Below are 72089 nucleotides of genomic sequence, written 5' to 3'. Positions count from 1 at the left end.
GTCATTTGTTCTAATTTCCCTAGAAAACTTGCAATAATCAAACTATGATTTTAGATACACACACACACATGTACACCTTTCCACTGCGTTGAACACAAAGCATGTTGGTATCAGAAGAAAGAAAAATTGGCACTAGCTAGAAAAGACATCCACATTTATATAATCATTAGCCTCAGCTATGTGGAAATTGTCTAAAAGCTGAACTCTAAATAGCTTAGAGTAAGACCCTAGATCACAAACTCTTCAGTAGAGCTCTATCATTCATTCAGGAGTCTCACGAAAACTTGTACTGTGAGAGCACAAGAAAAAAATAGCATAAAGGAAAAAAAAGGGCACCCAAACTGAAAGATTCCAGAGTATGGGAAGCCCTCCAGTAGGGTAACTGAGCAGTACCATAAGCCAGTATTTCTATGTAGAGCCTTGCCTTTAATGCCACATTTTTTTAGACTGATGACCAAGCATTTATGATTTCCAATCAACCATTTACATCAGTTTCTGCAACTTGCAGACTGGATGTTCTAATAGCTTTTTTCAAAAAGTGTATATGATAGCAGTAAAAAAGCATAGTTGAAAGCAAGGGAACCTGGATCTGAGCACTTTTTCCATTTGCCCCAGGCTACAGAGGCAGAGAGACACACTTGAATATTATAGTTATTAGTTTGGGGTTCATTTGCACAGGATTAAATTTAAAACTCACAATAAAGCAATGGAGAAGGTACAGCATAAACCAACAGGAGAACATAAAGGGAAGGGAGCTGCTAGGTTCATCAACACATGCAGTCTAACTTCAGGCTTCCCATACAGTCACTGGAGAGGTTAAGCTTTCAGCGTGGGTGCTCTGACTCACTGCCTGGAGGAGCTCAAGGGGTGATTATTTATACAGCACATTAACCACCCAGTAGTATATAGGAGGTCTAAAGTTCAGGAGCTGAACAAGAATACTCTCCAAAAGGTGTGGATTTTGCATTTCTTTCTATTTGCCCCTACCCCCACGGCCCCTGTGAGCTCCTTCAAGCCACATTTCAGAAGACCAAGAAACTATAATTTACACCAGTCAGAAACACCTGCTACAGGGTCCAGACTAAAGTTTCTCTGGCTATGTCCTCCTCTCCAGAAGTGGTAAATACTAAGGCTGTTTATCCCTGCACAGAACAAAGTGTCCAAGATAAACTAGCTATGTATAATTTGCATGCAAAAAATAAAAGAAAATGAAAACCAAAAAAGAAACTCTCTACTAAGGACTTTCATCCATCTGTTTTTCTTTAGGGATGCTTTAACATTAGCTAAATATCACTTATTTACACCTGAAGAAGCTAAATGATCTTGTTCCCATGAACTCTCTTACAAATGCTGTCCCGGCCTGTGATTTATATAAAAGTAGCTGTTCCCTTAATTTTATTCACAATAGCTTCATTCTTACCGTATGAACCTGCTTTGTCAGTATTCCCTTTGATTTATGGAAGATTTCAAACTACCAAAATAACTATCCCTTTTCTTTTCATTAAAGCTAATCCTCACAAAGACACTTTCATCTGCTGATTAGTCATGCTTCAGTGATCTTTGCTAACCAGAGGCTAAGTTATTGATGTGTTAAAGATGTAATCACAGAGATTCAAGACCACTGAAGAAAATTCAACGTGTTGTTTGACAGTGTCAGAATTTAACAGTCTTCCCTTTATGAACCAGTCTGGGTAGCACATACTCAGCAGCATGGTCAAATCTCTTCAGTCAAGCTGCAGGCAAGAAAGACTGTGTTAGGAAGTATTTCAAGTCCACACAGACATGCTGCATTGCAGATCATGAAGAGAAGGGGTAGGGATTTCCAAAATACTTCAGGGAAGTGGGTGCCCCACCTCATTCAGCAGGAACGGACTAAACTTCAATGTCTACATTGCACTCAAGTTTCTGAGCCAAAGGAGCAACATATTTAGCATTATAAACTGTACATGTAATTCATTTTCATGGTTCATGTTTCCCCAGCCTTGTCTTATTTGAATATTTATCTAGAAATTATCTAAGCAAACCCTTGCACCTTTTCATGACCACTGTGAAACAATAATTTCTTCCTGGCCATCACTGTCTCTAAGCGGTTTTACATTTTGACAAGGACAAATTCATATACTAGCAGCAGTTTCCCCTGAATTGAAGATTATCATTCCAAATGTTTAACTGAATAGTCTGATGTGCTGTAGATATGCTAAGGAGAATAAGGACTCACAGAGCTCTAGAACTTGTCTCTAGAACCTAGAGCTAATGGAATTCTTCAAAACTAATCCACCACCCAGTGAGGCAGCTTGTATTATGCTTCAGAAAAGGGGACATGACAAGCTTGAGCTGCCACTTCCAGCAATCAGCACCTCTCTGACTCTGCTGTGATTGGCAGCAACGTGACACACATTTAAGTTCATCAGAATACATCCTTGTAACAGGTACACCACAACTTCCTCAGTTATATGTGTATTCATGGCTGATGCTTCAGTATCTTAAACCTTAAAGCTTAAAAGCTTTGTGCTTTTTAAGAAATTAAACATGAGACCTGCTCTAAATCCCAACTGACTTTACAACTGGCATGTAGAGGTCTCCAAGTAATAATCAGCTTAAATATTATATAATCACTTTTTGGGTTATAAACATATATACAGCTGCCATTACCCATAATCATCCAGCTGTAATAAGAACCACTTCACTCAGGTCTTCTCCATCTTTGGTGGACAACTGTAAATTAGTGACAGCAGGAGGCCACTGTGGATGCCACAGTCAGCCTGGGCTGGAAAATTGCTTAGCTGTTTTTGGATAGTATGGAGCCTGAACAGATGTGTCCTGCTGAGCCTGAGCTGGCTGCACTCAGGGCTAGGCCAAGTGTCACTGCACTGTGTCCCCAGGCTGAAGGACATTGCAACATGGAGACCTCTACACAAAGACTCAGGCAGCTCCCAGCCCAACTGACACTACTGTAACAAGGATGTGAGCTGGGCTGGCTCTGTATACCCATCCAAGTGTCACTGCAGGAATCCTTCTGAATCCACTTTGTGCTGCTCTTCTCCCATGGCCCTGTTACGCAAATAGCTGAGCACTGACTGCACTACAGTGCCACTTTGTCCCATTTTCAAAACTGCTGCGTGGATGAGCCCACACTCATCTCTGAGCTCACACTCTCGCTGTTAGATGAGCTACAGGCTGCTCCAGGTTTGGACCTTCTGTTCCATAATCTTAACATTAGTTATGTCTGACCTGGATCAGTATAGACATATGCTTTTCCTGTCTTCTGTCATTCAATCTCAAGTGCTCTTCACTGATAGACTTGATCCTCATTTCTAGGCTTTACCCCTTCCTGTCATGTTTTGTGATAGAAGACACTAATGATGCTGCTTCTGCCGTGTCCAGCCTTGTACTCATAGCACTCCTTTGTATCACTTTTTTTTCCCCACATCATTGACATTTCGTTCATATTATATAGTATTCCTTACTTTGCAGCATAAACTCATCATCTGTCCTTACTATTTAGTAAATCCATGAGCCAGATCAGAATCCCTCCTTTCCTCATGGATATTAGACACAGAGCAGTATGTACAGGGTTCATGGAAGCCAGTTTTCTGCCTCCTTTCTAGCAGCTGCTTCTTCATCTGTGTATTTCTGGATGAACAGCATCCAGTTCCAGGGCAAATACTGCTCCTGAAGGAATGTTCTTGGAATCCTCTGGCTGAGCTCGGTCTGCGAGACCAAATCCACTGAGCCCATATAAATTGATCCATTGTTAATTTGTGCTGGAAAGCCCCATTGAATATGCCAGGAACACAAATCTCTATGATCCTCTTTTCAGTTGAAATGGCTTCTTCTCACTCACTTTGTTTACCCTTCAGCTTTGTCCTGGCCAGCTAAGACTGTATCAAATATTTGCTCCATCTGGCACAAATCACACTTGGGAGGGGCATTGAACTCTGGACCACAACTGGACCTGGTCCTGCAGATTGCCTGCTGGGTGGCACCCTCTGAGTCCTGTGTCAGCTGTTGTTTGTTACTGTTATTAGAGAAAAATAAGCCAAATGAGCTTATCAAAGTTTTACCTCCCATTTATTGTAAAGTTCCATATTATCTGCAGTTGGGACAGTCCTACCTTAGTCTGCATGGCAAATTAAAAAAAAAACAAACTCTTTCAATAACCAAACTAAATCAAGACTGCTCTAATTTGTGTCAGGTCTACTCATATTTGTTTCATGATTTCATATTTAAGGCAAGGGTTTAGTTCCTATATTTTTTGCAGCCTAAATGGAGGACTTAAGAATTTGACTTTCCTTTTGAAATACCTTTATTTCTTCACTTTTGAAAAATGATAAATTACTGTGAGCAATTGATCAGATTAGAATGTACAAAACCACTCATAACCTGTATATGTCAAATTCCAAGGAAATTAGGCTATTACTAGTGAAGAAAGACAGCAGAAGGAAAAGCATGTTTTCATTGTGACCTGGCAGTTCACTGACTCAGAGACAGGCTATCTGTACCAGATCTGTGAAGCAATCCAGAATATTTCAACCAGCTGGGTTGGATAATGCTGACACACATGAGACAGAGCCAATAGTTGTATCTCACAGAGGCTGTAACAGCACTCAGTGTAACTAACAGGTGTTGTGCTGCTCCAGAGCCTTTGTACGATTCCACCCTAGTTTAAGTCTAGTGAAAAACAGTGTAATTTGCATTCATATTGACCGTCCATAGACTTCTGATTTCTGTGAGTAGGTAGGTATTGTTTACACATTGATTATACATCTCTTTGAGCGACTCTTCATCTCCACTGCATTGCCTGGAAAATCACACATGTATATGGTAAGGAGTGTGTCTTGTTCCTTTAGCTCAGGCAGTGTTTTCACCTGATACTGAGTCAAGCCCCCAGTTCCTTCACCTCTACTTTGCAGATGTCCTTGAGAACAAGCAATTGCTTCTTTCTCAAAGGACACCCCATTATTCAGTTTGCAAATGCTGATGTAGATCTCTTTGCCGATGGCTTATCAACCCTTTTTCATCTTGTTACCAAGGATGATTTTACTGACATTCTGATAACATCCCATTTCTTGGAACAGTATTACCAGAAAGGTACCCATTTACTCAGAGTAGTTGACACTTGAGACCATTAGGTGGCCTTCTGGGCCCTCCTCTCTTCTTCTTTCAGGTAGCTTCTCTTCATGGAGAATTGCCTTGTGGCAGGAGGAGTCTTATCCTGTGGCACAAGTGTCACTAGCAATAGTCAAACCTTCAAGGTGATACACAAATATAAGCTGAATGCTTCTGTTTCCATGTGGCCTGGAACACAGCTAGAAGCTTCTCTGGGATGTAACCTGAAAAGCACACCTGAGGACCCTCAGGCTCAGAGTAATAGTTACCCGTGCTAGACAACCTACTTTCTCCATTGAGTGCTTGGGCATGCTCTTTGTTCCCCTTACTTGCTGGGGTTTTTTTCCCCAGAAACTGTGAAGTTTGTCTCCAGTGGTTTTCTGGTATGCCTCCTGTAGTATTCCAAAATATGCTGGTTGTATGACTAATTAAGTGGGAATGGGATTAGCAAAAATCTTTTCATTTTTTCTGTCATCAGTAACTATATCAATACTGGTAACTCAAACTTTGCCAACCCTGAGACCCAAAGGCATGTTCTAGGTACATCCATACTCCTGAGCTTTCTTGCCCACCAAAGCATGGGATAGGCACATTCATTCTGCCTAATGGATCTGGTCCATGGCTTGTGCCATCTCCTGACACAGGCAGGGAAAATTTTAGGAAAATGCTTCTTGGCATTAGCCAGAAATGTGCCAGGGACCCCAACAAAAAAATTGGCAACATAAACATATTTTGGTGCCTGGGAATGTGTTTTGTTACTATTTCATTTAGTAACACAGGAATGCCCAGTGTGTCCTGAACAGGGCTTGTTTTACTTTTTCCATGATACCGCTCAAAGAAACATGAGCACTTTTTAACTCCTTTCCAATCTAAAATCTCCTAGATCCAAGATGTATTCAAGGGTAGTAATTCCTGGTTAGCAAAAGAAATGCTTCTGGACAGCACTCCTGTGTGCATTTATGTGAGCAACACTTAGTTGGCATGCACATGCACAGAAAGTGACCATATGTGAGAAAGAATTTGCAGAGAATCTGATTGACAGCACTGAGATTTTTATTTGTTTTTCTGAGCACATCCAGCACTTGGTGATACAACTGGAAGTCACAACATTCTGCTCATATGTGGAAGTCTATGGGACAGGAATTGCTGGTCTCACCTCTTATTCATATTCTTTAGCTATTCATGGCATAAAAATTCTGTCTGGCTCTTGTGCAGACTTATGGGAAAAGTAGGGTGAATCATACTTGTAGTGTGAATGTGTCTTTCATTCCAGGACATTCTTTCACTGGAGAAGTTCATAGCAACTGGTTGGGTGTAGGGCACCCAAATCTGATGTCAGGGCATATGTATAATTTCTGCTGTAACCTATGAGTTCACTGGTTAATTTATCTTTTTCATGTTCCTTGAAAATGAAAAACATCTTAAATGATTTCAAGTGGGCATGTTGAAGTGTTGCTGGTGTAAGCACTAAAGGGCAGTATAAGCCTTTTCATTCTTTGGCAATGGCAGAAGATCCTTAATGCTCATATGAATCCATGAATGAATGGTAGCAGATGTTTTGCCTGGTGCCTCTTCATTAAAGTTAGGAGGATAGCTACAAGCTAGGGTGTTTCTACCTCCCCTACTCTGATTATTGCTTAGAATCAAGTGCCAGAATAATTAGTCCATTGCTGAAGAACTTTACAACGCTTTTCTTAGCAGACCTCTTACCCCATGCAAGTCAACAATTCATAGGTCTGAGTCCAAGCACAAAAGGGTACTCCAAGTGGGAATGGGAAAGAAAAAAAGCCTTAACATAATCTTACTTCAAACCAGTTCATGTAGTGCATTTCCTCCACTACAGTACCACCACCCACCACTCCAGACGACTTTGGATTCATCTGATATCATACCCAATCAAATGTACAAGACAGACAACACTCACAGTGCACAAAAATGTGAAAAATTCTGTTCTTATCTTCATGTCAAAGGGCCCCAGGCTGTGGATCACAAATGTAAATGAATGCAGCTGACTGCTTTTCCATTTTCACTTTTGTTTTTACCATGGGGTTTGAAGTGTCATATTCTGTAATATAACTTCCCTTTTCTAGTCACAAATAAACATCTGGCCACTTTCAATAATAAACTTGAAGAGAGGGGACATTTCCTTTCGGCTTTTTGGGCCCTTTCTTAACCTTCAAATTCCTATGAGATTTAGGGAGAAGGAAAACTAAAAAAAATATTTCCCTAATGATTAAACTTACTGATGAAGAAAAACTTTCCTTCAAGCCTCTGAGTACCATTTGCTTCACACAATCTCAAACATCCTGACACAGTTAATGCTTGAGGACCTGTTTGCTGCTCCCACTCTCATTCTTACATCATACAGGAAACCCTTGCAGGAAATGAAAGTTCAGACAGCCTTCTTCTCCCTCAACACCTTGGGCTTACAAGTCCAAGACAGAAAGCATACAAGGAGGAATTAAGGTGGGGTAAGAACACTGGAGAGGCAGGGCAGACATGGTTAAATCACACACCTTGATCTTTCTGTCTGGCACAACATTCAATTTTCATTTTGGAGATAATTCTGTGAAATAATCTGGGTTTCACTGAGCAGGAAGGTTTCACTACATATCCCATATGGAGGCTTGTCATTCAGGGTTATGTAGGCTGAGTCTGCATTGTGCCTGTGTCATCTCAGTGGACACTTTCAAAAGAATACAAATAAATTAAATACCCCTCTTCCATTTCAAGTGAAAGAATGGGCTCCCAGCCCTAGATGTATCCCCAGCCTGAATATTCTTGTCACCATAATGATTTAGTGCAGCTCTTTGTTCGGTTGGAAGGAGTGTGGTTTTGACCAGATCCACCCAACTCTTTTTAAACTGGGAGCAGAGAATGGTTGAGGTTATCAAGAGGAATAAAAATTGGGAAAAGCATTGTGAGCAGCGGTAATGAAAAGCTCTTTTCTTCCTCTGTTCTTAGTCAACAGAAATACCAGACACATAATTTTAAAGGTTCAGTCCAAACCACTGCCAATGATGCAGTGTGTAGTATGTCCAGAAGAGGCAATTTCGTGACTATAGAAGGAGCTGCAAGGCCTTTGTCTGGTGATCTACAAGAGTTTCTTTCAGAGCTGATTAAGGACAAGGGAAAGATCCCCTCTGGTTCCTATGGCCCAGACAGCGGTACCATCCCTGCCACCACAGCTAGTTAAAAGTTTTCTAGATAAATGTTTTTTTCTTTCTGATGAAAACATATATATATAGAGAGAGACTGATTTCTGTTGAAAATATTAAAATGCTAAATGGAATTGTACCAGTTCTGCCTCCATTTCTGCTGGCCTACCCATCTGGCTGCCTGCTCATCTCCCTTCTAGCTCCCTTGGCAGTTGCAGGACTTCTGTCTTGCAAAGTGTTTGGAAAAGCACCTTTTGGTTTCAAAACACTAGGAAGTGCCACAGCAAGAGTTGTCTGTTTTTGTTAAAACAAATGTACAGCTATTGCCAAAGCAAAGCTAATGGGGACTGCAGGAGCCAGGCAGAGATTCAAACTTCTGGACTGACATCATCACAATCTGAAAAAAAGAAAATTTATTTTAAAAAAAGATATGGCACTTTCCCATGAACCCACAGAACAGTAGAAAGCTCTCAAGGTTTCTGTGGAATATGAGGCCTGTTTATGATTCTCCTACAAAAGGGCACTGGTAGGCCACTCCAGCCCAGGTGGGTTCACCAATGCACAACTGCTTCCTCTCAGGCTGCAACAGGCACCATGGCTTTGCCATGCCCTTGTGGGGTGCAGCGTCATCCAGATCTTTTTAAAATGTGGCCCTCTCCTTTGTAAGTATGTTGCATTCCCCCAGAGACTCCCTGGGAGCACATTTCTGTGTGGAAAAATGCAAGTGAACCTCTCATGGTGCATGAAGGAAATGCTCTGCATTGATCCTGTCATGTCCAACAGAGATGTTTATCTTTTTGCTAGCACGTGGCCCCTGGGGCTGTACGAGGTTCCAAGCTCTCCTGTGGTTAGTGGTGTGGCTATTCTGGTTTGAGAAGTCCTTAAATAATCTGAAACACCCACCGTAAAAGACAGTGAGCTGGCAGGCCTGCTGATGCTAACATCACCAGGTCACATTTCAGTTCTCTTCCACACCCATCCTTATCTTGCAATGATCCATTAGGAAGAGAAACCCTTCAAAAAAATAAAAAAGGGCAACAAAACCAAACAAGAAAAGTTAAGAGAGTCATGTGCTTGTGCTGCATCAGCTGGTGCATTTAAGGAACACAACAGCTATTGCATGAATCACAGCAGCGTTGCAGGAATCATTAACACCGGGGATGAGTTTAGACACAGCTCAGCACAGAACTCCCTAAAGCAGTGATGAATCATCAGTGCTGCTGTGCAGTCTGCAAGGCTTTGGAGTATTACCTGGTAACACATGACAGGAAAAATCTAACAGGGAGGTGTTGCTCCCTCTCTGTTTCTTAGCATGTGATAGTCACCTGACACTCTGGCAAAGAGTAGCCTCTATAGTGGCTTCCCAAATGCCACCGCCATGCTGTGAGGGCACACACATGCATTTGGAAATGAGAAAATAGCTGTTTGTAATATCTATGTCCATCTGCAGAAGAGTCCACAGCAGAAACAAGCAACAGGACCAGTGAGCTTACTGGCTTTGAGAGGCTCACAAAATCACACTTCAGGAAACCACCTGAGATTTAAACTATTATTATAACAGATTGGTCTTTTCCTCTGTTGCCTTCATAAGTTGATCCTCCAAGGCTTGTGCTTCTCACAGCTTCTCTCTGCTACAAGAGCTTCTAAGAAAAATAGTACAGAACCTCCTAGGATGACTCACAGCACGTGGTCACACTGTTCTATGGTAAGACAAAGGAAAATACAGCAACGCTGGTTAGAGACAGTCAGCTCTAACCCCCTGACTCTGCTTGGGGACACAGAAGCTCCAGCCATGTCACTGAATATGGGTCACTGAACATGGGTCACTGACTTCAGAGCCTGTGGTTGTATGCTATTCCCATCTCCAGTTCACAGGGGATGCTCTGGGAATCAGCTTTCTAGCCCATGAGAAGTTTACTCGTAGTTTACATTTTCCAATATTTTCTCGGTGACTAACAGTGCTAGTGAACTCTGAGGAGAACAATCTTTCTGCTGCCGGGTGACCAGCTTATTTTGCAGGTCCCAGCCTCATCTCTGGCTCTCCCTGCTTGCAGACTGCTGTCCAAACACTTCCTTTGTCCCTGAAACCCTGTGGTCCAGTGCTTTACAGCCCGTCCATCTCCCTGACCTGCTACAAAATCTCTTTCCAAAAGCTATCATTGATCAGTTTGTTCCTGATGAGAATAGTTGATCAAAGCAAAAGTGTGGCTTATTGTACTTGCCACTATCAGAGAATCCCACAGCGTATTTGATGTAAGCACCCACCTTCATAGTAGCCAAGCAAATTGTAATCATGATTAGATGCACACTGCCCCCCAAAAAAGGGCTTGGTCGGTGCTAGAAAGTTAGCTGAGGTCCCTATGGGGGGAAAACACTGATGGTGTGTGGAGAATGAAGGAACACAGAACTCACCCCAGCATTTCTGAAGCCTCTGAGAAGAGCCCAGAGCAGAGAGTGTATGTGGGAAGGCACACAGTGCTCCATCCCATCCACTTACAGGAGACAGGTGGCAGAAACATGGTCTGGCTTGGAAAGTCACGGTGCTAGTATAATGCCTGACTGACACAGAAAAGTCTCTGTGTGTCTGGTAAAATGACCAAAAACAAGGCCTGAGTGAATTCTTTTATAATCATGATCATTTTCTAACCTGCAAGCAGGAAAGCAGAGGGGCATTGCAGGAGAGGGAGATTTTGTTAAGCGGATTAACATATTAACTAAAAATAAAGATTGGACATATTTGGAATTCTAAGATAATCTTGCTTTTCTGGTGACAATAGAAACAACTCAAGCCTCTCTCCTCTGCTTTCTGTAGCACTCAAATTCATACTAGCCTGTTAATTCATGAGTTTATATATATTGTACATAAAAAAGGTACGTCTATGCCTAGAATAGATGCTGACATTTGGGTCCAGCTGATCTAGTGATTGTCATATTTGATTCATCAACTACATGATGAATAGTTTACCAGAAGATTTACTTTGAAATAAAAAACTGGTCTTCTTTTGACTTAATTATTTTAAATCTTTTCCCCATACAGCATCTCCCTTTTGTTTTATCTATCCAAACTCGTGAGCCTGATCAGGAAGGGGATTTTTTAAAACCTGCTATAGTTTTCACTTAGCCTGAAATGTCAAACCTCCCTACCCTCCCAACAGCAGTCTTGGCTCTATGCTTGAGCCCATAGCAGTCTGAGCAGGGGAGCTATCCCTTGGGGATAATAGTGTCCATCTTGAGGCTGTACTGTCTTGACTTGGCTAATTCCAGGCTATTTCCTGGAGGAAATCAATATCAGCTGTCTTGGGTGTCTACTGGTGTGCTGTGTCCTGCATGACGTTCACTGTATGACGTGCAGGCACACAGGGGCCTTTGCCTTTCCTCACAATCATGGCTTCTGTTTGGCTTTTTCTGCTGCAAATATATGCTTGGCTAAGCAAGATGATACATGGACCTTCCATTTCTCCAGGTTTCTTGGTGTGGCCCCCTTCTCTTACATCAAAGCAGAATGATCTCACAAGTGGCTGGAGGATCACCCCAGAACCTTGGCCTGGGGGATTATCTATGGCATCCTTTTAGGAGAGAGCCCAGAAAGCCAACAGCCGCACAGGGTGCAGTGGACTCAGTGCCTCTGCTACCTGCATTATCTCCAGGTTGTGTTAGAGAGGGTAATTGGTCTATTTTCCCATCTGTCAGCCCCAAAGGGAGCCTCTGGGTGCACACACCCAATGTGGACTTGGTGACCAATTTTTCCACGGCAGCTCAAAGTCATGGGGGTTTCAGACCCTTCTCTCCCAATCCATTAGAAAGCACAAGGAGACACACGGGAGATTATTTTGGCTACCCACTAGTGGCACAGCCTGGGTGCAGTGTGTCTGCCAGCCAGCAGACACACTTCTATTGGGACAGGTCTATCCTATGACTCCTATCTACCCTACTCTCTGACAACTTAAAATTATTTCTTCTTTCAATCTGCAAAGACAGCTGAAATCTCTCAAGAATTAATGAAAAATAAATGCCATAGCATTCTTCCATAGGAACCTTCCAATGGGTTTATACACGTGTGTGTGTTTATGTATACAGACATGCACACACAGACTGCACCATTTCAGCAGGGGACTTTCTATTTTACATTCTTCTCGGGCTAACACTTGCACTTTAATACCAGATATCACTGTGAGACATAATGAGGGTCATTAAATGTATTTATTAGCTTATTAAAGTGAACTGCCTTCACTGTTGCAGCTGGCCTGGGTTTTATAGAAACCTTAGCAAATCCCCAAAGTCACACAACAGGAGCCCAACACACTTTAGCTGATGACAGAGTAAATATCAAATTTACTAGGGCTAGCAAGTGGCAAACACAGTTATGGTATGTTATTTGAAAACCTGCCATGAGACATAGTACGTAATTCTCAGCTCATAAGGGTAGAGTTGATTTGGAAGGAAATATGAGAAGAATTTGATAGGATTTAGTAATATTTTTGGGGATACAGTTTAATTGCAAGCAGTCAGGAAGCTCTTAGATAGTAGCCGTGGGTCTCAAGCAACAACTGAAGGGAGAGTGAGTATTCTGCTGGCTGTATGAGCTGGTAAAACATGGGGTTTAGTCATAATACATGAGACAGATACACTTGAAGTGCCCACATCTTTAACAAAGTCTATATGGAAAACAAGTTTATACTTCAGTTAAGTTCAGGCAGGAAGAGGAAGACCCCAGTGGGTTCTGATTGTCTAAATGAGGTGTACCTGTGAGTGTGCAGGTAAATGCATTTATGCTTTTTCACTAGGCAACCTGCCTTTCTCACAGGGTGCTGTCTGCAATGCAGTTTTTTCTCTGATTTTTACGACACGAATGTTTCTTCTTTCATGCTGGGGTTCCTCAACCCTCATTTCAAACAACTGGGGGATTTTGGTAGCAGGGTCTTCTCAGTGACCTAAGCACGGATGGAGGTAAGTATGGTGGCAGTGCAGGCTGGGGTTCTGCTGCTCACTACTTCCTCACAGGAACTTGGTTGGAGCAAAATACTGCTAAGGAGCCCGGCTGCAGTGAAGCCCTCACTGTCAGGGTGGGCAGATGGAACAGGAAGCTCTGCCCCCAGCAAAGCCCTGGGAGGGGCTCACTATCCAAGCCCCACAGATGTAGCAAAGGTTGGGACCCTCGAATTGTACCAGGGTAGCGCTGCCCTTTAACCCTCACTTTCTGGTAGTCCTGCACGTGTGAAGATGGTGGGAAAGGCTCCAACCCTCTCAGACATTTCTTGAGCTGTCCCTCCAGGGCAAAGACAAATGACAAACCTGACAGAGAAATAGATGCAGTATTGGTAGATGGAGAATTGCCCACACTTTTGCCTGGAGATGGCTCCAGAAAGAAACCAGAAACCAGAAAAGGATTAATCACAAGGAAATAGACTTTGTTTTTAAAAGCTCCTCTAGTCCAAACAGCCCTCTCAAATCTGGTCAGGAATAGAGTCTCCCAGGGCACAGGACGAGCAATGAAGCCAGGTGAAGACAGAAAAGCTGCTCAGCTGCTGTGAGATAGCTGTGACTAAGAATGATGACTACTGTCTGCCTTAATCAAAAAAAAAATAATCCTGTGTCCCTTTTCACTCCCATTACAAGGAACTCACGAATGGTTTTGCATCATTTTCCATAAAGCAGAAGGAAAACCCCTGCTGAGGTATTTTTACTCTCACTCTATCTCACTGTCCTGCTCTAACACCCACAGTTCTCCTGAAGATACAGTCACTGCTTATTCAAAGTTCAAGTGTAGGGAGACCTTGAGCTGTTCTGCCAAAAGCTTTCCCCTTCCCCCACCACCCCCGCCTGAATCACTGGCAGCAAACATAATGGCAAAGGGTGTCACATTCTTCTTACCGTAATTCTGTAAAGCAGACTGGGATATTTTCCGAGATTTCTTGTAAAGCTGGATGCAAGCAACTCTGTGTGTGTGTGCATGTGCGCATACCCGATTGCCAGTAAATCATCTTAAACTCACGTGTTTGGAAAATTAATGTCTGATTAGGCTGTTTTCTCACAATTAAGTGTGTGTATTCAAATTATAATAGAAGTTTTACTTCTCCAGGCTTTATTCTTCCAAGCTCTTTGTTAAATTTCATATATGAATAACACAAAAGTGTATCCCAGATAGCCAAAAGGCATGAATTGTAAGTGCCCACACCCCTATACACATTTTTATAATGGCTTAGTCTGACATGAGCCAGGAAATTCAGAGTTTGGTCTCATATGGCATTAATTCATACCTTTGAACACACAAAATCTTCTCTCCATAGGGTTATATTTTAAAAATAGCCTGTGGGACTTAACCCCAAATTTCTGTTCAACTCTGATTACATTGGCTCTTCCTTTTCCATCTTTATCTTTTATAGCCTTTCTTGATCATTTTTCAAAAAGATAACAGTTAGAAAGAGGGATTGGGAAAGGATTAATTAGTTTTCTGTAAGACCAATGCTATTTTTGAAGCTCTGGAGTGTCTTTTTTTCATTTTAATATATCTTAAGCATGTGTATGTTTTATATGTCCTTATCAACACAGTGAAAAATATTGTAATTAAGTGATCCAAGGACTCAACAGTTAAGAAATGCCGGAATAAATTGCTTGCACAAGTCCGTTCACTTCTCTTACACTTACATACAAGGAGATGGCTTCCACTTAGGGTCAATCCACGTTCACTCTGGCACTTGCCCTTATCAAATCCCTCTGCCCTCCCTGTCCTCCTGGGTCCCTGTCACCTTGGCCAGTCAAGCCCAGTCCTCCAAAGTTCTCATCAGATCACAGCCTCTTATCCCTCTTTCCCTGTTTTTTCACCCGTCTCCTAAGCTCCTGGCCCACAAAAGCCAGAGTAATCTCCCAGCTTTCCTCTCAAAGCGTGGTTCTCACCGAAAACTGGCACATGATGGTGGAGAGAAATTGGCTGTAGATCACGTGGTTGTTTTGCACATACACAAATACACCATCTACCAACAGGTCTCCCACACGTTTCACCTGCTGCCTGCCCAGGTCAGTAGAGATATAACTAGTTCCAGTTTGCAGATGAAGATAAAGGAAGGACCTAGGGACTAAAGACAAGAGATGAGTGAGAGAGTTTAAAACCAACCTGGTAGCATGGGACATTTGCCTGAGCCGAGCAGCCTGGGCATAAGACACCCTATGCTTGCACAGACCTGGCTGTTTATCTGCTACTGCAAGCAATCTGTCGGGGAGCTGGGGACATCTAGTTGCCTGAGCTGCTCAATATTTGGAAATTGGAAGATCTCTGGTTACACAATGGAAAAGGCTTATAGGACTGGTGGGCATGACTTCAGCAAAAAGTAAGAAAGCAAAACTGCAAACCCCTCTCTCCAGCCCCTTTTATTCCTTGGGTATAAAGATTCACTTGTCCCATCTCAGCTTGCTTTGAATGTTCTTTTGGCCCTTAGGCCAAGAACAGAAAGAAGAATGGGTCCTTGTCAAAGAACGGGTCTTTCTTCTAGGAAATAAACCTGAAATGCTTTGACTGAAGGAGGAAGCAGTAGCCAAAGATGTGCCACCCCTGTCTGCAAAAGGACCTTTTCCACCAGGTAGCTCCCCAGAGCCTCCCTTGGCTGAAGCTGGGCCAGAGGCGGGTGAGGCAGCACAAGCAGGACTGTGGCTCCACAGCTGAATGTTCTGGGACTTGCCTGGGAAGCTGATGAATTCTGGTCACTTATTCTGTATTTTCATTTTAAATTCAGTGACCAGAGAGTTTAAAAAATGCATTACTCCCCAAAAACAGGCTGCAGTGTGATACCACTTTCTATGCTGTCTGGGTGGTTTCTGTATTGCTAAATTTGTCCAGAAATGTGATTCTGAGAAAAGCTTGGGGAGAGGCAGTATCCTGAATGGAGTGCTGGCTGACAGCAATGTGAAACAGGGAGCAAAAGGACTGTCACCTGCAGCTTGAGACCTCCAGAGACCTCCAGAGAAACCATAGTTTCTGAATTTTTTTGTAAGTAAACAGGATTGTCTCAGAGAGACAGCTGACTCCGTCTTCAGCTTCCCGTGCAACACCTGCAGCTCCACATATTTGGTTAAAGTTTGGGTCAAAGAGTAATATTAGTGTAATCAAAGTAATGTAATGAATTTAACACAGTGAACGGTTTCCAAACAGCCCAAGGTCTTCTGGGCTATGGACTGCTGGGATTCCAGACCTAAAGCTTGTCAATCTTTTCTAGAAATGCCAGTGGGTGCTAGGATATATTGTATACCTTCACTGACAACTTGATTGACAGTGTTCCCAGTGAGCTGAAAAGGCTTTCATCCACATGGAGACATATTCAGTGCCCTCAAAAAGTGTGTTTAAGGGCTTCAGTTCTGGTTCCCTCCCTCTCTCCCATTTCCCACTGGGGAGAATAGGACCAGTGTTGAAGACCACAGTCCTGGCATTGCCCACTGTACAGCTGAACATAAAAAGCATTCACACCCTGAAAAAAAATCTCTGAATCATATCCTGAGTATTCCCTAAACTCTATATCATCTCAGTTACTTTTTCCTTAAGATGCATTTTTATTCCCAGCTTTATTCACAGCACCTTCCAGAGCTCTGCCAGTTCATCGATCTGTTCCTTAGTTTACATCTCTGAATACAGATCTTCTCTGTGGCTGAAAGGATGCCCCCTCCCCCCCAACCCCACATATTCTCATAAACCTTTGAAAAACCCCTGATGATAAAGAGCAGCTTGTTGGTTATTCTCACTGCCTTGGCAGGTAAACCAGCCTGGACGAACAAGGACCTCTCTACCCTCGTGCCAATGGAGGTACAGCTTCCCTTCCACTGTTGCCAGCAGTCTTCAAGAGTACAGAATAACAAAAAAAAGTCCCTCTAAAGAGCCAAGGAAATGAGACACTCTGTCTAAATTCAGGTAAAAGGTTTCTTTACACTAGTTGCTTTGTGTGGTCAGGAACACTGATGGGGTAAAGAAGCAGCAGAAGCCATTTTCTTGCCTTTTGGCAGAGGCAGCATCAATTGGATGGGTTTACTGTAGTGCCACTTATGACAGATACATGGAAAACTGCTGTGAGCAATAGAAAATTGCTTGCTACATGGGCAGATTTTACACAGAATAAGCTATTGGTTTGGATACAGATTGGGGTACTGAATGAGAGGAGGCAAGGACGGGACTTGTGGGTGTCCTTACCCAGAACCCCTCACTACAAAGCCCACACTATAAGCAATGTCATTCCAAATGTAAGAAACTCAAGAAAATATTGTCATAAGCAACTGGTGTGTGAGGAAATAACAGATTTAAAATCTAAAATCTCTTTTTTATTCTTTACTCCTAGTCCACTCAAGTTTCAGTTGTTTCAAAGGACTTTCCTAAAAGAAAAAAAGAGAAAAGGAAAAGAAAGCCTGAGAAGGAATTTGAGCTTATGGTTTGTATAACAGTCTCTAGCTTGAGCTTGTGAAAGTATTTTGCTTTATCTTTGTTTCAAAATGCAAGCTGCTCAGTTCACTAGCACATTTCGGAGCCTACAAGTTAACTCATGGTTTACTTCTGTAACCCAGGCTGAAGGATCCATCCCACTGACCTATTTTTATTATCCTGTTTATTTCCCAGTAGAAGAGCTTTTTCAAACTCCTTGATGTAGTTTTTGGGTATTAGCCACTGGGACGCTGAATGCACAGGTGCTCTGAAAGACATGCAGTATTAGGTTACAGAATAACTCTGATGTGATCTTTTGACATTTGTGTCTGATTATTAAAAAAAAAAAAAAGAAAGAAAAAGAAGAAAAAACATCAATTGACTACGTTTCATTAGAGCTTTTCGTCCAGCAAATGGGTCAGATGAATTTCTTAATTGTACATGTTTCATTTTGGGACCTTATGTGTAATATCAAAGAAAGTAATTGAATTGCATCAATCCCTGATTCAGCATATGTAGACCCTTGTTGTTGAAGTTTCCCAGTCAATCTATCCTTTTGCCCCCCTCTGACATAAATAAAGTCAGGAGTGGAAGATTCCCTTCAAGGAAATTTATCTCTTTGACAGTCAAACAGGTGGCGAAGTTAATGCGAAGTCTCAAGAGAACTTGGTTGGTAAGAAGGACCCTGCAATAACTAACCACAATGATTTACAAGGGACTAAATTGCCAGATTAGGCCTTGATAATTTTTCAACTCTTGACTTCATTATTACCTTGTGGATCTGGATCTTACATCACCTCTAGGAATGCCTGGGATCAAATTAAAGTGGAAACACCTGGTTGAAAGTCAGTTAAAAATACAGATTTAAGAATAGGGTGGTATTTGTGTGCTGGATCTGCTTTTCATGCATGGTAGAAGCTATAAAATTCCGTTTCTCTGTATTCAAGTTTTGTTTTCAAATGCCAGTATGCCTTGGATATGCACTTGCTAATAACCACTGCTCTTTGCAAGCGTACTCACTCCTTAGAGATCTACAGTGATGGCATGTGCAGTGGATTTAGAAGCTGAAAGGAGTGTCCAAGTGAATCAAACTACAAAGTCAAAGCCTTAGACTGGGATGAAAATCTGTAGTTTGATCTAACACAGCATGACTATCTAGGGAAGAAGGCAGAGGTTCTCATGCAGCAAGGATTTGCAAAGAAACAAGATGATCCAGTAGTTAAGATAACATGCAAATAATTTTTTTTTTTAGTAATGTGTGAGAAAAAATAACAATTTTTGCCAGGAATCTGTAGGTGGAACAATCCAGTGGAATGCTCAGAGGAACAGTAGGCAGTGATTTAACAACACAGTACTGCCACACCGCTCTGTTTGAAGAGAGTCTCCAGCAAGTCTTTATCCTTTTCGTTCCTTTCATCTCAATTGTCCTTCACCAGCTCTTCTGCTTGTCTGGGAAGCTGCAGCCTGTGCTTATGGCTGGGTTTCCATGAGCCAGGGAATTCAGCACTGGCACAGGAGAGGCAAAGCTATACGACACTACAGCAGTAGGACCCCTTCAAAGGACACCAGGTGAAAAGTCAACAATTTGTCTGCTTCAGACAGCTGCCAGGCCATTTAATGAGAAGATGGCTATTAATAGAGTAAAAGAGAAATCCTTTCAGTTAGTTCTGCTGCTGGCAACAAGCAGTGGCAGATCTGGCCTAACAACCGCAATCGGTGAAAAGTAAGCAGGTCAACCACAGTTGCCACGTGAAAAGACTTAACTTGATCTGGAGCCATTCCTCGAGGGTACCACTGCACATGGCTGATAGTACAACTGGGCATGACATACTGTTCAGAGACCAGGGTATTGGTGAAGCTGGGACAGACTTGTTGCCATATTTTAGCAACTGATGCATTGCTTTGTCCTCTTTAAGGGGTGAGGTTCTCCCACGTGTGGTGCCTTTCTGTCTGAAAAAGATGCATGTGCAACCGGCTCTTGCTTGGGAAGAAGTCAAAGGTGCTTGACAGAAAATGACTGCCCACAGGGGCACTGGAGCTCCCTGCAGACACTGCTCTGCCCAAGGCATCAGAAATTCCTAACCACCTACATCCACTCCTGTTCACAACCATATATTCTCACAATCTTTCGCTCCCAGGTGAAATGAGTGTTAGGATATGTGCTCTCTGCATATGGCCTTGTGTCTTACTTTTCCGGGACTAAAGATGCTTTCATAGGGCTATAAGTGGACAATGCAGCACAGGGGCTCAAGGGGAAACTTCTCTAGCTCAGAAGGTTGGGCTAGAAAAGTCACCCCCATGTGTGGACCAGCCTGCAAGTGGTAACTATCTCTCCTGTTTTGTTGTGAGCACTTGAAACTTTTCAGTGTAGGCTGGGAGAGAAGCAAAAGCACAAAGATGATGGTAAATAACTCCCCCTTTTCCCCTGCGAGAATGATGTGACAGACAGGGAGCTCTCGCAGTGCCCATGTGATTAGGTTCCTGGCCTCCCTGGGACCAGACCCGTCACCTCCAGCAAGGAGAGGAGGTGAGGATGCAGCACCTCAGCAGATGAGAAACCTCAGAGTCCTGACCATGACACTGGAATTGTCTTCAGGGAGTGAGACTTAAGGAAAAGCTCCAGACAGTGACAGAGCAGGAAGTTACAGCAGCTGTAGGAGCTGCAGTTAATGAATTTCCCAGTGGGGCTTTAGCTTTTGCTCTGCCTTGCTCCCTCTGGCCCAGAGTGCTGTATTAGTTTCTCTGCTTCCCAGCCATCTCAGTCCCACAAGCTTTTTCGTGTAAGAATTTTCAGGGCAGCAGATTGTGTTATGAGTCCCCAGTGAGAGAATAATTTTAGGTCTGTTTCCAAATATTTAGTAACAAAGGCTTGGCTTCCCAAGGTGAATCCCAGGAACACTGACAGCATCTCCATATCTGATCATTCAAACATCAGGAGGAAGGAAAAAATGAAAATACACAGGGTTTTGAAACTTGGGTCCCACAAGCTCAAGGGTTGCAGAATTTCATGTGCAATTTTGTCCCTTCAGTGCAAAGAGGTTACCTTGGCTGACCTGACTGGTCTTATTAGATGCTCTAGGTCTTCAGGGGAGAACCTTCACAGGGGGCTGCAAATATGTATTACTATAAAAAAGACAGAGAAAGGTAAAAGAACGTTGTTGGAGACTCTGGAAACACTTACCTCCAAGTCTACTGTAGCTTCTAATTTCAGCTAGAAGTTTGCAATTTTTCCAGGAATGAAGAACTGGGCACAACTTCTCTTCCAGTCCCTATGCCAGTTTCTGTCCCAGTCCCAGCCCCAACCTGGCTTGGACAGTGGCTTGGTGAAAGTTACTAGTGTTCCCTTTCAGCAAAGGAGAAATGAATTATTCCTTGAGAAAACACCACCTACCAACAGCTGTGGCCTCAGAAATGCTATAAATAAATATTCCACACTAAAATATAGTTCAAATTATTTTTAAAAACTTACTCCCAAAGCTTATGACCTCTTCACAGGCCTATCACTATTTAGGTTGTTCACTCATCTAGTAAGAACAATTTCACATCTTCTAATGGCTTCCTTTGTTCTAGTTTGCTACACAAAATAAAGATGCGAAAGAGACTGAATAACTGCTTGAACAATCTGCTTTTTCTAAACTACCCTAGTATTCCTCCAAAATTCCCAGGTTAGTCCTGGGACTAACAAAGTGCCTTATTTTGCACATGCTAACAGATGATGTATTATGTGAATCACATGTTATTTTTAAATGTCAAAATTTTTGGTTAAAGAACCAGAGAAGTGATCAGTTCTGTAATTTAGAAATAAAATACAGAGGACAACTGTTTAAATTATCTTTATTGAGAGTTACTTGAAGGAGAGAAAAGCTGGTATTTCTTATCAGGTTGACTGGATTGTGGATACAAGAGAGAGATGCAGAAATCCATGTATCCACTTTAAGATGCCTCCATAGGAAGGTGGTCACATCTGCCTCATGTTTATTTCCCACCACTGTGAACACTTGCCAGATAAGAAGCTGGCAGCCCTTGGCATTTCAAGCATTGCAGTCCACAGGCAAGCCCTGGGAAAGCAGCGGCCTTGAGGAAACACTGGTTCCTTGGAGCCATATCTGCATGAAGGCCGTTGTTACCTTAGTGAACTAGTAGGAGCCACAAGACAAGAACTGGGGATGAAACCTCTGTGAAGACACCAATAAAACAGAGCACTGATGATAGCTTGATTTGGGGATATTTGGGAGACCTTAATTCCACCTTCTCCTCCGATCCTACTGTTGACATAAAATTCCTTACCTTGCAGGCCAGAGGTTTAACTAGGCTGAAGCTCCCTTCTAAAACAGCTGCAAAGGTCAATATTCCTGGCCCCCAGCATGGCAGGAAAACCTAACATCCTTAAGCATGGTGGGATGCTTCCCATGAACTACTAATCTACGTAGAGACCTAACTCGCATTCAGTAAAGTTTGTTCTAAGCAGTGGATCAAAATGCCTGTTAAGAAAACAGAACAAGTTTAAGCTAACTTTGCTTAACTGTAGCTTGAGTGGACACATCAAAATGAAGGCTTGTAATTACCTTCTAAGGGCTTGTTTAGACGTGGCAGGTGATGGAGATGAGAATAGAACAAGCATTCAAAACACACTGGCTAGTCCTGAATAAGTCCTGGAGCACAGAACTTCCTCCAGGGCACTGCTCTTAAGTTAGGCTGAAACAGTTTGTGCTTATTGCAGTGTTAGGGTATACACACACCACACTTAAGCACAGTTATTTCAGAATAAGTCTTGTGCAGGAACATGTGTAGATGAGCCCTGGTAGATGAGCACAGGACTATGGCTGCCTGCAGCTGTGATGAGAAGGGAGGGCTGGATGTCAGAACATGAGTAGGATGCTGTGCTTGCACACACTCTGCAACACAAGCTGCTGGCATGGGGTGTGGAGGGGAGATCCCTAGAGCCATCTTAGCACCCCATTCTTCCTCTCCCACTAAAAACCATCCCCTGGATACAGCTACTAGCTTTTGTAATAGTTTAGCTCTAGCTATTCCCCACATCTTACTGTCACAGCAGCTTTCCTCAATAATTGGATTAGAAAAGAAAGCCTCCAGTTAATCCAGTGCCATAGGCACTGGTCCAGGCAAAATGTTTGCCAAAATGTTCTCAATAAGAATAGATAACATTTTAAAGGCAGTTTGGTTAGTCTGTACAGACAGGAATGTGTTTAAAGACTTTTTTTTTTTCAAAATACATTGTGGCTCCTTGGCTAAGAGCTACAATTGCCCCGCTTAGGAAGAGGGAAACAAACATCCTGCCCATTTAACTTACACACAAACAACACAAACACTTGATCCTGACGGCTGCACATTCATCATTGAGCTCAAAAGCTTTTTCTATTATTATTTTGCAGAAGAAATGAATTGTTTGTGTATTGTCAGCATTAAACAGACAGATAAGTATGTAAGCTGAAATGTTATTTCTAAAGTTATTTTAAATATTTGGGTTGTCCACTTAAATTATGTCTAAATAAAGTTACTGTGAATTTCTTCATTTCTTTGAGGGCATAGTAAAGCCACACTTTCTGTCATTAGATACATCAGCATTTCATGGCCAGGCAAATACACATGGCAGGTCAATTAGCATACTAGGGGTTTGGGGTTTATATAACTAAATTTCTAACTTTGTTGGGGACTGTCCCTAGACTTCCCAGCTCTTTTTTTTTTTTTTTTCTTAAGGGAGAAAAGTAGCTGTGTGACTAAACACCTGGAATTTAGGCTTAGGATGACAAAATAAGCCATAAATAGGTACCCTCATCAACCAGTTCTGCCTGACCTGCTGTTTCAGGGACTGTCAGAAGACCTTATCTCAGTGATAGAAAGTTTTATTTCCTATTTTTGGGGTATGAACTTGGCAGCAAGGGAAAACTGAGTGGAATCCCAAAGCTTCTGTACTTGGAAAACCTGGGTTTAAAGCATTAATGGACAGAAACAGACTTTGAGGCTAAATACCTACCAGATTACCATTTGCATTATGATCATCTGCCTTTGTTGAACAGAGGACTTGTCTACTCAGAGATGCAAGAAAAATTAGGAACCAAATTCAGAGGTTAATGCTTTTATATGCATCAAACTCTTGATTAAATGCACACTTTCAGAACCATAGTGGCTCAAAACTTACTCCTTTAATTTATGTGTCTTCACTACACAGCTCTGATCCCAAATGAGTTTTCCCAAGTTGCTCCTGATAACAAGACTCAGAGTTTGTCTACACATAAGAGTTAGGACTGACTATGATGGTGTTTGAATCTAAAGAATAACACTTGCTCCTAATTATTTATTCATTATGAAGTAAAAAGGTATGCTCCTGATTAGCTTACCTCACTTAGGTCCTCTGCACAAGTCCTTACGATGTAAGCTAAAGTACCCACTTACTGTGTGTTAACAACTTTACATACACAGACAGGCCTAACAGGGGGGGAAGAAGAATTTAATGGGCATCTAGCTTAGGTGCTCCAAGCTGCAACTACATTAATACATAAAATAACCTACATCACACGACACAGGAAACTACTAACACCAAAAGCAAAGATACTTGAAGCCCAAACTTGTCTTATCTCACTCCAACTACTGAGTGGATACACCCATTTTAGAGATCTGGCAATCCCAGATTCTTTTTAAAGGCTAGGGAATAGAAGCCCTAGAAAAGCATTATAGATGAACCAAGGATGCAATTTGTTCTGCTTACTGGGAAGTAGAGTGCTACAGAACAATCTTCAAATACCTTGTTTACATGACTGTAAGCTTAGCATCATTAAGATAGGAGCTTTCTGAGAAAACTTTCATCAGCTGCCTATCCCATCAGGTCATTAGAGCAGGACAGAAAATGACAAGAGGTGCACCCATGTCAGCTCACTTGGGTTTAGCAGTAAAATTCCACATCATCCTAAGGAATGAAGGCAAGTGTTCCTACATTAAGTTACGAGGCTAAAGTATTGATTTAAAACTTTTACCTGAGTTACTTAGACCGTATTATTTCACCATAAAGTCAGTGTAGTTTATTAGCCGCAGCCCTGAAGAGACATAGCAGTTCTCATAGTTTCTGATCAGAGTGTTAAAGGAAACACTCAGCATCATGTGGTAGTTGCAGCAGTTTAGGGTAATATAAACAGGAAATACCCTGGTTCCCACTCCATCCTCAGGCACAAATCTTCTCTTCCTGCTTTACAGGAGTCACCCATACAACTGGGAAGCCATCCAGTCAACAGAAAACCCTCTTGGACAGGTGATTAGCTTCTCTATGTGCCCCATTTTTTTTTTTTTTAAACGGTGGGACTAGAGATGACAGAAGTTTCAGTATTGTTTTAAAAACAGCTCATTTGTATCAGAAAAACTAACAAATTGAATTTTTCTGGAGGCTTGAACTGAATTTATGCTCAGTCTCCCACTTTGCAAGACAAGCACTATGCAGACTAAAGGTCCTCCCCAGAAGCGCTTAAGCAAGTCTCACTAGATCGACAAGGTATCTGGTATTCCCTTTCTATGACTTTTGAATAGGAGATAAAACGTTTTAGAAACATACTCAGAGTGCACCAGCCACAAGCCAGCCTTCAGCCACACAGTTGAAAAACTGAGAGAAAAGGTAGTAACCTTAGAGAAACCAGGATAACCACCCATTCAGTAATTAAAGGAGAACTCTGCAAGCCTTGAAACTTGCTTTTTAAGTAAGTCTGTAACCACTGAAAGTGGCATGATGTTTTACAGAACCTTGGTATTATTGATCAGCTTCTTGTTTTTCCTTTTCAGTCAGTCTAATTAAGTGTCTTAAGCATCAATACATCAAACTTTTAAAATTGCTTCTTAGTCTGACACAGCAGTAAAGATTGAGATATCTTAAAAACAAATGTGCAGTAAAATGATGCTATGTAGTAGAATGAAATTTGCTGTATTTGCTCTTAGTGACTCTGCTGGGAGTTAATTTGGCTCTGGGGAAGTCATTAAAAGATTTTTTCAAAAGAACATGGAATTTGGAGTCAGGGTTAATGTAAACAGTTTCTTCTACTTTCAATTAGTTTCTAAACAGAGTTAACAACACTGTTCTTGACACAGATACCGATTTTTTATTTTATATGTGTTATGTGTATGCAGTAATAACTACAGCTGTACTGAAACTCCATTTACTTTTTAATTCACTACAACTGCATCTACCCCAGGTCATTTTTTCCATAGATCTGAATGCAGATCTATAGAACACCAAAATTAATATTCTTCAATATCTCTTTGACCAGTTATTTCTTCAATGAGTTTAGACGATAGACAAAACTGTCAGCTCCTACAGCCTAATTTCACAGTACTTACCAATAGACTTAGAGAGATTACACTGTAAACCATGTAGCTGATGAAGTGGATACAGGAATTGAGACATAAATATTTGATCTGTGTTGATACTAGAGAGCTGCAGAACAGGCACAAGTAGTTTGTGTTAGTTCAGTCTTTAAAGGAAACATTCCAATCACTGTTTTAAGGAAAAGGTGGCTCACTTTAATAACCACAGGCATTGGTCACTATTTAACAAGACATTCTAAAAAAGTAATCACAATTTGTCTGATAGTAGTTTACAAGTGGATGGTATACATTAAGATACAGAGGTAGAAGTTCACTTTTACAATGCTTCACTAATACAGATTACCAAATTCAAGGCACAAAATTGTTCGCTTTACAAAAAATACTGTAAAAATGTCATTTGCTGTTCTACAATGTGAGTACGGCTCAAAAAAAATCTTTACAACCTTTCATGTTCTGCATGTAGAGTTGCATCACGCATTATTCTATTTTTCCTTTGCTAATAATTGGAATATGACCAGCACTTACATAAACAGTAAGTATCTCAGCTAAATTGCTTTGTCTTTTAGGCACAAGTCCAGTTACAGAATTTAACACAATAGCTTCCTTGGGGGGTGGGAGAACTCTGTCAAAAGTAAGAATGAGGAGGAAGAAAAGAAACATGTAGTCTACAACAGTAAACTGGACTCTGACATATAAAGGGAAACAGAACAGAGCATATTTCAAATCAAGGTACTTGAAAAAAGTCAGCTTAAATCACTGACTGAATTCCTAAAAAAACAGATGCCCAGTACAAGTTTGCTCTGACAGTATGTAAGACATCCTTTGAATCGGCAGACTTACAAATTTCTTTTAATCTTTGTTTAAATAGAACAGACAGTTGCAACAAAAGAGAATTACACCACAATTTGGCCATGTGTCCTTTAGAGAGCTTGGGTGAATGAGTGAAGAGATGCATTCAGAAACTGTCCTTGAATTCACTATAAGATCATGAGCAGTAGCTTAAATGACAAGATTTCCCTCTCTCCCTCCCCCTTTCCAATTAACATTTCTGAAACATTGCATCTTCTAGTTGGAGACAGCTCTGAGAAGCCTTGGCAGGCTAAGGAAGAGATATCACACAGTGCATCCCTACAAGTAGTATGGCTAGTTTACTGTACATACAGTGATATTCTAAAAAAAACAATGGTGGCAGCTACATCGTAAATTCATCTGACTTACCTATCACATTTCCCAAGTACTCTAGTCAGTTTTATTTACAGTATATAAAAACGCACTGATTTTTAGAGTTCAACACACAGGTTTAGGACCCAAGAGAATGCCACATTAAGATGCTGACATTTGCATCTGTTAGATGCAAGTGCACTTTGCAATTCAGTCATGTAACATTATTGCATTCACCTATGAAGGCTAGTCCATCCAAAACTGTTAAATTCCATTTTTTGCTTCATTGTTGTTTGTAGCCTGTTTCCGTTGAGCAATGAAAGGATACATACACTTGTCTGCTCCCAAAAATCGGTACATGCATACAACTGCTTCAAATGGCAGAATACTGTGAAAAAGAGGTTATAAATTTGTTAGACAGCATAAAACAAAACCTCTGCTTACGTATACTTGTAAGTATATGCACTTACATGTAGTATGTACTTGGTCTCCTTAAAAGCAACATAATAGCTATTAGAGTCTTAAAGACTTAAAGGATTTTTATTTCACAGGGATACTTGGAGAATTGAAATTCTAGAGTCCCAACCACACAGGCAACCAGAAAGGAAGAAGCTGTTTATTCAAATCCCTCCAGCTTAGACCTGATTTTCTGTTTCTTCACAAGCAGTGTGATAGCTTGTTTTAAAGAAGTGGGGGGGAAAGGGGGTGGGGTGATGGGGCAAGGGCATCAGAGAAGGTCTACTCAAGGCAAAGCATCTGCTGAAAGCCACATCAGCAGAGGTCATCAGACATTTAAGATATTCTTTAATGTGGGATTAGTGTTAGTTAATGCCATTCTTTGATCACCAGATGTCTAACAACCTTGATTTATATTCTAAACGCAATCATCCATCCTCAAAAAGAAAGGTCCGAAGTAAAAAGAGCAATTTCCTTTTTTCCCCCCTCCAGATAAAATTCCAAGAGGTGATTATGTGATAGGTACCTGGCTACAGACCCTTCCTTCCTTCTCGAGTGCACAATATATTGTTTTTATTTCAAGAGTATAGCACTCAGGGGCTCTAGCGAAGGACTAAAATGGGATTCCTCAGCCCCTGGAAACAGCAGCAGACATTCAGCGGAAAGCAGTGCACAAATTCCAGCCATCAGGAGTAATGACCACTGAAGCACCAAGAAGGAGATGTCACTGGTACAGGTGTCCTCACTGCCAGCAGTACTGCTTGTGCAGTAGCGACTGGAGGGCCTTTGATCTGAAGGCTGCTGCCTGGGGCATGGATTATGCAGAAGCTTTGATCTCCCTGTTGGAAGCTAAAAGGGCCTTTGATGTGACTGTTGCTGCATAAGGCACTGCTTGTGCAGGAAGCACTGAAGCACCCTCTGAGCTTCTGCTTGAAGAAGTTAGTTCTTAAAGATACTGACAGTGGCCTCCATTTGTTGGCAGAATAGATTGATATATATGCTCTTCCAGGAAGAGGTGAGCAGTAAAGATTCCTCTATTCTTAGGTGAGCCTGTCCACCAGGAGAGACTTGAGGAGGAGAACCACTTTGTAAGTGGAATAAAAGTCACCAAGGTTCTCAGTTTCAACCATCCCTCGCAGAAGGAAAATAAGACAACACTATTTTAAAGGTTCCCCCTATATATTACAGATTTAAAACAAAACCACAGACAGCTCTGAAGCTGATCTCCACAAACCAGAATGCAAGTGATGTTGCATCAGAGAAATTGAAGCAACTCCTGCATTACCCTGCATCATTAAAGTGTCAGCCTGGTTACAGATGAAACAGTTTCTATCCAAAAAACTGTAGTGTATTAGAACAAAAATAGTAACGCCTTTAAATAGTCCTTCCACAGACTTCTACTCTGAAAATTGGTTCCAAATGTGCAGGTTTTCAGTTCATCTACAATATTTGTGCAAGTTCTGGAGAATCTGCAAGCAGGGCCTCCTACACACTGGTTCTAGATACAAGTGGTTAAATGTTAGTCTGCTGCCTCATGCCCCATTCCTAGAGAGAATCTCAAACAGTGGAAATAAAAGTCTGTTGAAAAGAAAATAGGAATCTAAGGAAGATGGGAGATACCAGAAGGTTAAAACAAGGATGCATAAATACATGGGATCTCAGGTTTATGCAGCTTCCCAAGCGAGCAACCTACAAGCATGCAAGCCAAGAGAGAGACTTACGAATTCTAACAAAACCACACCCCTGGTCTGTGCGGGTGGGTGTTTATATTCAGGTATTGGACACGCTCCTGTATTTTACTAGGATTTTGTGCATTGTATTGCCAACTAACTGAGACTTCAGCTCTTACCTTTTCATGAAGGTGACCATATACATGAGGCGAGGTGTGCAGATCATTGGCTGGTCTGTAAGGATAGCTCTCATAGCCTGCTTCACACAGTATTCTGGTTTCAAGGGTGGAAGGAAAGGCTCAATTTCTTTTCTGAAATATTTAAGACAGATTGATATGATACATAAAGGACCACAGACCTCAGTGAAGAGTTCACTAACTCACTTTCTTTGGAACTTCTTTACATTTACTGTTAAATTACAAAGACTATAACTCAAAAGTTGCATTGCCTATGTACAAAACGACAGAAGACAGCAAATTCAGAAATTCTCTTTTTTGAGTAACACTAATGTATACTAAAGCAGATATAACATTTACTTTAATATTTTTTATGGTAACAGTTGAGTTACCTTCAAATACTTTTATGGCACTACAAGCACAGAGCAGAAGGAGAATTCTACTCACCTGATCCTGCACCCTCTAAACATTCCTGTATCTACAAGATAAGGGCAGACTAAAGTAGTTTTGATTCCATCCTTTTCAGCAGCCTTCAATTCATGGCTCAAAGACTCATGGAAACCTACAGCTCCAAATTTGCTGGCACAATAATCCTGTGTTGGCAATGAACGAAGCCAAAAAAAAAAAAAAAAAGTCAACACAGAAAGGACAGATATGAATGATGTTCAAAGCCAGCATACCTGAGGTGATTCTGCACAGATTTTCAAAGCAACAACAAAAGACACTCACTGAATAGAGGATCAAATCAACTCATTTATCACTTTACTTTTGAGGCAATTAGCCCAGAATCATGAAAGCAGGAAAGCTGAATGTAGGAGGATATTACCTTGGATTCAAGTCTTTGAATCAGGCAGGCTTGCATGACAAGTTACTCCAATTACCAGTTTGCTTAATAATAAATGGTACAACAAAGGACTGAGATACCTAATACTACCTTGGGTCAGATTTGAAAACACTTGGAGAGTTGGCACAGCATAGGCATAAAAATCTTAATGGTGTTATTTTTAAGATTAGTTTCAACAGAAGACATAATGGAGTTTTGAATATTTCTTTGAGATAATATACTAAATTCAGCAAAATAAAAAATAATTGCATAGACAGCAGTAGCATTTGAGTTTTCTGTTGGATGTGTCCATCTCTGCTGGTGGTCACACCCACAGGAAATCCTTTGTAGCTTTCTCAAAACAGTAAATAATGTACAAAGGCTTGAATTACACCAGCTTCATTTATTTGTGTTATGAAACACTGTGGTTTAAGGCCCTGGATTGAGCCTTACCTGTATGCAAAGAAGCCTGTGTGCTTATGGGGTAATATGACCATTATTATTTTAGACATATTAATTAATTTTTACTAACTGAATGCTTTTTGTTCACACTTGCATTTGTACTAATGACTCAAAAAGCAAGACAATAAGATCTAATCCTAACCTGTTTTTATGCACCAAACAAGTCTCACAAACTGGAGTTCTCAAACAGCTGCTAGTGAAGCAAGTGAAACATATATTCTGGAAGGTTTACAGCCATTTCCTCACAGAAACAACAAACAGAAAACATCACTTTTGAAAGCCTTTGGCTTTAAGCTTAACATTGAAGATCTTGCCAGGAGTAGGTGGTCAACTTTCAAGTTGCTAAATTTATTCAAAGATCATTTAGCATTCTGAAACCCTTAGCCATCCTCAGCTTTCAGTGAGGTGGCACGTCCACCATCCAAGCAGATGAATGCAATGGCTGCCTGAGTCCTGAGGGAGCCACGTGTTGACATGCTACCCATCACCACAGCCTCCAAGTATCTTTGAAAATTTGACTTCACTTTCTCTAGCTGATAAAATTAAAAAAGCTTATCCTAACCAAGAAGTGCCAATATTTTTATAAAGTATAGTCTAACAAACCTCCACTCCAGCAGTACTGAATAATCCCAAGGAACTTGCAACTGTCACGATATGTCCATGGTTCATTTCCAGCATCTTGGGAAGGAATGCTTTAGTGGTCTAAGAAGTGAAAAAACAAAACACACACAAACAACATAAACAACAACAACAAAAAAAACCAAACAAAAAAACCCAAAACCAAACAAAAAAACGAGCACACCATACCATGAACAAGCTACATTAGTAATAAGTTTTCAAAACATCTCTCATTTATTATCAAGAATATAAAAGTACAATGATTGTACTGGTTTTGAACTTCTGATTTTGTCAAAAACATCAACAGAAAATCTACAGCTTGTTTGTGAATTCAGACAGCAAGTCAGCAAGGATTACATCTCCAGAAAACCTAAGGTTAAAGGATCAATTGAGTTCAGAGATGTTTATTTTTCTGCAAGAGACTAGTTATCAGAAAGAGATAATTTGACCTTAAAATGGAAGTCACATTTTTTTAAAGACAGAAAAAGGAATGCAAAGTGTTTAATTACACCATCCAGCACATCTGTTGAGATCAGTACCAATTATCAGTTCTAATTACTGACAGTGTGTTTCATAAGTTAGATATGGCTAGTTTTATCCAAATAACTTATCACCTTGGGCATTTTACATTAAAAGAAATACTAAAGGCAGTGTTTTTGCTGATGTTACTTTTTACTTACAATACAATAAACACCCGCTAGTCTAAATTATTTTCCATCTCTATTAGTATCCATAAACATTGCTATAACTAAAAAGACAAGATATAAATTTTTTACCAATTCCTTAGAAGTTTAAAAATAAAACAAGATAAAGCCAAAGCAAGTCTCAAGATGAAACTTTCATTTTAACCTCCAATTTTTTTGTTTTGATTATAACAAAGTTTGTTTCTGATCTGAGTCAGACTTAACACCTTTAAAAAATTAAATTTTAAGCCACAAATTGAAGGTACTTGCTAGAAGATCACCCCTACTAGATTACGTACCTTTGTCATATCTCTCTTTTGAAGCTGACTCAACACTTTCTCATTTTAATAAGTATTAAGCAGAGTGCCATATATGCTACAAAAATCAATGAAGTAGTAAAATGGCATGTGTAGTTACAATGTACTTTGGTTTCTAGTATGTCAGTGTACCATATGAGATCACTTTTAAATTGCCCAAGAACTTCAGAAAATACTTTTTAACCACAGACATGCCTAGTTAATATATCAGTCTATTAGTGACAGAGCTACTAGTCTAACTCACTCAGTACCACTCAGTTTAAACCTCCCAGAAACCTAGTCTGCCCATGTAATTTGTATCCAAACTCAGAGCATGAAAATGCCCCTTACGTATTTGCTACTTGCTTAATTGTTGGTCTGAGTAGTGTCAGCTGCATTCTTTAAAAGACTTGCAAGCTACAGCTGAATCCATCTAATTCCATTCTTAGGCTGTCTGCATTTTCCAATCATAGACGTCAGGACAGTTTTGCTCTAATGATTTTCACATGTTCCTGTACAACATTTTTTGCCTGCAGGTGTTAAATGACTAATCCAGACCTCCTAACACCACACAAAAGAGTGTTTTCACTGGACAGCTGGCAGATGATAGAAGATTAACAGACCTCCTGACTCCTTGCCTTTTCTACTGTTGATTCATACAACTCCTAGATTCTGTCATAACTACAAAACGAAGCTAATTATAAAAAAATAATCAGAGCAAGCTGCCTTGCATTTGTTTCTTTCCTCATGGCAGGGATCTCTAAACCTCTTGTACTGAGCCTCGGACAAGAATTCAGTTTGCTGTTAAACTAATCTGTGCCAGGCACACAAAGTTTCAGCCTCTCTTCCCTTGTTGCATGGCAACAAAGCCCAGTCATCATCGGGCAGTGCCGACTGAAATCGTAAGAGGCTTCGCTTGGATGGCACTGAACTTTTACAGAGTGCTCTTTATCTGGAGCCTGCCTTGCACACTCCAACACCAGTGGTGTGTACACTATGCTGGATGCTCTGTGCTATCCCTATAAGATATCTGTGTCCTGACTTGGTCTTGCTAAAAATTTACTCCCCTCCAAAGCGTTTGTCAGCTCCATCATCAGTTTCCCCTTATGTCTCAGCTATCTGTCCACATCACACTGGAATGACTGATTGCCACCTCCCATTGCAGAAAGCTTGATAATGCCGACTGAAGCTCTGGCTGCAAACCACAGCAACTACAGGAAAGGGGCAATTGCCTTGAGTTTTTCTTGGGGGAGAGAAAGAAGGGAAAGAAGTAGTAATAGATTTTTTTTCCTACCACTTTCAAGGCATGAATCAATGTTTTCTTCCAAAAGATAAACAGGCAAGTGCACTAAGCTATAAAGTGCACCCTTACTATAGCACTGCTTTTTTCCTTTTTGTTTTGTTGTTAATATGAACTATAACTAGGTGTCCATAAATGTCTATATTTAGCTATGGCTGAAGAAGAGAATTTTCAGTCATATATATAAATATGGGAAATAACCAGAATAGTAAATTGCAGAAAGCCCACTAATCTATGCTACACTGCTTGAAAGCAAAAAGATTACAAAATCTGAGTTTTCAGGGCTTGTGGCTAAAGTAACTCATTTTCAACCAGAAGAAATTGGCACATGATGAATAAAGCCTGTTGAGCACACTTTTGGGTGACGTCTTCAGCATCTCAAGAGCAGACCGAACAACTCCCAGTGCAGAACTATAGTCACTTCATGTAAGTCATCTCTTAAAAAGTCATTTATGGCCACATAGGAAAAAAACACAGCTCCTCTGCTCTAAAGACAATTAGCAATTCATAGAAATCTTTGCATGAGACCTCAGTGCTCTGAAGCAGCCTGTTCAGAGCAGGCCCCTGTACTTTGTCATGGGATGTTATCCACAAATCCATTTAAAACCTGAAGCTGAGGCAGTCTATAAAGATAGCACAACTATCACATGTAGGAAACTTTGCAGTCAACTATCAACATCTCAGATAAATGGGTGTCAGAGAAAGTCGTCTCGATTGCTGCCACCCTCCAGCCATCTGCAGCAGCTGGGAGTCAACACTTGAAAACAAGCACTCTCAGAGGCAGACACACCCTATGGGGGGATGCATTTCCAGGCTCAGAGTAATGGCTTGCCCATTGCTCCTCCCAGCCTCCTCTCGCTGGGAAAAAACAAACCCAAAGTGAAGTTATTCTTTCATTGTATAAGCAAACCCCAAATAAATCAGTGTTCTTCCTGAGTTTCTGGCACAGCACACTTTCTTGATCAAAGCAGCTTTCTCTACACTCTGGTCCCCAGTTTTTCTGCACGTTACATAAACCAGATCAACCTAGTTTCTAGTTTCTTTCAGCTTCAGCTACATCTGCCTACCAGACCTGAAGTCTTCTGTGTTCTTGTTGTGCTGCTGAGAAACTAGTTAAGAGTTTGACTGGTTTGGGGCAAGATGCCTCCTGGGTGGCCTTCCCATCTGGAATTTGTCTGAACAGGTAGCACAGCCCACATTAGTCTTTGAGGTGATGCATGGACATGCTAATCCTCCATTAAAAAAAAAAAGTGTTAGAAGATACCAAGCAAGAAATGTGTTTTGTCCATGGCATTAGAGGTCATGAACCAGGCCCCCAAAATAATTCAAATCAACTCAAGTGATTTAATCAAACTATCTGCCTTCTGGTTTGATCCTTGAGGTTTCAATTTTACCTTTCACAGCTGCAGAGGAAGACATTTAAACAAAACATTGAAGTACTTAAAGACAGAGCTACGCCATTTATTCGTGACAAACATACCAGTTTTCAACATTGAGGAGAAACAAATAAGTAGAATATAATGGATGAAAGGAATTGTGTTGTGATGCATCAGGGTGAAGAATCAGAGAAGTTATGCAATATTTAACATCAAGAAATGCAAGTTAAGCATCCTCTTCACCCAGAATTAGCTTTTTTTTTTAATTTAGGAAAGAAAAAACCCAAATCCCAAAAGCATAGTGAAAACATGAATTTTCTAACCTGCAATATACTTTAGACACACAGAAACTAGGTAGGATAGATAGAACACATGAAGCTGTTCTGAACAACGAGTAGAGCTAGTTTTTAAAGTTAGTTTAACCTGTCAGTTTTTTGGAGCATAGAGATCAATATCTTCTAAGCATATTCCTCTATGCTTCTGAATATACCAGTAAGAAAAAACTATTCCCAGTAGCTGTAACCAAACATCTATTTCATGTGCACACAGCTTAAATGACTTATTTCTCACAAGTGTGAAACTGAACAAGCATTTACATGTCACTTCATAGCTTTCGTAATCTGTTCTCAACATTTTGGTTTACGGCAAATTAACTTCTAACAGTCTAGCACTTCTTCCCTCCCCTTCCCCAAATTCTTTAGTTCCATTCTTAACGAAACAAAACTCAAAAGATTGTGCAAGACAAAGAACAGCACAGCTGCAATGTCAAGACAAATTAGTCTAAATACAGCAAATGAGAATATGAAGAAATACTGTGTTTGGGAAAGTGATTTTTTAATTAAATTTTGGATTAATTATTCTTAAAGAAGAAAGCAAGCAGAAAACAATGTTAGCTGTATGCAGCTCAACACAATGGATACTGAATGCAGAAAACATACCAAAGTAGAAAAGTACGTGCTACCTCATGTTTAGAGAGTCGCCTTTGTATCAAAGAAAGAAACAAGCAGGTAACGACACATGAGGTCCTTTAAAGTTTCTATTTTTCAATACAATAGGTTTCTTCATACTTTCTGCCTTCTGTCAACAATCTTTTTGAACTATTTTGATGGCATAAACAAACTGCACTACTGTAAGGTAGGAATCCCTTTATACCAAAGGAATAGCTCATTTTCCACACAGCTCCTTCAGGTAAGGAAGATGGAAAGCATGGATTTTTTTTCGGGCTTATCTAAACAGGTGAGTTTTTACATCACTAGTTATCCACAACAGTGGCATACTGGTATAACATAGAGGATATTTCCTCCCAAGCCACAGCTACTCCTGAGTGCCAGGGCCTCTGCCTGACAGCACGAATGCATGCAACATTCGGGTAAATGTGTTGTTTCAACTTCATGTTAAAAACTATTCAGCCAGATCCAAGAAGCAAAACTGGTGTGGTTAGTCAAGGACTTGCATCCAGACATCTCTGGGAACTAAAGGTACCAGAGACTATAACTTCTTGCTGCAATCCGTGTTAGCTAATCCTGTAACTCACAGTGACAAGAAAAGGTTTTTTTCTAAAATACATGTTATCTCCTCTCCCTCCCTTAGCATGGACATTCAGGTTTCTTTTCTTCCCATTATTCTTCACAGTCCAGAGCAGAACATGCTGCAAGTTCTCTTACTCCCGTGCAGGACAGCATGTGGCCACTCACTCTACCTATGGAACCTAATAGAGAGATTTCCACATACCCAAATTTCTCATTCCATTCCAGTAACTGAGAAGAAATGCACAAATGTTTGACAAAAGTGCACCTCTAACTCTTCTGCAGACAGCCTGTGGCACCCTTACCTGAAGTAGGTTTGTCCAAACTATGCAGTATAACATATAGTAGTACGTTGGTGCTAAAAGGAAAAGGAAGGTGGCCAAAAGGCAGAAAATCCCCATGGCAAGCTTATCAGTAAATACACTGAAGTTATTTTCAGTTACAGTCATACATCCCAGCTTATTTCAGTAGACAACAACTTGAAATACGTTTTATAAACACAGGTTAAAATCTCACTTATAGGATAACATTGAAAGTCATCACCAAATAGTTTTAGAAGAGGCCTTGAAAATATACCCTAGAACTCTTACTCTCAAAGGAAAATTTATTCAAGTTAGAGGCTATAATATCGAAAATGCCTTCTCAAGCACCAAAGCATGAAGTTACAGCCTACATTTAACCATTTTTTTTCCTTCTAGCTTTTTCATTTAGTTCCAAAGAGAACAGAGAATAATTACTTGTAATTGCATTATCATCTCAATTATTTTTCCCATATAACCTCCCTATCCTTCTTAAATTCCTTCATACAAGCATACTGAAATAATGGGCTAAATTGAGATTAGTAACTACGCTAAGACTACATGAAAATATCAAGTACTGAGCTGAAGACTAGGGAGACCACACAACACAAAGGACGTGGCTCCAACAGTAACAGGCTGAATATAGCAGGCAGACAGAAGCCTACAACTACTGTTGACCTTGCTAACACAAGGGACCAAAGCTGTACTTTAAAGGACCTCAGATGTCTCTACTGACTGTTTTCAAGAACTGTTGGGCCCCTTCTGGATAATTAGCTGCTGTCTAAGTAAATATTTGACTAACTGTGGAAATTAGAACAATTTTTGATCTTTGGTTTCTATTCTCAAGAAACGATGATGAAAAATAGGTCAGAATTACACAGTCTTCCTAAAGTAGTGAATAAAAAATAAAATCACATTTCTCTGAATTTTTTATGGGTCTACCCAGATCCCTTTTAATGTGAAAAGAATCAGGAGATAAACATGACGTCCTCAAGCCAAGCTTCCATAGATGGCTGTATTAACTATTCAAGGATTGTTCTCAAGTGTGCCTTGCACAGACCCTGCATTCAGAACAAAAAAAGCTAGACCTTCCAATACTTCATCTCAAAAGACGTCCCTTTGTTATTTATCTCCTAGCAGGCAACACAACCTTCAATTTCTCATTAAAGCTTTATTTGTCCTTCTCATAAAAACCCACTGTTTTGGGGCCATAGGGATTCCTTTAATATTGTACTACACTCGCAGTTAATGCTTAACATACATGCACAGTAATAACGCTACAGTTGCCTTGCAACCAGAAGCTCATGAAAGAACAAGATAGACTTAAAAGAAATCTATAATGATGATGAGTACAAGGAAGCAAAGCCACATACACGCTCTCCAATACCTTGGATAGGCTACATTTGCAGACAGAGTGAAACTACAGGTAAAAATCTACTCAGTTTGAGAGTAAGTCAGTATAATACCCAGAAGGAGTAAGTCACAATTAAAAGCAACATCAGGTACTTTAAAACTGTATTTGATTTACAGAGAAATAAGCATATTTTCTCCTCTCTCCAACTCTGTGTGAAATACTGCACTGAAGTACATGAAGTCTTATATAGTAAAGGCATAAGCTATTACTTAAATCACTTGTTTTATAATTTATTATTAATTTATAGAAGTAATTTTCTCCACCCTCACGATGGATCTACATACATAAAATCCCTTGCTTCTCAGACATATTTCATCAGCTGAGAAGCATCAAAGTTGTACAAAAATAGGTGCAATCTTATTTATGGAAGTTTGTTAGTATTAACAAGTATCTGTCATGTACCATTTCCTAAAGAACAGGTATGCTACAGTCCATATTTATGTTACTACATTGTTTAGCATTTGTATTATTTAGGGTTCAGTTCCAAAATTTCTCCAATTTTTAAAGCCAAGAGCTGCCACTTTTTCCTATGAATGGTTCAGTTATTGTAGTGGTTCCTCTTTTACATGGAGTTAACTCATGTTAAGTATATCAGAAGAAAGATGAAACTGAATTAAGTAGTTTCCTTAATCAGAGCTCAGTGCCACAAAGCTGTTTACAATGGGTAGACAGTAAAGATAAGATAAGTAATGCTATTAAACAAAAAAAGCACACAGGAAACTAATACCACTAGTTATCTCTCAAACATTAATCATTGATTTCCACTCTTTACTACTAGAACTAATTATGCTATGCCTAGGGCAACTGACCATTGCCTGACTAAATTGCCTTTTGTATAGCTTGTTAACAAGGCTTAGTTGAAAAAGGCTGTGTCCACAGAGACAGGGATGTGAAAAATGCTTAGGAAGGACATTGCAACAGAAATTTTTATTACTGTTGCCTTATCATGTCTCTACATTGTCTCCCCCCTCGTTTCTTTTAAGGGCTTAATTTCCTCTGTCTTACCCCAAATTGGGGTAGAAAATAGCTTTGTTCTCCCTCTCATCTGAAGTGTAGGTTAAATACTCAAGAACACTACCTAAGTTATACAATTCTGGCTTCAGAAACTTTCCTCTCGAGAGTCAAGGTGGAAAAGATATCACTACATCACCTTTACAGTGCTCTGCTGCTACTCAAACTCCAAATGCTCTTCAGTAAAGCTTTTCTGCATCCCCCACCACTGCATCACTCTAGATTTTGAGTGCACCATTATCTAGGGCAGGGGTTTAGGTACACAGAGCAGAGCCAAAGATAGCATTGATTTCTCCTTAAGAACATTTCACTTCCATTTAGAGGGTTCACTACTTTATATGTTTTTTGGGCATGAAGAAATTCAGGTATTCAAGCTAAACTACCCTTGTTATTGCTATACCAGCAAATGGAATTTAGATCCTTTATGTTACTGGTATGCAGTCTCCACCTTTCTGCTCCTAAGAACTTCCTCTTCCTAAGAGGAAACAGATTTTAGATTTACATGCTTTTTAAATTACTTCCCTCCTCAGATGTCAGGCTTGTCCTGTAAAGTATCCAATCTGTCTAATGACTATATGCCACCAGTTATTTCTGTGGAAATATTTAGCTGCCTTTAATGGACATGCTTGTATATATACACTACCATAAATGTACACTGACTTGTCTGCTTTCTAGATATTGCTTGGTTGATGTATAACTGCTTCCTATATATGCAGTAGTATACATAACTGATTATATATTTTGATCTGTTTCCTCGAGAGTTTGCAAGTCTTTGATTTCATATGGCTATGAAAAATGAAGCACCATGTCACAGGTTGCCCAGAGAGGTTGTGGAAATCTCCATCCTTAGAGGTATTAAAAAGCTGTTTGGACACTGGCCTGGGTCCCTGGCTCTAGCTGGCCCTGCTTGAGCAAGGGGGATGGACCTGATGATCCTTCCTGCCTCAGCCATTCTGTAATTCTCCACTTCAGTACACCAATTCCCTGCTCAACAGCCCATTCCCTCTTCCTCTTATAGAGGAAGTAGTTCACAGGCCAGCAGAGACCTTGCACTCTGTCTGTATGTTAACAGCAAGTTTATCAACACAGAAACTTAACTAACTGGAAAGGATGCTGATTATTCTGCCACATCTCTCCTGTATCTCTCCAACAGGAGCTCTTGCCTGTAATAAATTATCCTGCTGTCTGAAACAGTGTCTGTTCCACTTCCATTTCTCTTTTTCCTTTGGTCTCAAGTCCTTTCAGCCAAAAGGAGAGCCCAATGAAGCAGTACAGAGCATCTAGATTAATTTATTGTGGAATTAACATTTTCAGCCGAGTTCAGAAGATACACATACCATACTGTTTTCAGAAACTAATTATTATCCCCCTGGCTATTAGAAGGCCTCCAGTAACCACTCCCTTGTCAGCTTCTTAAGGATATTCTGAGCCCTCACAAACTATTCTGCCCACTTTGAATTTTAATGGGGTTTAAAGCTTGGTCAGAGCCATCACATATTGGATTCTCGACAGCTAGCAACCAACAGGGCAAAAGACGGTATCTCTACTTAAGCAGTGTCAAAGTGCAAAACATAAATTGCTGAGGATGTTTGTTGTGAGTTTCAAATGCCAAACTAATCTAAAAGATGAGAAGGAATAGCAGTAGGTAAGATGGCATGGCAAGAGAGTTGTTGGAGGCCCAGCTCTGTGTTTAACTTGCCTTACACTGCAAAACAAGCAAGTCTAGGCTAAAGTGGAACTTGGAAACAAATGTATACCTGCAGACTTCTTCAGACAGCACAAACTTAGGGCATAATCAAGCATGAGAACTGAAGGTTTCAAAGTACTCCTGCTGAAAAGCTGACCTCTTCCCTCCCACCCAAAGGCATTTTATTAGACAAGTTGATATTCATTCTCCATAAAATTAATCTCATTCTGCTCTCAGACTATCATAGCTACCAAACCACAGTTATTACTCAACTCAAACAAAGTATCACACAGTTGGCAGCAGCCACCGAAAAGCAAGATACAATTTAAAGAAAATTAATCCTTCTGTTCAGATCTACCATATTAGCATTTGAGCTTTCTATGTACCCAAGACTAAACACAGAGCTCCAACACAGCTGTGACAGCACAATTACGCTCCTGTAAAACTGGAAATTTAAGTTACAAACCAAATAGGTAGCACCACCAACCTTGTATTCTTCCACAGGCAGATCTATCTGTAAAGATGACCAAATTGGCATTTATTCAAATGTCAAATCTGAAATTACTTTAGATTTTTCTGGTCAAGTGATACATGAAGTTAACACTTGCCTACTCCCTTCCACAAAAGCTGGTTTAAGCCCTGCTGAAGTCAAGTGACTAGAAATTCCTTGTTTATATACTGACAAATGGCTGTGTCAAAGGATTTGTAGTGTTTCAGAGCTATGTTGACATTAGTGTAACAAACACATTAGTTCCTCACTTTCATTAGCACAAGTCTGCAGCAAATGTCCAACCATTTGGAGAGCAGTTATTTATTGCCAGCTATTTGATAATCTTGACAAAAATGAAAACATGCCCCATGAGTCTGTTAAAAATCCACATAACAAATTCATTTTAGGAAAAAACTATTAGATAAGACCTCAGAATATTCTGTTCAGGGAACGAGAACACAATTCAACTTTTAAATACACAATTTTCTCCAGCTTGCCATAAGCTTAGTCATCCTCTGGAATATTTAGTAAAACTTGGTATTTTAGTCTACAGGTTTCCAAAACATTATTAGAGAACAGTATTGTCAGAACTGGAAAATGTGAAGTGATCATTCACATTTTATAATATATGTAGCAGACTTTTCAAGAACTGGCTAAGCAGAAAAGGATTGTCTCACATTTTATAGACACCTTAAGGCCAGTACCTCCATTGCAAAGCAACTGCCAGAGTACTGGCAGGTAGATGAAGCTGAGTCACTTTACTCATACTGCCCAACTCAGTCACCAAGTCATTGTTTTGAATCATCTGTTTTATAATAAAGAAAGTGATTATGCTACAACTGAGTATCTCACAAGAAGAACAGGTTTAGAAAGAAAGCTTCCCTTTTCACATTTAGTGGAAATAAGATGATATAGCTGAATAGAGATTTAGCTTCAATATTTGTTTAGGAAACAGTAAGACCCTAAAAGGCTACAACTTCTCATGAAGTAACTCACTACCAAGAAATAGCATTTTTAAAATGCATGAAGCTTAGAGGTTTTTAAAATACTTTGATATTTCTATTTTATACTTCTCCCCAGCCTTCAAAAAAAGAGTGTGCAGAAAATAGTCTTAGCAGGTAAACTTTTGCTTCATAAGCCAACAAAGGATAAAACGATCAGAAGACTCCAGCTAATACACTGACTAAACCAGCAACTAATACAATTTTCAAAGATTCTGCTTGCACAGGCATTTTAACCAAACACCAGCAAACAACTCACTTTCTTAGGAGGTGAATTTTCAACGACAGACACGTCCTTTGCGTGCCTGTGGAAACTGCTTAGTTCCCATAAGCTGAAACATGGCTCTGGCCAGATTTTTTCCACATTCTGTGTTAGTACAACTGATTTCCAAAGAAGTCAAACAGTGCAGTACACTGCACTGAGATCACTGCTCTTGATGATAGACAACAGCAATCATAGTATTGGTTCCAGGCAAATAAGCTAAAGCTGTTAACATAACGATGTGTACAGAAAACTAACTTGCCTTTATCTAAGGGTTTTTAATAAAGTGTAATTAAAATACTGCCATCTCTTTAGAAGTCAAGTTTTACATTCAGACTGCTATGCAAGTGGCAGATTTGCTACAGCTTGGAACCATTTATGACTACTTAACTATTTAGAGGCTATAAATCCTATTCCAAAAAAAGTCTCCAAGAATGAGGTTTCATAAGGATAGCCACAGAGGCCCTGTTCAAAGCTACATGGTTTTATCCTATCCCTCCTCATCCCCACACACTCACTACTCCAAGTCTGAAATGTTCATGAGGTGATTCTAGTCTCTAAATAGAAAAAACAACCAATTTGGACAAGTTTGCCTCCCTGCACTCCAGCCAAGATGAACTGGCTCACCCAAAGACCAGGTGAATATGAAAACTAGTGCAAGGTACCATGCAGATTCAAGGGGCGGTCCCACGTGACAGCTTGCCACCACTAAGCTTTCTTGTGGTTTCATCCTAAGTCAACAGAAATTTTGGACAAGTTACTTTTAAGCATACACTCATGTGCTTTTCCAAAACAACACTGAAAGGAGAGTGCTCAAGAAGCTGTCACACAAGTTCAAACAGATGGCAGAAGCAAGCAGCACTAGGGCACATTCAGGTGCAGAATTCAACAGCCAAACAAACTTGAATTTCAAAAGGCTCACACCAAGTCAGCCACCTCAGCTCCACAGCTGTTCTGGCATTCCTTGGCCTACCATGCCCTCCCATCCCAGTTGTGATAACTCACTGGTGTCAAGTGTTAATTTGACTGACATATAAATCATTATGCTAATATAATTATTTACAAGAACAGGGTGTTCATTCAGAAGTGTAAGCACAGACGTAAATCTCTCCCCTCTTTGTGACACACCTTCTTTCAAACTAAACCCTCAAACCCCAAGATTCTATGAATCTCAAAGTCTGTGTCTACTCATCTATATTATAACTGCATTTTGAAAGACTTTTCATTTTTTTTTTAAAACAGATTAAGCAGCCTGAGACAACAGGTAAAAGCTTATAGCATCACAGGTAAATCAGCTGCAGTTTGCCTTTGCAGAAAGACCTCTGCCATTTTTTACAAAAGACAGACAGGTATCAGTAACTCAGTTTTACCATCACTGTCAATAGCCAGAAACCTCAAAGGTCAAAGGGAGCAAGGCTTATCAAGTGAGTGATGTGCTGGCTTTTACATACAGAGAACTGTGGAAAGATTTAGTACTAGAGATACATAAAAAAACCTTTCCTTCCCCCAAAAGCCCTGGAAGTGAAATCAAAGCATGAGAAGCATTGGGATAGAATAATAGTTCACAGCTGATAAAGATAAAAGTAGAAAAGATTTAAGAACTGCAGTGCTAAAGTGGCAGGGATGGTGCTAGAAAACATAACATTCATCTTTCTTCAGCCTGTCCAGTCAGAGTAATTGATGGCACTGAGAGCTATGAAAAAGGATTGCTTACCCTCACAGATCAGTTCAGACAGGTTTTAGGCAGTGATGCAAGCACTGGGTTAGCAGGACACTTAGCTGCATCATAATTAGGATTGCTTTTCTCCACCGCTGAGCACATGAACACACCTGTCTTCTAGGAGTCTGCTGTAGTCACTTGGTTATTACAGAAAGTTAATAACATAATGACATAACATTAACTTAGCTGTTTTCCATAAAATAAAAGTGGACGTTACTTGTAAATAGAAAAATCCAGAGTTTAAACTCCATTGCCCTCCTCACCTCCACAGGACAAGGAAGGCATACAATCTTTAGATGAGTATTTCACTGAAACACTGAAGAGCCACTCTCTCCGCTTCTAGCAAGGTTAGGCACCATGCCGTCAAAGACTATCATCCCATTCAAGGTTTTCCTGTCTCCCCAAAGCCTTCACAAGCAGCAGCACAATTGCAGACCAATGTCAGGGCAGAGGTTTGTGCTTATTCAGCCGACCTACCTCATTCCATAAGAAGGAGGAATTTAACCATCACACTGCTCGCTCATCCAGGACCATGCTTTCAGAGTAGATTAGCAATCCTGAAAATATTCATACAGTTTGCTGACATGCCTCTGACCCCCAGAAAAAGTCACAGAAGATTGAGGAGTGAGATTATCCCAAGTGCTTACCTCTGCAAGCCATACTGCAACTCCAGCTTTATTTTAGATGGCTGTAGAATTGCAAGCTGCTAATAATTAATACTTCAGATATATTTCAAGTAGTTTGAGAAGTCTTGGCATGGTCTCCTCAGGACAGCTTTTCTTAACAGAAATTTCACACTGCTTTTCTGTGAAACATATTACTGTTTTCACCTAAATTCTTCAAGCTTTATATAGTTTAGTGCATGGAAGTAACTGGCTGATCACACTTCATGCTACCATCTTGGACACCCATCTACAGGCAACAAACAATTAATGCGTCACAATCTGAGAATCTCTATTTTCTGTTCTTTGAGAGTTTAAGATCCAGACACCTTTCAAATGGTGCAGCAAATTAAATTCCAAAGTACTTCCGAGAGAAGCTATTGAAAAACCTCAGGTATGACTGAAGCAGTGTAAGAAAAACATTCTGAATGGTCATTTTAGATTTGTTAACTAATTGGGATGAAAATCAAATACTTTACATCATCAACAAGAGGGAAGGGAAATGCACAAATTCAGGTGCCATTTGAATAAAAGAAGTCAGCATTCTCTACCAGGCAAGGAAGATGCCCTAGCACAGAAAGTATATGTAGGAAGGTTGGTGTTGTAACACATTCAAAGAATCTTCAATATGATTTCCCACAGCCCTGATGGAAATCATGCCAATTAACTAAGAGTGCTATAATCTCTTTTGCTCAGACTCCTCAATATGTAACTACTCATTTGTCATCAAAATACAGTAGACAATGAAGAAGCAGGATGGAACAGCCTCAACAACCCTCAGAGACCAGAGCTGAGAAACACGTGGAACAACTACAGTTCGGTCAGCAGTACTGTGGAATCTCAATTATAGATGCTCAAACTTATATGATTCCTACTCAAGGCAAATGAAGAGGTGTTTTGCAAAAGACTAAGACTTACCTACCACCCCATCTCAACATGCTTAATTATGAATGATGGCTCTTCAGATGAGTACATTGCCTAAGTCATTTTTATCCCCATCTGTGACTACTCTGAAACTGATACAAGATTGCTGCTATGGCCAAAGCTCAGACATACAGGTACCTAACTAAATGGTTTGGGTTGGTAACCTCACCAAAAAAGGAAGAGAAGACTTACAAAAAAAAAAAATCAAAAGTTTGAATGATCACTATAAATAAAATATGACTACAAAGCTAAATTATAGATACATAGATACACAGATTGTAAGATACAGGTCACAAAATTAAAGATTGCATGATGGTGACAACTGTGCTTGACACAATGCTAGACAAGTCCTCACAGACCATGACATAAATCTGTGAGGAAAGCTCTGAACTGCTAGTCTTGTGCTTACTCCAGCTTCAGAAATATATATGCATTCATTTATTGTCCAAAACTTGTGTTAAGTACATTACTTTATAAAGTGGGAAAGTGCAGATTTTGGGGCATGCATCTGTAAGACAGTATTTTCTCAACTGATAGATTCCCTCAATTTTCTTGAGAAATGAACCCAAGAACATATGAGCAGCAGAACCCTAACAAAGCACTTATAAGTTTTAAGTATGACTAATATGACTATTTCCATAGCTAAGAGTATGATTGCTTTTACCTTCATACTCACTACCCAGCATGCTACCACAGTATATGAAACACATGTGCTGTCCAGGGTAATTTACTGGTGGCATGTAGTTGGAATAATTTTGCAAGGGAAGAGTTAGTTTTGATGATACTTTTTGGATCACATACATATGTTTTGCTTGAACTTGATCCAACTCATTTTTCAATGGAAAAAAGTCAAGAACATGTAGATTAAATTTTGTAAGTACACTTGTGTGTCTTGGGGTACATTATCATGAAATTTAAAAAAAAAAAAATCAAAATCAATTAAAGCTGCTAACTCCACTCATTCAAAATACTAAATATAGCTACCTGGCCCTTCGGTGGAATATTGTCTCTGTATTTGATCATAGGTGTCTGAATCCTAGATTTGATGACAAAAATTAATCTGCTATGCTAATAGGCCACAAGACTCAGCATGGTATAGTTTCAAATAACATAAGATGCTTTTTCTTCTATAGAAGATTCAGAGTGCACATTAAGTGTAATACTTCCATATTTGAACTAAACAAACCACAGGCATCAGTGAGCTTTATTTAACACCAAGGAGCTTGAAGAGACTACAATTACAACACATAATTTCTGATATATTATAGACAACTATAAGCCACTGTTACTCTCCAAGCAATCCTCTCAGTCTAATTAGGCTGATAAGAACAGCAGCTGCATAAATGGGTATTTGATTTAGTAACTCTGTATTAACCATGTTTCTGAGGTATATTTAAATTTTAGAGTTTTTAGGCTATTCACAAATGCCCTAAATACTTACTAATATTTCCCTCTTTAATTAGTATTTATCTCTTCCTGTATCAAGGGCAGGCCACTTAAAAAATTACTTCAAAATTCCTACAGATATGCCAGCATACATTTAAAAAAAAAAAATCAAGTAATTTGTAAATAAATGAATGTAACTACTCCAGCTAAGAAAGGAGTACACAAGGCTTTAAAAACTCTGGGTCCTAGTCTCTCTCTACATGGATTTTTTTTTTTTTATATGACAGAGCTAGAGGAGAATGCTTTTGCTTCCCCCTTTTGGTAAGTTGAAGAGAACTCTAGGAGGAGATGAAGCTGAAGGATTTGGAGTATCCACATGACAGAAACACAGATCACTGTTCTCTCAGAGCTGAATACTGTGGATCTGTTGTATAAGAGGACCTTCATGTAAGAGATTTTCAGACCCTGCTCATCACCTCACCCTTGCCCCTGCCCCAACAACCAAATCTTAAGCTTTATTGTAAAACTACAGGAAAAAAAACCCCCTATATTACCTAAAAACTGATTAAGCAACAGCTTTAACTTATACTGTGCTTTAACATTTTTAAAAATTTGAATCCTGACATATGACAGGAAGAAAACTTCTTAGTCTGCGGAAGTTCAGTTCTAATAATTGACAAGTGCAGCCAACTAACTTATTGTTCTTGCAACAGACTGGCAGGAAAGATAGTGTTACACTCCTGCTACAATTTTATGCATCTGCAAATTATAATAAACCAGAGCTGGCTTGTTTCAAACCAGGAACGGATTTTGTCCCTATGTTTTCAATATCAGAAGCATTCAAGTTATCACAGCATGAAATAACAGGTTTTTAATACTGCAGTGGATTTTATGCTGTGGAAATTGCTACATGATGCAGTGGTGACATGTTTATATAGAACACTCATAGTAAGGATTACACAAATCATAAATGTCAGCAAAATGGAAAGCATCTGTTTAGGCTGTGGCATGCTAAGGATCTCTTGACTGCCAGTTTGTGATATGGTACACAGCCCAGTTGAAGTCACAACAGCAAAACAGTGACAGATTTTCATGTCACCACCTACTGCAGAAGTTGGGCAGCCTTCAGATGGTAGCTGCTAACAGAAAAGCAAGCTCAGATCACCTGCATTCTGCATGGAGAGCAGGCAATCAATCTTATGTCAGATGTTTCAAGGGAACAGTACTAGAGCCCTATTTTCAGTTTTTATATAGAAGCACAGTGAGGCTTGATTAATGATCAAGGGATGAAAAAGAATTTCCCCTGAACCACAGTAAAAAAAAAAACCAAAGAAGCAAAACCCCAGAAAGTACAGAAACTTAACTACTGAAGCAATAATACATGCAAGAGCCATGTCTTTACAAAATCCATTTACAGCTTTTTGGACTAAACACCCTCCAAGAATAGTTAAAAGCCTACATAATGCTCCAGAGTATTAGCTTTGCTTTTGGACCACCAGTTTAGCTGACATGGAAAAGACTAGCTATATAAGACTTCACACATCTAGACACATTGTTCTATTTAAGTCAGCATTGACTTGCATCAAAAAAGTTGGCTTCAAATCAGCTGATTCAGATGATATCTTCTGAATTAAGTAGTATTACTTTCAACAGAAGTCCACCCACTATTGGTCAAGCCAACCTTTTCTGGGATTGTGGAGTGGAACACAAGGAAGAGAGCTCTGCCAACAGCAAAAGAAAAGCGGAAAAGCAAAGCAGGACACAGACACAGGATCTACAGGAAGTGTACATATGAACAGATCCTCAATTAAATATAAAGGGTGTTGACTGCTCTTTAAAAACTTAACCCAAATTCTCAAGTTCCACAGTTCAGACTTAGCTATACCTTCTTGGAGTATTGGACTAATTGTTTTTTTAATTTTCAAGTTACTTCACGCTAACATTTAGGGATGAATGGAGCTCTTATGGAAACCCAATCAGCACTACTAGACTCTAAGTTTAGTTTCCTATTACTATAAGAGACTCAGAACACACAGAGTGCTTTAAAAAGGTTTCTGAAACTGTTATAAATAAGTGTATGACTTAGGCCTGAAGGAAGAACAGCTGGAGAATTTAGGATCCTCCCATATTTTAACTCATAGTGATGTCATAATTTAGAGCTCTTGGAACTGTCGATTTGGCATTTAAACCACATCAATAACAGTCATTAAATCTAGTGCACATCTCTATTGGCTTAAGCACCAACTTAACTTTTATGAAGGGGAACATGCAGAGCTCTTAATTATAAGAAGTCACATGAGCTTTCTCAGAACCTTTCAGATTGCCTTAAAATATACTTTCAGAGCTCAAGTGTTTCTAAACATACCATCTTGTATGCACTGAAGTTTAAGCACTCTCTCTGCAAGCTTTACAATACATTGGAAAGAGACTGCTCTGCCATTAAGTGTTTCACAGTGCAGATTTGAAGGGGCTCCTTTAGGGTTATGAAACAGCATTTCACTTCCACATTAAGAAAGTTCAGTTTGGGAGGGCCTTCTAAGTTCTGAAGATGCAGCTTTGTACAAAATTTCATTATGAACAGGTAAGACCAATAAAAGAAGGTTTAAGTTGAAATATATTTCAGATTGCTTAATCCTTTCATTGTTATGCAAGTGTATTTCATAACCTTATTTGAAGAATCAAAGAGCAGTTTTAATACTAACAATGGTCTCAGTCTGACAGCTAATGCTAACCCAAGTGTGCATCATGCCCTCCTTCAACACTCCAATTTATGTAACGCCACACCAGTGTGGGTTTAAAAATAAACCACACAGGAAAACAAGATTTAGATGGACAAAAAGAGTAAGATCACATAGCTTGTTCTCCTCGATTAGCATCTGCTAGCTATGGAGACAATACCATCCCAAAAACCATATTAAAGATTTTCTTACTTCTACAGGCAGCCCTCAGAGAAAGCTATGAGGACAAATACGCAGGATTCCTGAAAAAGTGTTCTTGGCTTGATTTCTTGAGAAATCTTTTTCGCTTTTCCTCCCAGCCTTCAAAAGCAACAATTTGCCTCCAAGGCAATTCAAACAACGTTTCCAGCAGGAGTTTTGAACATTTTTTCCAGAAATGTGCAAGCTTGCTATTGTAGCCGTCATTAAAACAGCACCTTAAAGCTGCTAGTGTGCTGGCAGAAGAGTATGTGAGGAAGGCTGAGAAGCCATTCATTAACAGTAATAACCTTTAAGCAGATTCAGAGGTTATGCTTATAAAGGTTTTCATATCCAGAGCTACAGAAATGGGCACAAGACTTGAACTCTGGATTCTGGGAGGATATGGTTGATTTAAAACTATTTGTTAGCAAACTTAATACCATGATTCCTGTTAAACAGAAAAGTTAGTTCAGAATAAGAAATCCCCAAAGCAGTGAGCTTGCAAATGAAAAGGAGAAAGCGCAGATCTCAAGAAGTTAAGCAACAACAGTTTATTTCCCAAAGTTAACTGCCAAAAAGGGCAGAAAGGAGTTTATAGTTACCCAGAAGTGCGCGTGGCAGTTGACCATCATGGTCCTCTCAATAAGCTCATCAGGACACTCCAGAAGATGGTGCCCGGAGACCACACCAGCATTGTTAACCAGGACAGACACCTCGCCAACCTCCTTGCGGACCCTCTCAGCTATCGAGTAGACATTCTCTCTTTTGCCCACATCACAGGTGTAGGTGTAAACCTGCAAGTTGCAATGGGGCAGCGCATCTTCCTCTCCATCACCAGCTATTAAAGAACACAGACAAGAGAACAGAAGGGGTGGGGGAGCAATAAAGTTCTTACTCGCTTTTTGACATTCAAACAAGTAGTCAAATGTAAATAGCAAATACAATCCCAAACCAGCAAAACTTCCATTTACTTCGGTGTCAGCGCAGTACACAAGAACTCGGCTATTTACCACCGCTGTCAAAGCGCTTTAAGAAAAGCCACAGGTTTTAGAGCCGCCGCTGGAGCCCGAGGCTGCGCGAAAAAGGTCTGCGCTCAGCGCTGCGGGAACGGGGCCGGCTCTGCCTGGCAGCGGCAGCCGCGGGGGTCCGACACCCCCGCACCCGGCGGTCTCCGGCCCGGAGTAGCTCTCACGGCCCACCGCTGGTGAGGCGGCCCCAGGCCGGGCAGGTGAGTGGCGAGGGGCAGCGCCCGGAGCCCGCCCCAGCAGCGCGGCGCTTACCTCTGGGGGCGGCGGTGGCCGCCTCCTCGGCCATCTCCCGGTAGATGTGCCGAACCATGCCCGCCGTCTCCTCGTTGCTCTGCGTGTTGATGTCCCACAGCACCAGCAGCGCCCGGCGCCGGGCAAACTCCAGGGCGAAGAGGCGGCCCAGGCCGCTGCCCGCCCCGGTGATCAGGCACACCTGCCCCGCCACGCTCTTCTCCTTGGGCCGCACTAGCCACTTGGCCGCGGCCAGCACGAACGCCCACAGCACTCGGAAAGTCACCACGAAGAACTCCAGCAGGATGTTCATGCTGCCGGAGCGCGGGGGGATCCGCGGGGCCGGCGGCTCGGAGCCTCCTCGCCGCCCGGCTCCCCCACCTGGGGCCGCCGCTGCCCGAGACCGCCCGCTGAGGGCGCCGAGGGAGGCTCCGCTCCCGGGGTCCCGCCGCCGAGCTCCCCTTCTCCGCCCTCGGCACCCTGTGCCCCGCCTCAGTCACACACGCCGAGGAAGGAGCCCGGACGCGGCTCTGCCCGCCCGCTGCTGCCACCGCCCTGTCCCGTCCCGCCCGCGGCCCCGCTACTGGCAGTGCACATCTTGCTCGCTCGGCCCTCTATATAGAGCGGACAGGGCGGCCGAGCCCCGCCCCTGGGCTGGCCCATCCCGCCCCGCATTCCCGGGACCCTCCGCCCCCGCCACGCCCCGCCCCGCCAACGAGGGAGGTCCCCGCCGGGAACGGGAGTGGGAGCGGCTGGAGCTTCGCGCGGCTCGGGGCGGGAATCCCGGCGGCTCCCCCCGCCCCCGGCCTGAGACTACATGTCCCGGGGTGCGCGGCGCCCGTCGCAGCGCCATCTCGGGGTGGCCGAGGGCGGCCGGGCAGCGGCGCAGCTGCCGCAGCGCGGACCGGGGGAGCACGGACGGGCGCTGAAGGTCCGTGCTCGGGGCAGCGGCGAGTGGCCGGGAGCCGCCGGGATCCCCGCAGGATGCCCGGGACCCGCGGGCCTCGGGTTTCTCTGCTGAACAAAACCCCGATGGTTTTTCGGTCTGTCAGCCAGCTTTAGGGCCACTGGTATCTCACTAGCCACAGACTGAAGTGGGAGCTCACAGGTGCCAGCACACGGAACGTGGTTTTTTTTCTGTGCGACAACAGCGGCCTCTCCCTATAGATGGGCACCCTGCGGCCCCTCGGCACCCGAGCATCCCGCTCCAGGGCATCTTCCAGCTCCAGAGGATGAGGAGCAGAGCGTGCCCTTGCAATTTCCCACACGTGGACCAGCAGGACTTATCCCACTGTCTCTGCCCGCCTGCAGCCGCGTCCCTTTCTTCCTACGGTGCCCTTTTGTTCCCTGCGCAGCCACCAGTTCTCAGAAAAGTTGTTGGAGCTTTATATTTGTGACTGCTGCCTCTCGGATTTAGCAGAAATTCGAGTTCAAAAGTTTTGAAAAAATGTGCAGACAACCTCTTCCTTAGTAGATATTGCAGGTGTTTTAGTTCATATTTGCATGATTTTAATCACTCCCTTTTATAATATTTCTAATGAGATCAAGTGATATTAGCACAAAATACTGCTATTTTAAAAAATCAGCATCGATACAACTGTAACTAGAATCCCGAGTATTCTCAATAACGTTCTCGGGTGTTAGTGCCACCCGGCACCTCTGCGTGTTGTCAACAGACAACAAATAAAAACAGCAAACGCAGAGCTCGGCATTCCTTATTCCCAGCCCTGCTGCCCACACTTCTTTTATACCGGACAGTTCTTTGCTGCTCAGAGTTCCAATGATTTCCCTTCTTCCCGTACGTGTGTAATGATGTGCCAGCGCCTCCCTAGGGGATTTTAGGAGCACAGGTAGGATCAGAATAGGATCAGACCTACGAGCCACAGCCTTAAGCAGCCTTACAAGCCGCAGCGCCGTGCTGGGCAGCGCTGTTTCTCGAGCCGCCTCCCTTCTCTACCTGTGCAGTTACTAATTCCCTATGGCGAGCCCAAAAGATGCCCAACCTAATGAAAGCACATCCCGGCACAAACGGAGCCCGCAGTTCCCATTTCCCCGCGCATCCCGGCGAACGATCCTGCCCGCGCAGTGGGCGGCACGGCCGAGAGCCGAGCTCCAGCCGCAGGGACGGGAACATCTCCGGCATCCCCGGGCTTTCCTGCGGAAAGCGCTCCGGTTCCGGAGCTGGGCAGGGCGCCCCGCTTCTCTCTCCCTCCCGGCTTCCGGGGGTATGCTGCTGGGGCCCGGAGGGAGTGGAATTTCCCCGCTCTCAGCCTCATCCCCGCCTCGGTACCGAGCGCGGGCGGGAGGTAGCGTCCCGTAGGCTTTAAGCACAGGGGTTAAGCCTGGAATAGGGGAAATCCTGCCTGATGCGAGACGCCCTGGGAGCCCCGCCACCGCAGAGCTCGTTCCCAGCCTCCTGCAGGGAAGGCTGAGTCTGGCGAAAGGACGGCTCCCGCCGGGCCTGGGACACAGTCCCCGGGACACAGCCAGTCCCAGGATACGGCCAGTCCCGGGACACACTGAATCCCAGGTTACGGCCAGTCCCGGGACACGCTCGGCTCCAGCCCCACCACACGGGGACACTTTTACCTCAGGCACTCCTCGACCACCCCATCGCCCGCCCTCCGGTCAGGCACAACGGCGGACGCCCGAGCCCGGGGTCCTGGCGGCGCGCAAGGCCCCGCCTGCGCGGACGAATGGGCTAAGAGCTCGCCGCGCACGCGCACGCCCCTCTCTTCCGGCGCTGCGATGGCGGACAAGGAGTGAGTGCCCTCCCTCCTGCTCCATCCACTGCCATCCGGGCCCATCCGCCGCCACTGCGCCGCCTGGCCACTGCCCCCGCCGCCCCCGGGCCGCCGGGCCTCCGCCGCGGCCGACAGCGGCGGAAGAGGAGGGTCCGGCGCGGCGGAGATAGAGCCGACCCGGCCCGGCCTGGCCCTGCTGCGGCCGCCGGCCTTCGGCGGGGCGGGAGAGGGAGCGGGCCCCGGGCGGGCCGAGGGTGCGGGCTGGGCGACAGAGTCCTCCGGGACGGTCGGGAGCGCGGTCAGGGGTGTGCTGAAGCGGGAGCAGGGAGGGATCGCGCTGGAGCGGGAGCTCGCCCGGGTGATTGCAGCTCTGTAAAGTCTGCGCTGGCGAGTTTTGCCGCGTCTGAGACTTTAAAATTTCTGGGATAAGAGGCAGCGGGCAGAAACTGATGCACAGGAAGTTCCTCAATACGAAGAACTTCTTTACTATGTTGGTGACTGATCACTGGAACAGGTTGCCCAGAGATGCTGTGGAATCTCCCTCACAGGGGATATTAAGAACCATCTGGACGCAATTCTGTGCAGTGTGCTCTGGGAGCAGAGCAGGAAGATTGGACCAGATGACCCACTGTGGTCCCTTCCAACCTGACCCATCCTGTGATTCCCTGAATAGCCAAACAACTTTAAAGTGCTATGAAATAAATTTCAGAGTGCTGCTAAATTTGCTTGTCCTTTTCAAGCACTTGTTGAAATGTTTATTAAACAGAAATTCTCTTTGAACCAGTCTTTGTTTTATTACAAATTGCGCTATAGCAAGGTAAGGAAAAAAATTTGCCACTGGAGTGGTGTTGGTCTGTGCAGTCATCTATCCACAAAGGTTATGTGCAGCTCAGCAGTTGGTCTTTCAGGGTTCCTTGTCTTGAAAGGGGAACTGTGTAGGTTCTGAACCCAGGAAATCACCTAGTTCAGTCCCACGGAAATGTCGTGGGACACTGCTCTGGGCCTGGGAACAGTGGGAACAAGGAAGACGCTGCAGTGAAGTGTCTGGAGGCAGTGAGGCTTGTGCACACCTCGTGTTAAAGAGACAGCATTGGTGTTTGTTGTATGGAACAGTGTTCTTTGGGTTTTTTCATCTCGGCTAAAAGGTGTTTTTTGTTTCTGTTTCCTCTTAGAGCAAAGAAGGTGCCCTCTGTGCCCGAGAGCCTGCTGAAGAAGCGGCAGGCTTATGCGGCCTTGAAAGCCAAACGGCAGAAGAAGATTTTGGCTATAAAAAAGGTGAATATTCGTTGATCCCGTGACTTAGATTGTTTGTCTGTTACAGTATCAGTTGCTGCTACTGCTGATGTGATCCAATACATGGTATTTAGGACAAGCATGTTGATATTTTCTTCAAGATTTGGACTAAAATGTGCTTTTTTGGTTGATAACAGACCAGTTTCAGGCAGTCAAGGTTCAAGTGTACAATTGTCTGTCACACTGAAGTTAGTCTTGTACAAGGCAAGAGGTTACAGCCTTTGTGAGGGTGACCTTGATGCATGATCATAGAATCATGGAATATTAAGGGATTGGAAGGGACCTTAAAGATCACCTAGTCCCAATCCCTTGCCATGGGCAGGGACACCTCCCTCTAGACGAGGTTACTCAGAGCTCCATCCAGCCTGGCCTTGAACACTTCCAGGGATGGGGCATCCACAAACTCCTTGGGCAGTGTCTCACCACTCTCACAGTAAAGAATTTCTTCATAATATCTAACCTATATTTCCTCTCTTTTAGTTTGTACCCATTACTCCTTGTCCTGTTCCTACAGTTCCTGAATGAAGGATTGGGAATGATAACAGTGTTCAAGGCAGAGTAGCACTGCTGTGTAACAGCCTGCCAGGCTCTTTAGAGAGAGCATCAGTGAGGGTTGTTCTGAGCTGTGAGATACTTTAACCGTGTTATTTGCATGAAGTTCTAGAATGTGGCACATTATTTGAAGGTGATTTTATGTGTTTAAAAGCTTTATGTAACCCTAAGCAATTCCCAATATATTGCAGTACCGTAAGGCACAGAGAAAACTCATCTATGCCAGAGCCCAGGCTTACCACAAGGAGTACAGGCACATGTACCGGCAGGAGATCCGCATGGCCAGGATGGCCCGGAAAGCTGGCAACTACTATGTCCCAGCCGAGCCAAAACTGGCGTTTGTGATCAGGATAAGAGGGTAAGGCTGAGTACAGGTGTAAGGAATTTTATGTTCAAAAGCACTGGAGTTAACTTTCCTGTTACTTCTGTGTTTTGAGGGCTTACATATGTAAATAAGATCAAGCCTTCCACCAGTGGCTTGGGCAGTGGGTGGCAGTATGTTGTACATGCACCAGAGGTGTTTGTAATTAAGTGTCAAATCATTTTGCTGGCTGTCTGTTGTCTTTAGGAATCCCTGATTTTTAAGAAGACAATGCTGCAAATACGTGCAGACAGTTGTTCTGTCTCACCTTGAGCTTGATAAAATTACCTGTCCTTATTCCCAGACATTCTACTGAACTTTTTTTCAAGTGTTTGTTTAATTCTTCGGTAAGATGTTACAAAAAACTAACAGAAGATGTGATTGGAAGAATTATGTTCAGGAGAGTACAAGGCTAGTTCTAAGTTGTTTCAGTACAATACTTTCAATTCATTTCATGGAAGTAGATATTTTAACTTAACACTGAAATATACATAGATAGTAAGTTAATTACTAAGCTTGCTTTGTGTCATTGCCGAAACAATGATGTTTTTTTATGTGGGAACAGTGCTGTTGTGTCTTTTTTAACCTGTTCCCTAGTGTTTCTGGGATGTTGATAACTGAGGATTTTCCCCTCTGTTCTCCAGTACCAATGGTGTCAGCCCTAAGGTCCGCAAAGTGTTGCAGCTTCTTCGCCTGCGTCAGATTTTTAATGGCACATTTGTAAAGCTCAACAAAGCTTCTATCAACATGTTGCGGATTGTGGAGCCCTACATTGCCTGGGGGTGAGTGAAATGGCCAGTTTTACCCGATCAGTGTGCAAATGTTGAAAGCCTTTTGTGGTTTGCTATGCTGGACTTGCAAGATATTTTTATCTTCAGTGTACTTTCCTTCCTTTGAATTGAAAACATGATTAAGGAAGTGCTTTAAAGGTAATGTTTGATGGATATGAATGCGCTCTCATACTGGTGTTCTTGGGAACTTGGTGTGAGTAAAATTTGCTTCCCTGTTGCTTTTGCATTTACATTTGGGACATGCTGAAATGATCTTTAATTGTTTATTATGGGAGTCTAAATCAGGGATGTTAACCTGGAATGTGGCTTGCAAAGACTTCTTTTTTTTAACTTGACTGTTGCAGGTACCCCAACCTGAAGTCTGTGCACGAGTTGATCTACAAGCGCGGTTACGGCAAGATCAACAAGCAGCGCATCGCTCTCACTGACAACCGCCTGATTCAGAAGCGCCTTGGTAAACACTGCTCAGCAAAACCAGGCACCAGCTTGGTGCCTTGGGGTGATCAGTGCTGAGCTGGTCCTTGTGTGTCTCTGGAGTATACTAGGATTTTAAATTTGTAATTTTAAGTGTAAACTCCTTGACCTTTAATAGCTCAGTAGATCTTTCAGTAATGAAAAAGCGCTGCAGCAGGAAAGAATCATCATCCATAGCTTTGAACTTTCAGGCTTAATGTTAGACATTTTGTCATAGACCTTTGTGATCTGGTAAACAGACTGAACTTGCTAAAAGAAGAACTAGCTAGTAAAAGCGATCAGTGTATTTAGTAAAAATGAAGGGTGGTGATGAATTGTTGGGATGTGGACTGTTCCAGGAGGCTCCTTTTGCAGTTGTGCCAGGATGAATGAAAGCAAATGCTTTAATCTCTCCCTTTTTTGGCTCTTGATTTGCATTTTGCTTCAAATTAGGCTGTGTCGTGTTTGTTCCTTTTCCAGTGCAATAGATCTGCAGATTATAAACTTACAAGTATTGTGTTTTAATCACTTTTCTTTTTACCAGTGTATTTTATGAGCAGTTAACTTGTAACATGTTGCTGAAGACTGGAAAGGCATTAAGGAAACATGCTGTTGCGTTATTCAACAGCCTAACTAAATAGTTTAATGAATTTTTGTGGGCCACTCATAGCTGTGGTTTAAGTGTATTTAATCTAGCTTTTCTTGAAAGTACTTTCCTAAGATTCACTAAGAGTCGTTGTTTTTTGTTGTTCCTCATTGCTGGTTGCAAATATTTAACAGTTGAAACTGATGCCTCTTTCCAAATGTGCCAACTAAATGTCGAGTTGGCTGCAGCAAGTCCATTTTAAATGGAAAAGTCAGTCATTCAGTGACTGCTTTCTGACTTCCTGAAGTTTCTCAAAATAAGGAGGCATGACAGTAACAACGTGATAATTTTTGGCTTGTTATTGACTGGTGGCTCTGTAGTCTTTCTGAAAACAATGTTTCTGAATTTTAGGAAAGCTTGGCATCATCTGCATGGAAGATGTGATCCATGAAATTTACACTGTTGGCAAGAATTTCAAAGTTGTGAACAACTTCCTTTGGCCCTTCAAGTTGTCCTCTCCTCGGGGTGGAATGAAGAAGAAAACGATCCACTTTGTGGAAGGTGGAGATGCTGGTAACAGAGAAGACCAGATCAACAGGCTCATAAGGAGAATGAACTAATGGTGAGATAATTGCCAAGGGCAATCTACTGTTCCAGCTCTGCTCTGTAGGCTGCTGCCATTATTGTCAGACATTTAGGATTAATAGATGCTCACTCATGCTTGGGTGGTACCTACAGTATAAATCTACTTGGACAATACAGCGTTCTTGTTTTATTTTTGAAGTTTTACTTAAGCTTAAACATTTGTGAAGAAATTAAATTATCATTGTATCTGATATGTTTAGGAAATACAAACATTACCAATAACTTGCTTTAAAACTTTATTTGGTTTTAAGATGGAAAGCCTTGAGATCTTGGCTAAAACTTTCAGCCCTTATTAATGAATTCTTAATTTGATCGAAGTCTTGTGGTTACAAGTACAGTGTTTTTTCAGGTTGTCTATAAAAGCCTGTTTAGGACTGGTCTAAATTTTCAGCTTGTTCAAGCTTCAGAAAGATTCAGTTAGAGCTTTCATGTATGATGACCAAGATGGTAATTTTGAAAGACCGGTTTGCCCATTTGAGTTGTCTGCCATTTAGAAATGGGAAGAGTTAACCCTTAAGGTAGTTTACAGTGACATCTGAGTCCTGAAGGCAGGATCTAGTTCAAAGGTAGGATCTAGTTCAAACGATCTATCTCATCTATTGTTGTCATTCTACTGTTGCTGCTTTAGTGAAAAGTCTCAGCCGTTCAAAGCCAAAATTTTTTCAGAGTTCTTGCCTTTGCTTTTTACACACTAAACTAGCTTTGGTGTTGCCCCTACCTTATTTTAAGTTAAGGATAAATGCCCTTTTACTGTGACAGGTTGCTGGAAGAAAACTTCGTTGTGTTAGGGTGCTTTGAAGGGATAACAGGCAAAGACCCAATTCTCCCTGAATTGATTCTTCCAAAGCTGAGAAGGTTTTTTGGTTGGCTTGTTGGGGTTTATTTGGGTTTTTTGGTGATGTTTGTTTTCTATAGGGTTTTGGTTTTCCTTTTACATCAGATATGCAGTTTACTTAGGAATTCTTAACTTCGAGTGTTAGTTAATAAAAAAGGTACGTAGTGTTTTGAATTTACAGCGTAAAACAGGTGCAGTTGCTATTTGGATGAGTTCTCAGAAATGAAAGTTTATGAAGGGAGGAAAGTTTTGCTTTGCTTTGTTTTTTTTCTCAAGTCTTTTAAAAATATTCTTACAGCCAACAAGGCACAGCAAGCTGAGCTCATTGAGGTCTGATGTCTGTCCAAGGAACAAAAGGAGTTCTAGGAAATACTTTCTGTTTGATTGACAGCTTTTATTGAAGCTTTATTGTAGGCTGCTGTCTTCTTCAGTTTTCACCCCCCCCAAGGTTCTTGCGTGTTTTGTTGTTACCTCCATCTCTGAAGTCAGCAGAGTTTTAAAGCACTGGTTACATGGCATTTTAGGAAAATAGTTGCTTACCGGGGACAGTGCTCTTACAAAGCTCTTTAGGTCAATTGTGGGAAGAAGTGGGTAGCTTTGAGAAGTGGAATTGCCGTAACGTTTGGTGTCTGGGGTGATGTTATGTTACCCATAGTAGTAGTGTTGTAGAAATTTTGCTGCTGGTGGCAGAAGGTTCAGTATTGGCAGAGGTTTCCCTGAAGTAAGTGCATGAGGCTTCATAACCAAGATTAGGGAAAACTAGTTTCACCCTATGCCTCTGTCTGTTTTTTGAGTATAAGATGGAAACTGCTGGTTTTTAATGGAAACACTGCAGCTTTTCTGTCAGGGTAGATCCTTTCTCCATCTTCCCTGCCAAACATCAGATGTATACTGGTGGTCTTGTTTTCAGTAGCCTTTCTACAGGAGGGAGGCTTCTAGTTCACTATTGCAGTGTAAATGCCTGTGAGGGTTAGTACATTGGCAGAGAAACTAGGGATATTCAGCTGGTTCCTTGCGTTTTTTTGTTGGACTTGTAGCTCAGCATCCCACGTAAGTGACATACATCAGGGCTTTACTCCATCTTTTAATTTGGGAAGGGACCATGCAGTTTCTTATTTTATGTTTACAAGCAGTTGTTCTGCTTCGACTGCAAACATAAAACATACATAACTTTGTAAATCTAACATAACTGACTGTTCTTGTCTTTTCCACTTTCTACTCCTGCTGTTTTCCTACTGCTTTGAATAGAGTGCATGCTTAAAAATACAAGTAGCTTACAGGTAGGAAGAAACCCAACATTGTAGTTTCTACTGAGGTAATGGGCAACTAGAGTAGTAGGTTCAGGTGATGTGCTGACAGTACTCTTTAAATACTGTCATTATGAAGGGTTGTGTATCTGAAGACTAGTATTCCTCTTTCTTATATGTACATGGTTTCCTGCTATTTGTCTTTATTTCTTATTACTTAAGTGATAGTCTCAAATGAATTAAAAAATAGACTTTGAGAACTGATTCCTTTATATAGATTTGGGGGAAAGAGCATAGTACTTGATAGCAAATTTTTACAATTCAGTATTGGCCACATATTGAATTTCATTTCTTCTCAAGCAAACTTTACAGGAACTCATCTCAAGTCAGCTTTTTGGTTTTGTATGTAAATAGTCCATGAAATGCGCTTAAAATGAAAGTGCAGCAAAAGTTAGAATATGCACAATGTCTCCGGACATCTTTAAGTATCCAGTTCAGGTACCAATGGTTCAAGGTAGAAACGTTTATCCTGTGAGGTCTGGCACTTGAAGTCTGTGTTTTCACAGGTTCTGTGAATCTGTGTCTTCATCTCATGAAGAGATGTTAATCTAGAAGTTAGTTATTGTGTGGAAGATTACTGCAGTCTTAAATCCTGTGAAATGAGTGTTTTCAGCCCAGATTGTAAACTGTAAAAATGTATTACTTTCTCACATGGCCAAAGTAGTTTCCGATCTACATGTGCGTAATGATAACCTTTTTCTTTTTTTCCTTGCAGATAACAGATGCCCAGCTGCAAATATTTCAAACTCTGGTCTGTTAATAAAACAATCTTGCACAAAACAGCCTGTTGTCTCCATTGGTCTTGTTTTGTGACCCTCTTCTGAAGTGACAATGGTTGCCAGGTTCACTTTGGAGTAATCTGCTTTAAAGAGCCATGTATAGTTTGAATTAGCAGTATGTAGATACTGTTTACCCTCATTAGGAGGAAGAAAATTTGGAAGGATTTGTGCAGGTAACAGATGAGGTTTTGAGTGGCAACATTTATTTTTGTTGTGACTAAAAATACAGTAAATTATATACTGAGCTGTATGCTGTGAAGGGGGCAGGATTCCTACATAGTTGCAGTGCACCAAAAAGCTGTGTGAAAATTTTTCTATGTAAAGAAGCAGCAAGTGTAAATTGGTTCTTAACATCTTAAGATCCTGATTTCAAGATTGTAATTACCTCCAGCACTGAACATATTTAGGTATCTTTTACCAAAGGAAGCATGAAAGACTTTACAAAATAGCAAATTATTCTAGATAATTACTCAGTTTAATGACGTAATTTGTTTGCAGTGTTTTACTGCAGATCTTACAGAAGTGGAGACCGCAGGATTCATGATATGAGCAGTTGTTGATAATGTGTAGATGTAGCACTGAATAGATTTGAAGCACTGGGACTAGTAAAACACGTAACTGCATTCAAACTGATTTCTCATCTTGCAAGCACTTTACTGGAGGAGTCTTAGCCTGCCAAGGCATTTGGTGCAACAGATGATCAAGTTGTGTCTGCTCTGACTGAAACACTTTTTTCAGGTACAGGCAAGCTGTATTTACATCACCAGTGAAGAATCTCCATTTAAAAATCGCTGGCATTGATTTTTATTTCTTATGCCAGGTTGTGCAAGAGCTTTTTTTTGCGCTTCAATCTAAATAAAACTTTGTAACAGCAATGCTTGTTTATTGAAGCTTGTCAGAAGCTAGTTTTGGTTTAAAATAACTTGGGAAATTATGATGGCATGTTAACTAAAAATAGTTGGGTGCTTTTGTTTATGACTGTGGTTAGGAACTGGCAAAAGGGCTGAGTGTCAGTCATATGGGTCACTGTTTCCAGATACTCGAACAGCAGAGTCCTAAAACCTGAACTGATAATTCCCCTGTTGTGAGTCGAGCTCCAAAATACAGTAACACAACTTCTTGTGTCTAAATATGGAAGTACTGACACCTTTGTCCATTTAAGCTGACTGCACTAAATCAGAAGAATTTGGCATTTCCTTATAGCTATTCAGTGGAAGTAATTAGACTACTGGTACATGCTTGAAAGAGGCTTAATGAGTTTGAGTTGAAAATGATATAAGTATTTCATCTTCATAAAGTGATAAGCTGTTTTACAGGGGAAAAAAACTATTTTCAAAAAGTTGCCGGATGAAGGGAAAAATGGTAAGAAATATAATAATTACTTTGCACAACTAATGGAATTGATCTTGTAAGAGTACAATCTTAATTCAGAATTGCACACAAGGGCAATGAAATTTGCATGCCGGGGGGATGTACCTGAGAAAAGTGTTCAGTTTGTCCATTACTTTGCTACAGAGTTTTCAGTTCTTTGACTCATACCTGTGTTCCAGTATATTAACAGAAAAGCATGAATATGATGAAGCCATTCAAATGGATAGCAGGCATTGTATGATAGGTATAGAAAGTAGGAGACTAACTCATTAAATTAGTGCTGTAGGACCTTGTTTGGCTGATAAGAGTGCCCTATAGGTCCCAGATTTTATTTAAAGGAGTACATGGACTGAAGCATTAGTTGAGGATAAAGTTAATTTAAGTTAATTTGGTTTTCATGGTACTTAAGCAACTAATTTTTCTTGCCTGCCTCTGAAATCCTCTCAGATAACAACTGCAAAATGTTAGTGTGGAAACTAATACTGAAGTGTAGCTGTATTTAAGCCAGTATTTCTATGTAGTTGGTCACCTTTTATAGGAGCATAGCCTTCAGGATTTTTGGTATTGCTCTTCAGGCATCTCCCATAGTAGGCATTTACAGAAACAGCTTGTAATCTGATGGCTAAGGGCAGTAGAAAATGTGGCGCTATCCACTATGAGTTTTGGAGCATTTATGAGGTAATTTGAGTTAAAAATGTAGCAGATAGGAGTTTAGTCCCTAAACAATAATGCTGATCCTTTGTCAACATTCTATGATAAAGTTCAGGTTCTTGGAAACATGCTGTTACTTGCTGTCCATAACTGCCAGCTGCTGACACATTCCGAAATAAAATTTCTGTGAACTCTTCTCCTCTTTCAAAATGACCAACATCTTCCTGTTAGTTCCTCAGAACTGAAGCCAGAAGCTTTACCTAATAGCTATTGGAGAAGCAACAGGAGACTGAAATGTTAGCAACTCACAAATTTTGCAGGCGTGCTAAGGTTTATATGCCTTACAGTTAATTGATATTCTTTTCTTTGCTGGTGTCCAGCTCATACAGCCTGTTTCACTATCACCAAGTGTAAAGTCATACATCTGGAAACAGAATGGGAGCCCATCCCAAGGATCAGTGTTTTGAGAGAAAGTTAGGAGACGTGATGGATAGTCAGCTGAACATAAGCTCCCACTTGGCCAAATGCAATTCTTGGATGCATTAAAAAGGGAATATCAAATGGTATGGGGGAGGCAATACTACTTTTGTTCCAGTAGTGCTTACACTAGTGCCAAATGCAGTATCCAGTTCTTGTGCCAAAAATCAAGCACATGCCTTCTAATACTTGGAGAGCTTACTTTAAAGGCAGACATGGTTACGAAATGAGTATCTACCTATAATTACCGCCATCAAGAAAAGTAGTTTGATAATACAGAATTCTTTGATCTAACAAAGCTATAATAGGATGAAATGTCTTGAAATTGAAGCTAGATAAATTTTGGGATTTAAGCAAACAATTTTAATGGAACCTAATTAGATACTGGAACACTTAACCAGCGGTGTGCCAGATTCTTTGTCAGTGGTCATTTTTAAATAGAGATGTGGAGTTTTTTCTTCCTGTAAAGCGTATGCTAGACTTCTAAGAGATTTGTTGAGGGCAGTCCTGGAAGCCTCTCTTAGCAGAGTTAGTAAATGCAGGCTCTTCGGGTCCTTGAAGGATACAAGTTAGAGCTGTGGTTTAAGGTGTCTGGCCACCCTGAGTGACATTCAGAATGGTGGTGGTGAGTCTTATGTGCTTCACAAGGGAATTTGGAGTACCATAGTGCACAAAATGGTGACTCACCTAAACCTTAGCATAAACAGGGCTCAGGAGAAAGATGTTAGGATTTCACGTACCTTTTACGGGCTTTGCTGCTTCTGCCTGTTTGGAATCCAGATCTTGCAGCTCTCTCCTGAGGACTGGGACCCACGTATTGCTTTAAGAATTAAGCAACTGTCCATGTTGAGTCCCCAGCAAGCAAAATGGTGTTCCTGCTTCATACAATGGGTTTGCTTACACTTGGGTAACCAGGTGCATGGGTTTGTTCAAAGCATTTGTCCCATCTCCCGGTTTCCAGAAGACTCTCCTTTCCACAGAACTGTTGGTGAGAAAATCTTGGTATGTTGCTACTTACTGAAACTGTACCAACGTCTAAGGTAAGGAGAAGATCCTGGTTTAAGCTTGGATTAGGAAACTACAGAGCAGGGATATGAATCTGAAGGCAGTCAAGCTTAGAAGGGAACAAAATTTTAGTCTCACAAATCCCCAGCAAAATGTTCTACTTAACTAATTTTGTAAGGTCTAAATTGTAGTGAGAATTTCTTTGTCTTCATGGATCTTGGTGATTATGTCAATTCTCTTTTGTGATATTCCCATTCTTGCCAGAATTGTTTTTTTCTGAGAGCATTTGTACTACATTGACTTACTCTGGGCATCTTAGATCCCCAAACATGCAGGTTTAGGTGCAAGTAAGCTCTTACATGTGGTAGTTTTTCATGAGTGAAAAGTCTGAAAAATTAAGTACTGAAATCGTGTATTGGAAGTGCTGAGAAAGAACCGAGATGTTCAGAAACAATTTTCTACACAAAGTTTCCATAGTTTTTCAGTCTCTCTGTAAATGATCACACCAGCCATTTCTAGCCTATTCTGTGGAAACAAAGTAGTTGTGACCTTGGTCATACGGCAAATAAGAAAAATTTCAAAGTCTGGAGCTGTAACCAATTTTCCCTGATTTATTTTTCTAAAGACAAAAAAATCTGCCTTTGCAGGTTTTGCAGTCCAAATACTGCTAAGTATTTCTTCATATAAACTACTAATTGCTCCAAATATCTTTCATTATGAAATAAGTAGATACTTGGAGGAAAACTATGAGAAATAAGAGCATGTGCAATCATAGGGCAATGAGGTGTATGTGGGGAAGAAGCCATATGCAATGTTAAATCTAGGGTAGAGGAGGAAAAGGGAGCAGAGGGAGATGTAAGCAGCGGTGTAACTCTTCACCTGCTTAGCACTGTTTTGGCAGTACAGAGGGGCTGTAAATCCAGTTTAACTAGCCAGCATGCCACATGCTTTGCATGCTTCCCATCCTGAGTTGCTCTGGCAGTCAGAGGTGTGTAGTACAACTTAACTAGTCTTCGGAGTCTGCCTAGAGTAATGAGTGTGTCCTGGTGAATGTGCACTGCCCAGGCCCTGCAGTGCTATTGTGAAGCTCTACCCATGGCACATTTCCATTCTTACTGCATTTTGTTAGGAGCTGTGCAAGGATTATCTGAATGGCATATCTGATGGCAGCTGTTACCCACAATATTATGCTCTTTTTTTTTATTGCACTATAAAATCCAGTTGAAGTTTTCAAGTCCTGAATATCACTCTGAATATCTCATGAATAGAATAACACAGTAGTACCTCATAATTTCAGTACAATGTGTGTTTAAATTTTTGATACCAATACTTTATATCACATACCGTTATAACAAGGCCTCCAAAATAAAAATAAATAAGATATAGTGATCCAAGACAAATAGAAAAATGGGATTCAATGAAGGCTCTAAACATCCCTAGTTTTAGTTTGAAAGACAGAAGAATTTTTAAACTTCTTTTGCCAGGTTTTATTGAACACAACTGAACTGTAAAAGAACATGTTTAACTAGTAATGCTGGCACTATTTTTGTGTCAATCCTAATTTTGTAATTTTGAGTACTTTTTTTTATCTGAAATGCTTTTTAAAAATTTTGATATTCCTTCCTACTACAGAAATATAGTAGATGAGGCTTCTCTTTATACAAATGGTCTCCTAATATACACACGCGCACTTTGTGGGAGAAGCCATCAGAATTGAAAGTGCATAATCACAGAATCTTAGAATAGTATCCTCAGTTGGAAGGGACTCACAAGGATCATCGAGTCCATCTCCTGGCCCTGCACAGGACAGCCCCAAGAATAACGCCATGTGCCTGAGAGCGTTGTCGAAGCACTTCTTGAACTCTGCCAGGCTTGGTGCTGTGACCACTTCTCTGGGGTACCTGTTCTGGTGCCCAGCCACCCTCTGGGTGAGGAACCTTTTCCTAATAGCCAACCTAAGCCTCCCCTGACACACATTCATTCTACTCCCTCAGGTCACCAGAAGGAAGAGATAAGTGCCTGAAAATAAATAGTGGGAGCCAGTTCAGTTGGCTTTAGTTAGGCACACTAGGTGTTAATTATGTGTTCAAAACCAAGTAAACTAGTTATATAGTAGTGTCTAGCTCAGTAACATTCTTATTCTAGCAGACTAAAGGAGACAGGATATAAATGTTGCATTTATTTAAAACCCGAAGTGCTGCAGGTGGAGGGGGTTTAGCTCTGACTTGAGCACAGTGTTAACTGGGAGATGATGTTACTTTTGTTATTATTCTAGTTTAGTTTTAATGATTGCTTTGTCCATTTAGAGCCTGGTGGTCCTTTGAAGTTCTGCATGATCTTTGCTATTTTCTTTCTTGTGACTATCTCTGAAACTGTTGCTCCCATTTAAGTGTTTTGAGGGCATGAAACTTAGTTGGCAAAAGTCCCAGGAAAAAGGATGCAACACTCCTTTAATCCTTTTATTCGCTTTTACTTACTGTATAAAGCTAAAAATTGTCTGGCTAAACGTAGAATGACTCCAGAGAATATGTGTTTTGCACAGTGCTTCCAAATTAGTTTGCTTCCAACACCTCATGGAGAAGAACTGAGTGAACAGCCTTGTAGCCTCTCTGTCCCAACATCTGGCTTTCTGCTATCATGATGTTCATTTCTGTTTGTTCTGTTGGACTGCAGTCCCTGGCTTTCCCAAATGGAGAGTGAATATTTCTAACTACTGTTCTACTGCTTCCATTTCTAAAGCCTTTCTGTGACAGCGTTCTTAGCAGACTTTGAAGTACTTCACCACTCACATCAGTACTGCCCTTTTCTTTCTGCTGGGAGAACAGACCTACCTGGCAGACTGGTAGTGGAGCCAAGGCTCAGCTCACAGGAGCAGGAGGGGAATCTGCAACTTGGGAAGAAGCCTCTGAGCAGTGTCAGGGAGCCAGTAGCTGTGGCTGGGAATGGGATTTGTTCTCACTGGTGTACTGTGACAAGGAAGGGCTCTGAGGCCAGATGTCTATGATCACAAACAAGGGAAGAGGTATCTTTACAAGCAGGATTGGGACTCACCACCCAAAATCCTGTCCTGAATCATTCTTGAACATGAATCCATGATTCAGGTTTTCAGAGGTACCTGGAAAGGTAGCAATAGTCTGTGGTCTTTGTAGCAGATTAGTCTAGCACACTTACCTGGAAAGATGTTGTCTGTGTGTATTCGATAATTTTCTGTGACCGAGAGGGGTTCAAATTCACATATATAATTCTGCAGCAAAAATTACCTACATTTCTTAGAAACTGAGTTTTTCTGAGTAATGGCTATGCTTTCTTTTGAACTCAGCATTGCATATGGTCTGAGTTATCCTACTGGCTCAGGTATCTCTTGGTCTATAGACATCAATCGTGGATGTTAAAGAAATTTAGACTTGACATAAATACAGAGATTCTTTGCCCCACCAAAATGTGCTTTACTCTGGATAGGCACAGTAGGAGAATTTTAGGAGACAATTTTGGCTGCTGTAGTCCTGCAGGACTGACCTTTCTAGGCACACTTTAAATACCAGCTTGGGCACTTATCTGCAAAGGGAGCTCAGTCACTTTAAATACCAGTTTGGGTACCTATCCGCAGAGGGAACTGGGTCCAGAGCCAGTTCTGAGCCAGCAGTTTTCAGCTGGAGTGAGGGTTGTTCTGGAACAGCTGAGGGGCAATATCCTTGAACTATTCCCTCTTAGCTCTGCTCTATTTCATATATTCAAATAAGCAAGACTCGCTTTTAAACATCTGTCACAACTTGCTTTTTTTAAATTAAATTGGCTTCTTTTCCTACAGTTTTACCCCGGGTTCTGTGAAAATTTAAGCTGTGAAAAAACAGGAAATGAAAATGATATAACAACTTAATTTCTATCCCTTCCTTAACATGCTTCTTTCCACAAAACCCGCTGATTCTCCACTGTACAAGTAATCTAGACTAATGATTGGTTGTGTTGAGTAGCAAGCCAAGACCTGAGATAAATTTGCAGAGTTTTTGTTCTGGATGCTGTACTAGCACTTTCTGAAAGACTGTTGTTTTACTGAAGAAACTATAAACTAAGAAATGGAGTTTGTAAATCAAGTGATGGCACATACACGTGATCTTTGAAATATAGTCTTAGTGAATCATGTTACATTAAAAACATTGATGTGTAGTTAGATTTTAATCCGCTTTTTCCTAAATGTCTAGATTATTTCTGGTTTTCTTCATTCCCTTGTTGTTTTATTTTCTTCTTTCACAAAAGTGTGTGCTTGAGCAAAAGGGGCTATTTCTGCCTCAATTATACTTTCCAGAATGCAAACTTTGTTTCTAGTGTTTAGTTTCTTTCCATGTTTTCATTCTGAGTCTTCCTAAACCAAGATTTTGCAATAGGAATAAACTTCTCTTAACTTTTGCTCAGAAGCTGAACTTTTGAAGTGAATATAATTGTTTCAATGATAAGCTGTCACTTGTGAAAAAAATAATAAATATATTCATTTTTTCTTCCTATTTTTTTAATATGATACGTTTTAACAGTATAGATAAAGGTGTGTGTGTAACAGTTGTCCTACACGGGAAATGGCCAGAAATCTGTTGGAAAAGTCTGCGTATCTCTGAAGAAAAGCAGGTCTTTTCTCCAGCTGGGAATCAGGATAATGAAATTCTCCCTCCACAGATTATTTTTTCCAAGGACTCCTGTTACTTAGCCATCTGCAATGTCCCCTCTTGAAGTGCTGAACTTAAACCTTTTTATTCATAGTACAGAAGCACTATGAGTATCTTTGGGGTCTTTAAGACCTTCAGGACCCTATTGAGATGCAGAAGTTAATGGTGGAGACAGTTCTATCAGACAGGAAGGCTCCTTCTGCAGTAACATGTTGTGGAAATGTTCCTCCTGGTAACACCCTTGTAAAAAGCTACACATAGCTGAAGGCAATTGCTCTAGTGTGTTGAAACCATTTTATTTCAAGCAATTGTGAGACTGAGATCCAACAATACTACTATTTGTTACATGAAATTTCATTAAAATTGCATTCAGAGCAGGCTTTGGTTGGGACCAGAAAATAGCCCCCAGTTCAAAAGCTGCCCATTATCCATCTGGAGCAAGTGAAGTACAGTTCCTGTAATGTATTATGGTTTTGGATGCTGAGACATACATGTGAAGTAGAATGTATCAGAGTACATGTCAAGCTATAACCTCTGACAGAGTTATGGTCACTTTCTGAAAGTTCACTTAGACAAAGCCAGGCCCTTTTAAACATGCATGTTTCATGGAGTATGCTTCCTAGGAATGTCTGGGAAAGGAAGGGCAAGTGATTTAGAAGCAGTAATAATCTAAGCATTAAAAATAGTTGTAGGTACTCAACCCCATGTACCTTTTAGTTGCTTACACAAAGCCTGTAGGGACATGGCAGGTGACTGTACCACAGTCAGTTTGTAAATGAATCTCTAGATGGAGCCAAAAATGCATGAGTTTTGTAGACAATGAAATGAACTCAAGATTTTTTCTACCGAAGGCCTACAGCTATGAGAAACCACCCGATTCCATACCAGATCTTTATATCTACCTGGAAATTACTGAGGTTCCTTAGTGGGTTTTTTAGGGCTTAAAGCCTAAAAAATTGCAGTGCTAGTAGTCTAAACAATTGCATATCAGGACATTTTACTACATATTAATGGCTAATGTAATGCTGGGATCCCTTATCTCACTGTCAATCTGCACCTGCGCATCCATTACATGCACAAAATCAGTATGAAAATCTCATGGTGTGTCCTCCAATATTGGCCTGCACATTAAAATTTTCTGAATTGTAAACATTGATAAGCGCTAGTCACACCTGTTCCCTTTTGGTGCTGTGTTTATGATGTGATTTCTGGTTTACCATTTACTAGCCCACTGATTTAGGAAAGCATTTACCAACTTTGTCGTATGTTCAGTCTTAAGAATCTCAACACTGTTGTTGCCTGAGGTACCTATTGATAGTTTAGGACAGACCAATGCTTAAAATCTCTCTTTTCCTTGAGAAAAGAAATTGCAGAGTACAAATATAACATTTAGGAAAAATAACTCCTGATTGGTTTTATATGTTATTCTTGATTATTTTCATAATGTATACCATAACGGACTGTTTAAAGAGACTATTTAAAGTTGTGTTTGCTTTCATTTTTCCCTCACACAACTTCACAGAAATGTGTGGTTTCACAGACTCATAATGGTAACTGATGTCCGTGGAAAAGTAGGAAAGCATCTGTGTTAAAACTGACCAAATTTAAACCAACTTTATGAGCTCTCAAAGTCCTTTTGTGCTCAGAACCTCCTCTATCCTGCTGTCTTACTGGAGCTGAAGGTAGCTGCACTAAGGGACTGCACTTTTCCAGCCAATCCTGTAACAAAACACAGCGAGTTTGTGCCACATTAGGTTAAGACTAAGAGAAAACTACAGCTCTCAAAAATACAGCTTTCTTCACTGTTTGTGAAAAACTGCTTAAGACTGTGTGATCTTGGGATCATGAAACAATTGCAGCCTCACAGTTGCTTGCTTTCTTGGCAAAAAGATAAGATCCCAGCAGTTACTGTGCTCACAGGTGCTGCAGAACACCCAGTGAAACAAGCCGAGAACCATGAGCTTTGCCTTGAATGGAACCCTTCTGGCACTAATTCTTGCAGAGATCCAACTAAGTAA

At 41.2% G+C, this 72089-nt stretch overlaps 2 protein-coding genes across 3 annotated transcripts; one reads left to right on the top strand and one right to left on the bottom strand.

The window, feature by feature from the left end:
• Positions 1-18756: 18756 nt before the first annotated feature.
• Positions 18757-52127, bottom strand: RDH10 (retinol dehydrogenase 10 (all-trans)). Of its 2 annotated transcripts, XR_001874324.1 has the most exons (7): positions 51588-52127; positions 50910-51145; positions 31338-31436; positions 29897-30042; positions 29453-29584; positions 27031-27535; positions 18757-18767 (listed from the first exon to the last, which is right to left on the bottom strand). XR_001874324.1 is itself a non-coding variant. In XM_017812546.1 (6 exons), the coding sequence occupies exons 1-6, from the start codon at positions 51877-51879 to the stop codon at positions 27412-27414; spliced, it is 1029 nt and encodes a 342-aa protein (XP_017668035.1). In that variant the 5' UTR covers positions 51880-52127; the 3' UTR covers positions 25741-27411. The 2 variants fall into 2 exon arrangements, 1 of the variants encoding a protein (XP_017668035.1); XM_017812546.1 differs by lacking the exon at positions 18757-18767 and having other exon boundaries at positions 25741-27535.
• A 2077-nt stretch (positions 52128-54204) lies between these two features.
• On the top strand, positions 54205-61915 carry RPL7 (ribosomal protein L7). The gene is made up of 7 exons (XM_017812435.1): positions 54205-54328; positions 55483-55585; positions 56347-56513; positions 57161-57298; positions 57652-57761; positions 58758-58968; positions 61849-61915. Exons 1-6 carry the CDS (start codon positions 54315-54317, stop codon positions 58964-58966), a joined length of 741 nt encoding a protein of 246 aa, XP_017667924.1. The 5' UTR covers positions 54205-54314; the 3' UTR covers positions 58967-58968; positions 61849-61915.
• The last annotated feature ends 10174 nt before the right edge of the window (positions 61916-72089 follow it).

Source organism: Lepidothrix coronata, unplaced genomic scaffold (genome assembly GCF_001604755.1).
Source record: "Lepidothrix coronata isolate B3197 unplaced genomic scaffold, Lepidothrix_coronata-1.0 Scaffold36, whole genome shotgun sequence".
NCBI lineage: Eukaryota > Metazoa > Chordata > Aves > Passeriformes > Pipridae > Lepidothrix > Lepidothrix coronata.
The sequence above is the reverse complement of the archived record's forward strand: the minus strand, read 5'-3'. Positions and strand labels throughout refer to the sequence as shown.

What these genes read in the sequence shown, in the direction of transcription:
- RDH10 (XM_017812546.1), bottom strand. Translation starts at nt 51,879, where the DNA reads ATGAACATCCTGCTGGAGTTCTTCGTGGTGACTTTCCGAGTGCTGTGG. An exon ending in GGCCACCGCCGCCCCCAGAG is followed by an intron (nt 51,146 to 51,587) that starts GTAAGCGCCGCG and finishes GTTCTTTAATAG; the next exon opens with CTGGTGATGGAGAGGAAGAT. An exon ending in TCAGTACTGCTGGAGTGGAG is followed by an intron (nt 30,043 to 31,337) that starts GTTTGTTAGACT and finishes TTGCCAACACAG; the next exon opens with GATTATTGTGCCAGCAAATT.
- RPL7 (XM_017812435.1), top strand. An exon ending in TTTGTGATCAGGATAAGAGG is followed by an intron (nt 56,514 to 57,160) that starts GTAAGGCTGAGT and finishes TCTGTTCTCCAG; the next exon opens with TACCAATGGTGTCAGCCCTA. An exon ending in CCTGATTCAGAAGCGCCTTG is followed by an intron (nt 57,762 to 58,757) that starts GTAAACACTGCT and finishes TCTGAATTTTAG; the next exon opens with GAAAGCTTGGCATCATCTGC.